Below are 72089 nucleotides of genomic sequence, written 5' to 3' on the forward strand. Positions count from 1 at the left end.
CCTCCTTCATGACTGGATTTAGCCGCCTCTGTGGTTGAACCACTGGCTTAGCATCATCCTCCAATAGGATCTTGTGCATGCATCTTGCTGGGCTAATGCCCTTAAGATCACTTATGGACCACCCAAGAGTTGTCTTGTGTGTCCTTAGCACTTGAATTAGTGCTTCCTCTTCCTGTGGATTTAAAGCAGAGCTTATGATCACTGGAAAAGTGTCACCTTCTCCCAGAAATGCATATTTCAGGGATGGTGGTAGTGGCTTGAGCTCGGGTTTAGGAGGCTTATCCTCTTCCTGAGGAATTTTCAGAATTTCTTTTATTTCCTCTAATTCCTCCAGGTCAGGCTAATCATCTTCAAAAATGTCCTCTAGCTCTGATTCGAGACTCTCAGTCATATTAACCTCTTCCACCAGAGAGTCTATAATATCAATGCTCATACAGTCATTTGGGGTGTCTGGATGCTGCATAGCTTTGACAACATTCAACTTAAACTCATCCTCATTGACTCTCAGGGTTAATTCCCCTTTTTGGACGTCAATGAGGGTTTGTCCAGTTGCTAGGAAAGGTCTTCCTAGAATGAGAGTTGCACTCTTGTGCTCCTCCATTTCCAGTACTACAAAGTCAGTGGGAAAGGCAAATGGCCCAACCTTGACAATCATGTCCTCAATTACGCCTGATGGATATTTAATGGAGCCATCAGCAAGTTGGAGGCATATTCGGGTTGGTTTGACTTCTTCAGCCAAGCCAAGCTTTCTGATAGTGGATGCAGGTATTAGGTTGATACTTGCCCCAAGATCACATAGAGCTTTCTTGGTACAAGTACCCTCTAATGTGCATGGTATCATAAAGCTTCCAGGATCTTTAAGCTTCTCTGGTAAGCTTTTCAGAATGACTGCATTACATTCTTCAGTGAGAAACACCTTTTCAATTTCTCTCCAATCCTTCTTATGACTTAAGATCTCTTTCATGAACTTAGCATAAGAGGGTATTTGCTCAAGTGCCTCTGCAAACGGAATATTTATTTCAAGAGTCCTGAGATAGTCTGCAAAGCGGGCAAATTGCTTATCTTGTTCCGCTTGGCAGAGTTTCTGAGGATAAGGCATCTTGGCTTTATATTCTTCAACCTTGGTTGCTGCAGGTTTATTCCCTACAGAGGTGGTTGGAGAAGCCTTCTTAGAGGGGTCACTATCAGCACTCTCAGGTGTCTGATTCCTCATTGGCATTTGAACGCCAGGACTGGGTGAAGGATGGGCGTTTAACGCCAGCTTTCCACCCTTTTCTGGCGTTTGAACGCCAGAACTGGGCAAAGAATGGGCATTTAACGCCAACTTTTCCTTTTTTTCTGGCGTTTGAACGCCAGAAGTATTCCTCTCTGGGCTCTTACTGTCCTCAGAGGGATTTTGGGCAGTGGTTTGGTTATCCTCTGTCAGTTGTTCCTTTCTTGGATTTTTGCCACTTTGAGCCGAATTATTCAATGTCTTTCCACTCCTTAGTTGAACTGCTTGGCATTCTTCTGTTATCTGTTTAGATAGCTGCTATTTTGTCTGGTTCAACTGTGATTCTATATTCTTGTTAGCAATTTTAGTTTCTTGGAGCATCTCTTTAAATTCTGCTAACTGTTTTGTCATCAGAAGTAATTGTTGATTAAGCTCAACCATCTGTTCTTAAGGGTTAGGTTCAGTAGTTACTGCCGTAGCTTCTTCTTTTATAGAGGACTCACTGCTTGAGTATAGATGTTGATTTCTAGCGATCGTATCTATGAGCTCTTGAGCTTCTTCAATCGTCTTCCTCATGTGTATAGATCCACCAGCTGAGTGGTCTAAAGACATCTAAGCTTTTTCTGTAAGCCCATAATAGAAGATGTCTAACTGTACCCACTCTGAAAATATTTCAGAGGGGCATTTCCTTAGCATACCTCTATACCTCTCCCAGGCATTATAAAGGGATTCATTATCCTCTTGTCTAAAGCCTTGGATGTCCAGCCTCAACTGTGTCATCCTTTTTGGAGGGTAAAATTGATTCAGGAATTTGTCTGATAACTGTCTCCATGTTTTTATGCTTGCTGTGGGTTGGTTATTCAACCACCTCTTAGCTTGATCTTTTACAGCAAATGAAAACAGTAATAATCTGTAGACATCCTGATCCACTTCTTTATCACGTACTGTGTCAGCAATCTGTAGGAACTGTGCCAGAAACTCAGTAGGTTCTTCCTGTGGAAGACCGGAATACTGGTAATTTTGCTGCACCATGATAATGAGTTGAGGATTTAGCTCAAAGCTGCTTGCTTTAATGGGAGGTATACATATGCTACTTCCATATGCAGCTGTAATGGGGTTAGCATATGACCCCAGAGTCCTTCTGGACTGCTCATTCTCACTTAGGTCCATGATGGAGAAAGGGAGATGATGTGGATTGCAGGTAAAATATATTATTATTATTATTATTATTTTTGTTTTTATTTTATTTTAAGTAAAATTAACCGAATAAAATAAAACGAAGTAAATGAGAAATAAAACAGAACTTTCGAAAATTAGAAAGAAGTAAAAGCAAATTGAAAACTAAATTAATTAATTGATTAAAAAGATTTTGGAATTAGCAATTAAGAAGATATGATTGAAAATTATTTTGAAAAAGATATGATTGAGAAGATATGATTGCAATAAAAAGATATGATTGAAGAAATTAAAAAGATTTGATTTTTGAAAAAGATTTGAAGAAAAATCAGTTTTTAAAATTAGAATTTTGACTTGACTAAAAAAAAAAGATATGATTTTGAAAATATTTGACTAATTTAAAGCAAAATTTCGAAATTTATGAGTAAAGTAAGGAAAGGATATTTTTTTTTTGAATTTTAGTGAGGAAAGAGAAAAACAACAAAATGACACTAAACTTAGAAATTTTAGATCAAAACAAAGAGAACAAATAAGAAAACTTTGAATGTCAAGATGAACACCAAGAACACTTTGAAGTTCAAGATGAACACCAAGAACAAAGTTTTTTAAAAAAAATTTTTAAGTAAATAAAAGCACAAGAGACACCAAACTTAAATTTTTAGAAAATCCAACACAAATTTTCGAAAAATTAAAGGAAAACACAAAGAAGACACTAAACTTAGAAATTTTAAAGATCAAGAAAGGACTAGGAACATGCAAATTCGAAAAATTAAAAGAAAATAAAAGCATGCAATTGACACCAAACTTAAAATATGAAACTAAACTCAAATAAAAGACTCTAAACCAACAAAAATAAAATATTCCTAATCTAAGCAACAAGATAAACTGTCAGTTGTCCAAACTTGAACAATCCCTGGCAACGGCGCCAAAAACTTGGTGCACGAAATCACAACCACACTTTTATAATTCCGCACAACTAACCAGCAAGTGCACTGGGTCGTCCAAGTAATACCTTACGTGAGTAAGGGTCGATCCCACGGAGATTGTCGGCTTGAAGCAAGCTATGGTTATCTTGTAACTCTTAGTCAGGATATCAATATTTCTTAGATTTAATTGTAAAAAGTAAAAGAACATGAAATAAATACTTGTTTTGCAGTAATGGAGAATAGGTTGAGGTTTTGGAGATGCTCTATCTTCTGAATCTCTGCTTTCCTACTGTCTTCTTCTTCAAGCACGCAAGGCTCCTTCTATGGCAAGCTGTATGTTGGGTTTCACCGTTGTCAATGGCTACCTCCCGTCCTCTCAGTGAAAATGTTCAATGCGCTCTGTCATAGTACGGCTAATCATCTGTTGGTTCTCGATCATGTCGGAATAGAATTCAGTGATTCTTTTGCGTCTGTCACTAACGCCCCACAATCGCGAGTTTGAAGCTCGTCACAGTCATTTAATCCCTGAATCCTACTCAGAATACCACATACAAGGTTTAGACCTTCCGGATTCTCAAGAATGGCTGCCAGTAGATTCTAGCTTATACCACGAAGATTCTGATTAGGGAATCTAAGAGATACACACTCAATCGGAGGTAGAACGGAGGTGGTTGTTAGGCACACGTTCATGGGTGAGAATGATGATGAGTGTCACGGATCATCACATTCATCAGGTTGAAGAACAAGTGGTATCTTAGAATAGAAGCAAGCGTGATTGAATGAAAAACAGTAGTAATTGTATTAATCCATCAAGACACAGCAGAGCTCCTCACCCCCAACCATGGGGTTTAGAGACTCATGCCGTAGAAGATACAATGTGAAACGTGTAATGTGTCATGAGGTCCAGATACAATAGCAAAAAGTCCTATTTATAGTGAACTAGTGACCTAGGGTTTACAAGAATGAGTAAATGACGTAAAAATCCACTTCTGGGGTCCACTTGGTGTGTGCTTGGGCTGAGCATTGAAGCTTTCATGTGTAGAGACTTTTCCTGGAGTTAAACGCCAGCTTTTGTGCCAGTTTGGGCGTTTAACTCCAACTTTTGTTCCAGTTCCGGCGTTAAACGCCGGGAATTTTGAAGCTGATTTGGAACGCCAGTTTGGGCCATCAAATCTTGGGCAAAGTATGGACTATTATATATTGCTAGAAATCCCAGGATGTCTACTTTCCAACGCAATTGAGAGCGCACCAATTGAGCTTCTGTAGCTCCAGAAAATCCACTTCGAGTGTAGGGAGGTTAGAATCCAACAGCATCTGCAGTCCTTTTTCAGCCTCTGAATCAGATTTTTGCTCAGGTCCCTCAATTTCAGCCAGAAAATACCTGAAATCACAGAAAAACACACAAACTCATAGTAAAGTCCAGAAAAGTGAATTTCAAATAAAAACTAATAAAAATATAATAAAAACTAACTAAAATATACTAAAAACATAATAAAAACACTGCCAAAAAGCGTATAAATTATCCGCTCATCACATACGCTATTTTAAATGAAGTTTTGAAAAGTTTCCTTATTTAATGGAAACTTGTTTGTTAGTAACGTACCACTTATTTCCTTACCAGATTGTAAGCAAATTTTTACCTCGGAATTTCTTTTCTAAAAAGAGTTTAACTTCCTCTTTCGTCCTTGCCATAAGTTTATACACACTCGTTTGAATATGGGCCTTGAGGATTTTCAAAGAAGCATTTGATTTTTCTTCCGAGTCTTCTAAACTACTTTTGGTTAAGATTGTGCACCTAACTATCTTTCTAAAATATTTGAGGAAATATTTTAGCTCTTAGCCAAACCTTTGTACAGTTTGTTTTTAAAACTCTACATGATCTACTTCAACATGAAAGCGTATTAAAAGCAAAGCCACGTTTATGCTTTTATTTTTCTCTTGAAGGAGGCTTGTTGCTTAACTTTTCTTTTAGACCGCGAAGTAATTTTTCGCAAGTTTTCGATTCTTTTATGAACAATGTATTCGGAAGTATTTTTAATCGTGCTCTTGAATTCTGTGAGCTTTGTCTAGGGTTTGAAGTATTCTCTTCTATAAACCTCATACTTCTTCGACCCATCTTGAGTTTGTTTCAAACTAATGCGCTGATTTTCTTCTCATTGGTCCTGTTGGATTCCTCTTATCCAAGGGTTATCTTTGAAGTTATCAATTGATTTATTTCTAGCAAACTTCATTGCTTGAGCATCCTTGTTTATCTGGAATTGGATACATTCTCTCAAATCTATGATTATTATCTTTGACATGTGTTTCTCCTTTCTAAAATATCGTATCCTCCTGAGTAGACTTGAGAATTATTTTAAGGTCAAGTGCGATCTGTAAACGTAGTAATGCGATGCGTTAGTCATTTAAGACGCGATATGTGTATATGGAAGGTGAAGCAGTAGGTGTACCATGTTATGAGTTGTGGATGTTTCGTTTCTTGCAAACGAGCTTGCCATTGTTAGGCTTATGATTGGCTATGAGGTTGTAAAATGATTGGTGGAGTTGAGAAATTGAAGTTCTGAAGTGGGAATGAGATTTGTCAGCGAATGTTATGCTGCTGTTTAAATACCAACATGCTTTGCAGCCTTTTACCACACTAATTACCACTTTGCCTTGTGTACGCCTATCTTGATGTGCACCCTATTTTGGCCCCTCAAGTTTTTGTAAAGCCTTGAGATCATATGACCTTGTGCATTGAGCCTATCTTGTAACGTTTGCTTTGCAATCACACTCCTACCTTTGTATCTTTATGCATACGACCATCCAAGTATTTGAAAAACCGTATATATGTTTATATGCTGAGATATTTTTGCTTCTTCCTTAAATGTGTTCAAGGGTGAACTGTTATGAGACTTTCGTTTTGTATCAATTTTCGAGGACAAAAATTTTTATAAGGTGGGTAAAATGTAAGACCCAGAACCTTTGAAAAGTCTTTTATGATAAAGTCTCAAATCATATAGTTATGCATAGCCTTAATTTCAGAAATTATTTTATTAAAGATTATTAAGGCAAGTTTTAATTTATTGAATTTGAGATAAGTTATGATTATTATCCAAGTTTATAATTATTAGATTATTTTCTATATTCAAATTATAAAGTTGGTAGTTGTGAAATAATAAGGATTTTATATGACTTGGATTAGATAAGTAATATTTTAAATATTAATATTGCTATTTTGGGAAAATAAACGATTTAATTATATTATTTCCAATTATTGGATTTGAATATTTTATTGAAAATAATTTGTAAAATTGATGAGCAAATGGTATTTTCCATATACAATTAGTGTTGGATTTAATTGAGTTTCAATTACTATATTTTTTCCAATTTTGTTTGAATTTTACTAAAATGCCCCTAACCCTAATTTTTGAAAATAAAACCCTAACCCTGAAACCCTGACCCATGACCCGGTTCCCTTCAGCCACACCCCAACCTTTCCTTGCTCTCAGCAGCGGCAACACACGCATTTTCCTTTGCTTTCCCTGAAGAAAAGGAAAGGCAGAATCGGGAAAGGGAAGAAGAGAGGGAGAAGGACTTGGTGCCACCGCTGTTTCTATGTTCCCCAACAACGCTGCTGCACACGAGACGGAGAAGCTCGTCCCTACTGAACTGCCGCCACCACCACAAGGGTTTTATCGCCACCACTTGTGCCACCGCCAGCGAGCAGGAAGAGAGAGAGAGAAAGAGATCGGGTAGGAACAGGGGACCAAGGGCGGAGGGAGTGCGACAGGGGAAGCCATTGCCGCCTGTCACCGTCGCGTGCCTCTGCTGCATCGCCACCACGCCGTTGCCGCGCCTGGTTGCTGGTGATGAAGCCACTCCTGTCTCCGTTGCTACTAGGGCGGTCGTCGTCCTTATCAGCTTCCGAGAGAAAGTCGCGATAGCGCTCCGCTTCTGTTTTTCTGGTCTGCCGAGAGAGGAGATCATGGTTGGAGGAAAGCCAAGTGAGGGGGAGAACACCGTTGAGTGGGGTAGACGCCTCTACTGTGTTTCTCGATCACTGATGGTGGAGCCGCGTCGCCGTCACCCCTGGGCTGTCGTTCTTACCGCCGCTGATGAAACTCGCCGTAGCTGTTCAGAGGTTACCGCCACTAGTTGATCCTACTGAAAGCTGTGCCGTCGCGGCTGTGGTTGTCAAAAATTTCTGCCGGAAACCCTGTCTTCTGGGGGTTGAGTCTCGGTGGTTGCACATCGAGATTTAGGGCTACTATTGAGCCACCGGAGCTTCTATGGCCGTCAGAAGCTGCCGTTGCCCAACCAGCTGCAACAGGGGTTGTCTCATGTCGTGTATGGCTGTTGGAGAAGCTATTGTGGCCGCCAAAACCATCACCGGAACTTCTGTAGTTTGATTCAGTCTTTAATCCTTTCTCACGGTAAGCATCTTCATTCCGGAGCTCTTGAAAATCAATATGCTGCTATATTTGGCCACAGATTCTGAGGTTTTGTAACATAGGGTCAAGCTACGGTTATTACGGGTCACGTTTAAAGCTGCCGCCGAATCGGTTCGGAGACCGCTGCTGTTCGGTTCATCTGTTCCTTCTTCGTTTCGGTAAGTAAGTATGTTTTGGAAAGCCTCACGTTAGTATTTCGTTGTGTTGGTTAATGAATATGAATTTTGGTAACGTGGGGTAAAGTCCTGATTGTTGTATGTTGCGATTAGAGTCGTTGAGATTGTTGCGAAAATCAAGTGGAGTCGGGATTTTGGTTGTTGATTTCGGATTGAGGCGAAAAGTACTCTGTGAGACGTTTGGGTTATGGAATTTGCGTTTTGAGGTAGGACACTTTCCAAAAACTATACTTTTATATATTGGAATTATTATATATGGATACTACTATGAGAGAATGTGTAATTGGTGATTGTATCGACCTTATGTTTGGTTGGATTTGTCTCGATTGATTATGAACGTTTGTTGGTTGGAATGTTGTGTGGTTTTGTGAAACGAAATGCTTTTGAAGTTGATTCTTTCAAAGCTTTGAGATCGAGTTTAATCCGTTGGGAATTGATTTGAGTTGAGTTGATTTTCTTAAGAATGTGAAAAATAGAATACCCTCTTGAACTCAGCCTGGCTTGCTTTAAATGATCTGGTTTTTGATAAATGATTGTTGCTGAACTGTTTCTTTGAAGCTTTAGAAATGAGTTTATTCGGCTGATAATGACTTGATTTTTGAAACGGTTTTCTTGAAATATGGTATTGGGATTGACTGTTGGATTTTGGCTTGCCTTTTAATTGATTTTTGGATTTTGGGCTGTTGAAAAGGATTGTGGAATGGTTTTGTTGGGACCCAGACCGGTTGGCAAAATCCAAGTTTTAGGGTAGGTGCTGCCAAAATTTCTATAAAATCAGAGTCTTTATTTGAATTATCAAGAAAAGGATGATTCATGCTTTTGAAATGAATTATTAAAGAGAAAATTGTGATTTAGTCTTGCTTCTTAAGAAAGGCATTGTATCTCTTTCAGGAGAAAGTTATTTAGATGAAACTTATGTTTTAAACCTGTTTTAAATGTGACAAGGGCAATGCCTTTGAATTTGACTTGATGGTTTCAATTAGAGGAGTTTCAATGGCTTTGAAAGAACCTGAATGTCTATTGATAAGTTTTATTTTGAAATGTTTTGAGAAAGGTTTTAAGTACTCTTTGAATTCTGAATTCTTGCAAGACTAAAATAGTTTTGAACGGTTGAAACGTTCTAGAATTTATCATGGGGGTTGAAGTTGGTTTTGCCTAAGTAAAGGAAACGGCTTTGAAAAAAGTAAATGATTACGTGACTCAGTTTGACTTAAACCCTATTTTATTACTCAAATCAAGAAGCCAAGGTTTTAATGATTTTAAGTGAATTTGGCAAAATAAGTTATGTTATTCTCCCCTAAAGACTTGAGACTCTGCCGAGAAACTTTTGTTATAAAATTCTATTGTTGGATGGATGATTTTGAATATTTCAAAATAAATCTTTAACTTGTCATGGTTATGGAAGTTTTGGAAAGAGGATGCCGAGAGTGGCATTGTTTTCAAAGGGGAATTTACCTTGAGTAAAAGTGGCTTGTGAGCCTGAGATGATTTGAGAAATGAGATCTTTAATGCCAAGGCTGAAAAGAGTTGAAACTTGATTTCAAAGTGAAATAATTTGAGAAAAAGTGATTTATGGCTTAAATGCGATTTTATGAATTGATGATGTTGAATGTGGAAGTGCTGTTTTGTTGTGAGCTGGAATGGCAGTGTATGATTATGAATATTGGCTGGTTCTGGATTGAACCGTGAGCCGGATGGCTGAGATGGATGTTGAGCCATGGCTGAGAATGAAAGCATATATGCTGAGATATTGATAATTTGTGATATTGCACTTCCACTATCGGAGATAAAGGTTTCCCTGGGAGAAAGCAGTGGCTAGCCACCACGTGCTCCAGGTTGAGACTTGAAGCTCTTTTAACCCTATATCGTCAGGGTGGCCGGGCACTGTGAAAGCCCCGGATAAGCTCACCCCCATAAATATTCACCAGTGAGGGTGATGGATATGGATCATGATTATGATCGAGTTTATATTGAGTATAACTCGAGTTGGGGAGACACGACAGAGGGACAGTCCAATGGTTAGCTACCAGGACTTGTCGGGTTGGCTCTATAACCGATAGATGATATCATCAGCCACTAGGAACAGGCATGCATCATATGCATCTATGTGACATTGTTTGAGTGTGCATATTGTACTTAGTTTACCTTTGTGACTATTTGAGATTAACTGCTACTTGTTCTACTTGCCGTAACTATTTATTTGTGCTTGAACTTCCTATCTATGTTTGCAACTGGGACTCGTTGGATTGTGGTGATTGGTTGTTGGTTGCATTGTTTGGGCCTAGGGCCATGGTTGAATTCTGATGGATCGATGGTTGGTTTCGGTTTTGTGGTTATGGTTTGAAAATGTATGAAATGTTAATTTGGTTCGGCATAGATAAACCTTTGAAAGGCTTTTGAATCTTGTTTTAAATAAACAGTTTTCTCTTTTAGAAAAGATTTCAGATTTCCCTTTTATTGTAAACCGTTTTTTTTTTTGAAAAGAGGCATAAGACAGTTATTAATCACTGGTACGGTTTATCTTCACGTATCCTATTATAGTAATTCCCAAAAACCCTCTACTGAGAACTCTTTCGAGGATGATGTTCTCACCCCCCTACATTTTCCCCTTTCAGGATTTTGGGACGCAGAAGTCACGAAGGGTTTATTTAGTTATTTTTGAGATGCTCTGTATTGCTTTAGATTATGCTTTATTGTACCCTCGCCTTTATCTTTACATATTCTGTAAGAGGGATAGGCTCTGTATTGGATAATGCTTGTAATATTATTTATGTTTATATATATGTATGTATATATATGGATGTACTCTTTATGAGTTTTTGTAAGTTGTATGGTATCTATGGATGTATGTTGTCGAACGAAAGTATTTTTGGGAGCGGTTTTGCGGTTTAAAGTTTTAAACAGGCTCATATTTTAGTATTAAATAAGATAAGTGTCGTCGTAATGTTCTATCTATCCGAGTAGCGCAGACGGAAGCGTGAGCTTTGGTAGTTAGGGTGTTACATTCCCAAATAACCCTAATCCTAATTTTAACACACACACACACAACACCATAATTTTTCTACCCTAACCCTCCTAACACTACCAGCATCCACCTCCTTCCCCCAAACACCCACTTTGCAGCTTCAGAAAACAAAAAGAAAGAAAAAGTGAAGGGAAATGGAATCAGGGGAAGGAGGGAAGAGAAACTAAGATCCGAGAAAGGAGAGATCAGAGGAAGAAGAAGAGGAGAGTGAGGGAGCTTCCGCTCAGCTGGTCGCCGCTATTCATGCTCACCGCTGCTAGCTGTGTTGTCCCCACTGAGCCACCAAACCTGCCACGCGTCGCCGCTGCCAAGCTCGTACTGCCGCCGTTCTGTCGAGCTGCTTTCGACACCACATGAAATAGAGGGAGAGACATATGGAGAAGAGTGTCACGGAGAGATGGGAAGAAGCTGTCGATCGCCGTCGTCGTTGGGTCCTTGTTCCTCGCCGCCGAAGGAGCTGCTCCCAGCCACGGTGGTCGCTGTCGTTCGAGTTGCTGTTGTTGGAGGAGCCCGATGAGAGAGAGAGAGAGAGAGAGAGAGAGAAGACACGACGAGAGAAAGGGGGAAAGCCACTCGCGACACTGCCAGAGCTTCTATCGCCGTCAGAAGCTATCGCTGCCCAACCGGCTGCTGCAGTGGTTATCGCCTGTCGTGTATGGCCGTCGGAACTACCGCTGAAGCTTCTGAGGTTTGGTTCACTCTTTAATCCTTTGTCACGGTAAGCATCTTCGTCCCGAAACTCTTGAAAATTAATATTCTATTATGTCTAGCTAGAGATTCTGAGGTTTTGGTAATGTAGGGTCAAGTTCTGGTTATTGGGGGTCGCGATTGAAGCTGCCATTACTTGGTTCAGTTTCTTCTTAATTACGGTAAGCCTTTTCGTTCCAAAAAGTTCTTTTGTCACTATTCTGTTATCTTAATTGAGTTTTTGTGGCGTTATTTATTATATGATTGAGTTTTGGTTATTATATGTTACGATTAGAGTTGTTGTAGTTGATGCAAAAGTGGTTTGGAGCTGAGATTGCGGCTGTTGCATTACAGGCAAAGAGGAAAATGGAGTTTTGTCACGTAATTGAGTCGCAATTGAGGTAGGGACTTTTCAGAAAACCATACTTTATAAATTGAAATTATTATATATGAATATTTATGCGAGAAATATATTTTTAGTGATTGTATAAGTCTTATGTGTTGTTTGGCTGTCTTGGATGGATATGAATGCTTGTTTGATTGGATTATTGTTTGGTTTTGTGAAACGAACGGTTCTTGAAGTGTTTCTTTAAAGTTGTTTCTTTAAAGCTTTGAAATTGAGTTAAATCCGTTGGAAATTGGTTTTAGTTTGAATTGGTTTTCTTAAAATATGAAAATAGTATACACTTTTGATTTCATCTTGATTTTGAATTGATTTGGTTTTGAACCTATTAAAGAGGGTTGTGGAATGGTTTGGTTGGGACCGAAAAGGGTGGCAAAGTCCAAGTTTTAAGGGAGATGCTACCGAAATTTTTATGAAATTAAGATTCTATTTTAAAATGTGATTTAGAAAAGGATTTGGAATTGAGAGGTTCTATTAATTGGTTCTTGATTTATTAAGAAATTCGTGTTTCGAGTTTAAGCTGTTTAAGAAAAGTTTATGTTTCCCGATTGATTTAAATATGAAAGGGCATATGTTTTGAAGTTTGGTTAAAGAAGTACCTCTGGGTGAGTTTAGCGGATTTTGAAAGAAATTGAACTTTGATTAATTAATTTCGTATTGCTCTTAAAGTATTCTTTAAATTTCGACTAAACAATTCTGAGCCTTTGGGAGAGTTTCCGATTTAAGAATGAAAAGAAATTGGTTTTTGGACTTAAATAATTTTGGTTCTGAAACTGGTTTGGAACTCTTGGCTTACATGCTTTGGTTTTGATTTTAAATCTTTATTTTCTTTGATTTCAACTTAAGTAACTATGATTCCGAGAATTTCTGAAGAGTTTAAGAAATAAGACAGGTTATTCTTCCCTAGAGTCTTGAGTCTTTGCCAAGGTTGTTAATTAATAACTCTTGATTTCAAAGTGATGAAGCGAATGATTTGAAAATGAGTGATTTTGAGTCTTTTAGAAGAGATTTTGAATTTGGCATGGTTATAAAGTTGTTTGGAAGTTTTTTTAAAGAAAATTTACTTAAGAAAAGTGGTTCTTGGCAAGATGTAAACTGAATACGTTTGTGATTTGAAAGTGAGCCAAGAATAATTATTGAAATAAATTTTTGAGTCTGATTGACTGTGGGTGTTACTGAGAATATGACGAGGGTTTTTTGGCCTGGCAAGGATGGTGGTGTAATCCCGCTTGCTCAGTGCGTAAACTGTTGTGCAGGGAAGGTGGTTTTATCCCACCTACAGTGAGGATAGTGGTTTTATCCTGCTCACATATTGATAAATTATTTGGCAAGGATGGTGGTTTAATCCCATTTGCGTGTTCTGGGTAAGGATGGTGGTTTAGTCCCGCTTGTTTGTGGAACCTACGGATAAGGATGGTGGTTTAATCCCGCTTATCCGAGTCGGGTCTGGCAACATAACCGACACGTGAGCTCATGGCCAGTAGAACAGGCATGCATCATATGCATTTATATGACATTGTTTGGGTGTGCATATTGTAATTGGTTTGCCTATGTGAATAGTTATGTTTAATTGCTAATTGCTAATTGCTCTACTTGATATAACCGCTTGATTGTGTTTGAACCTTCTTACTTGTGTTTGTGACTGAAAATTGGTTGGATTATAATGAACTGGTTATTGATTGAGTTGCTTGGGTCTAAGGCCGTGGTTGATTATGAGATGGGCTGAAGACTGTGTCTGGTTTGTGTTTCTGATTTAGTAAAGTATGCAAAACTAAACTGGTTCAGCATAGACTTAATGAACCTATGCTTGAAACAGGTTGGTCATTCATGCTGTTTAGGAAAAACCTTTTGAAAGTCTTTTGAATTTTTGAAGGAATAACAGTTTTCTCTTTTAGAAAGGATTTCAGGTTTTTAATGGTAAATCTTTGGGTTTTAAAAGGATATATACATAAGACGGTTATTAATCACTATGCTTTAAAAAGAGTTTTATCTTCACATATCCTATTATAGTAATTCTCGAAACCCTCTACTGAGAATCCTTTCGAGGATGATGTTCTCACCCCCTACAGATTTTCTTTTCAGGATATGGACGCAGAAGTCATGAAGAGTTTACCTAGTCGTTATTGTCGCGATGTTTTGTATTGCTTTAGTTATTATTCATTATTTCCCTCGCCTTTATCTTTCACAATTTGTAAGAGGGATAGGATTTGTTTTATGTAAAGCTTATAAGTTAATACTGTGTATATGTATGTGTATGGTTGAAACTATGGAGTTATGTAACCTTTTAAACGGTCTTCTGAAAAATACGGTTTAAGTTTTAAACAGGCTCATATTTTAGAATTAAATATTTTAAGAGTCGTCGTAATACCCGAACTATCAGAGGGGCGTAGCCGGAAGTGTGACATTTTGATAGTTAGGGTATTACAGTATGTTTCCGTATCCTGCACTGAATAATACATAAAATTATATAATTTTTTATTAAAAATTTAAACAAAAAATATATATAGTAATTACTATTATTATAAATATTTGATAACTTAAAATATTAAAAATAATTAGTATTTGTCTTAATCAATTTGGATTGGTTGAATGGTCATCTCATTTGTCTGTTTAAGTAAGTATTTGGAATTCAAATTTTGTCTTGTGTGTGTAATATAACACCCTACCACATAGAGCTTTACACCTAGGATGTAAAACAGAGATGGCGAGGCGCTACGACCTCTAAAATAAAAAAATAGTACGTATAGTATTGCAAAAAATGTTTATAACTAGGAGTCTTTGAAGAAAAGGGTAATTTAAAATCGATAAGCCAAAAGCGCAACAATCCGACCAATAACGTAAACGAACATATAAGGAGTAAGCTAACACGATGAGATATACAGAAGAGTGCCAAAATACATATATCAAGACTCAAGACTCGGTTTGCGAAGTCCAAGCATATAAGTATACATACATATATAAAGGAATTTCCCAAAAGACAACCCCAAAAGATAATGTACAAATCCTGTTTCTCCAAAATAACCTCTAAGAGGAGAAAATACAGCATATATATATATAATAGGTGGAGATAATAAGTATCTGACAAATACAAATAACCAAAATAAAATCCCAAGAGCTAAGGATCTTCGCCAAAATAGAAGCCTCCAGCATGCCTCAGCGAGGAGCCTCACGTCCTGCATCTGAAAATCACAAAATCTGCATGGGTGAGAACCGGAGGTTCTCAGCATGGTAACAGTGCCCAAATATCTAATTGATAAAGCCGAAGGCAATCCTAGAACTTCCATATTATAATCAAAGCGCATAAACATGCTAAACCATAAGAAATTTAAATAGGAAAGTAACTTAAAGATCTTCAGACTAACTAAACATCCCCTTTCCAAATCCTGTAAACCTCCCAACCACCAACCGTAACAGAGATGCAAGCACAAGTAAATCAAGCAAGGAATGCACAAGTACGAAGCAGATAATACAATTAAGAAAATTAGCAAGTAATGATGCAATCAATTAGGCAATCCAGACAATTCACATATAATGCATATTATGCATGCCTGTCCTAGTGGCTGATGAGTCTCATCTGTCGGTTGTAAAGCCAACCCGACATATCTTGGTAGCTAATCATTGGACAGAACACCAAACATTGAGCAAGTGGGACAACGCCGCAACCCTTGCATCTTACCCGCGTACTCGGAGCAGGAGACAACTTCACCCTGCCTCTTACCTAGGCAGTGTTATATTTTCGGCCCGGAGCAAGCGGCAACAAAACACAGCCCTTGCGTCTTACCTGCAGCCTCATCCGGAGCAAGTGGATAACACCACTGCATCTTACCTGGAGTCACATACAGAAACACTTTCATTATCATTACCATTCATTCATTCATTCATTCGTTCTCAAATCATACCTGGAGCAAGTGGATAACACCACTGCCTCTTACCCGGCGTTCTCACCTTTTATCCGGGGGCACATCACAATCAATCTAAGTTCATTTTCCTTATTATCCCAATTGCTTCATAATTGCTAATTTATTAATTCTTTTTCCATACATTCTCAACATCTCTACACTTCTAAATCACAAACCTGGCACCTTTATCTCATTCAATCATACGCATATACATATACCATTCTAACAGATAATTCTCCTCATTCCTTCACCAATAACATTCTCATTAACAATTATTAATCATCAACAATACTGACCATTCTCAACAACTATAATAATTCTCAACATTAGTCATAACTCATCATAATACCCCCTTTCTTCGTCCACAAGTTACCCTTTCCCCTAGCTTACTCTCATTCACTAGGCATCCTATATCAATTTTAGATTTAAAGGATGAAATTGGGGGTTTATAAGCATGAAATAACATTTTGGAAGGTTACAAGCTTGTTGGGAACGTGAAGAGCTTGAAAACAAAAGCTTTAAAAGAGGACTGGGTAGCGTGCGTACGCACAGGGGTGTGCGTGCGCACGCCCAGAAGTGTTTTCAGAAAGTGTGCATGCGCACAAGTTGTGCGTACGCACAGAAAGTAAAATCCTCAACGTGTGTGTACGCACAACTTGCAAGGCTTCCTTGGCCATGTGCGCGCACAGAGCGTGCTAGCGCTCCCAGCAGCAGCCCCATTTCCGCATGTGCGTACGCACAAGGCTGTGCATGCGCACAGGCTCCATAATTCCACGGGTTGTGCGTGCGCACACAACCTAGAAATTACCAACTTTGCAGAATTTGCAGAATTCAGATTTTTTACCCAAACTTCAAATGATCATATCTCCTTCCACAAAATTCAGATTTCAACTAATATTAAACCATTTTAAATCTTATGAAATCCTTTTTCTTTTGATATAAAAATCATCAAAGTCCAAAAACAATAGCTCAAGATATGATCCATTGAAGCTCATCAAAATTTCTTTTTTACCAAAACTCATAAACTCCCACATTTCAAAACATACACTTCCAATTCTCATATAAAACCATTCAAAACTCAACCGCTCCAACATCAACCATTTCCAATTCTCATTTAATCAACAACCCACAAATTCTTCCACATTTAACCAATCAAACATTCAAAATTTATCAATCACCATATATGTACTTACATATATCAACCTCACCCATTCAACTCATGTTCATCAACAAGAGTCTCACCATTATCATTCATCAAGCATATTAACCCATATCACATACAACTTTCACATATTGTACCAATAATTATCATAATTCACAATCATCCAACCACTACTCAAATACTCATCTCAATCTGGTTTATTCAACAACTACATTAACATTCCACAATACACTAAATTCATACACAACAACACAATTTATTTCAATCCATCAACAATATTAATAATTTAACTCCTATCCTAGGATCTCTAGCCTAAGTTTTCACAACACATTATATTTTAAATACAGAAAATCGAAACCATACCTTGGCCAATTCCCTTTCCACCTGGAACACTCTCAAATTCAACTTCCAAGGTTTCCAAACTCCACCAATAGATTTCCAAGGTTGGGGTTCCACACTAAAGCTTTCCAAAACCACTAATTAAGCTCCAATATACATATATTTAATGCCTAAGCCACAATATCACACCAAAACACCATAACTCAATACCCAAAACCTTAAATTCAATATTTTTACTAGGGTTTGAGTTTTCTTACCTTACCCAAGGATTAAGGGAACAAGAACAAGCCTTTCCTTCAAGTTAATTTGACCCTATAACACAAGGAGCCCACAAATTTTAACATATTTGCCCAAAAAACTCGAAAATCAAGGGCTAGAATTCGAAGATAAAACTGTGATTTAACTCAAGATTGCTTGTGTGGATTTTGTAGAGCTTGACGTCGCAGTCGCGTGACCGCAAACGGTGCGTCAATCGGAGCTCCGGATCAAAAGATATCAACAATGGAAGATTGAGTTAATTGAGAGCAAGGGTTTCATGTTTTCCCTTCTCTTCTCAGCGCGTGTGTGTTGTTTAAGGGAAAGAGAGTGCTGAAATCTCATCATTAATGAGGGTTGGCTGGGCCTTGGACCCAACTTGGATTTGGTTGGTCCGGTTTGTCTCGTTCGGCCCAATCTTGGACCGATTTCTTTAAAATTGGTGTCGAAATTCTTGTTTTCAATTTCTCTACCACATTAAACCATAAAAACCTTATTTTCTCATTTTTAGAATATATTTTAATTTATGAGTTAATTAGTCATTAATTAACTGGATTTTACATGTAACAATTCATTGGTTGACAGTAAACCCTTAATAAATAGAGCATAAATATGTGGTGGATTAGTCTTTGGCCTGCCGAATTAAGAAATCTGTAGAAAAAAATGTATTTGTCTTTAAAATAGATTAATTTTTCATTGTTAATAGCAATACTTATGAACTTTTGTCTTTGTTGAAATTTACTTGAGACAATTTTATTTATTAGTATCATATTTATTCTTGAAGTCAAAACAATATAATCAACATTGTTCCTTGTTAAAACTTAAAACTTCATATTTTACGACATAATTTTTAAATTTTTAAACTTATAGACTTATGTCATTATAAAATTTATTAGATTGATTAATATTTTTTGATAACATGGTGTACCGAAACACCATCGTAGAGTATTAATTAGTGTAAAGTGAAATCAATAACAACTTTTGTTATTTAATATATAATTTATTCTATTGTAAAATAAATTAGTATTTTTTGAACTGATAAATACATTTTTTTCTAATTTTTTATTCTATTTTATTTGACAATATTTGTCATTGAAGAATAACAAATGACCACACTATCCTACAATATGATATACAAAGTAATTTCTTATCTTAAAATTAATTCTGCTTAGTGAGATAAAATTCAAAATATTTTTTATTTTCTTACTCAAATTTAAATTTAAATTTAAATTTAGAATTGATTAATAACTTATCCTTTTTTTTTAATTTCAATAACATAAAATAAAATTGATTCGGTGTAAAATATTCAGCATTTAATAATTTTAATCATTTAAATTTTAGTTACCAAAAATTAAGATAAAAAATAATTATAATCTTTATAATCGATAATAGATATTATATTAGTACGTAAATACTAATATTTGATGTAATATCTATTAGCCCTGTCAAAAATGTAAATAATTAATATATCAGATTAGTAAGTTAGATGTTGTGAAGTTAGAAGAAAAGTATAGATGTCCATATGTTAAGTGTAGATGCACAAACTATAAAGAGCTGAACATTATTAAGATGCATTTATGGGAAAAGAGATTTATGCCAAATTATTAGATTTGGACAGAACATGGAGAGATTGACGACATAGGGATTAATCAGACGGGATTAATTAGAGAGGATGGTAACATAATTTAATTGGCTTTAGATTTTATTTAATAGACATCTATTTATGTAATTTTTTTTTATTTTGTGTTTTATGTAAAATAGAAGATGCAGTTGGGCCGTACACCAACTCACGAAAAAATCTTTAAGAAAACTCACATACTTAAAAGTAATAAGTCTAAATGGATAGACAAACGTTCTCAAGACACTCATGTGAAATATAGCATAAATATTAAATCATTAATTAATTAAAATGTTATATAATGTATATATGTTACCCTGGATTCTGAAGAGATTTTTAGACATCTATCACCCTACTACATCCCTGCTGATCTCAATATTCCCATCTTTATCAACTGATTATTAATAATATCTATCTATCAAATCAAGTCAAGTAGGAACAACCTATTATAAACTTATTATAAACTAATGATTATGGATCCTCATAGAAGAATCTGTTGCCACTTGAATATTTATGTGCATGTATGTATACATGAGTTGTTAAATTAATAATGCTTAATTAATTTAGGGTGTATTAAGTGAAAGATGAGTAACATGAGTTGTTAAATTAATAGTTTAATTTGTGGATTAATTTGAGAGTAGGGAGCAAGAAGAGGAAAAGGAAGTGGTAAAAAAATATTAATTAAATGAGTGGAGAGATTGGCATCAAAGAGAGAGAAAGTAATTGATTTCGTATCCCATAATAAAACCTATCTTCTTCTGAATTTGATGCAATTTTTTTTCAATAAGTTGTATTTGATATATGCATAGAAATATATATGTTTATAGTTTATCTCATGCTGTATTGTACTAAATCTAAAATGATAATAGGAATATTTGAATAATTTTTTGGTAGACATAATAGTTTATTTAGTTTAATCACTTTACCTCTCATTCATAAATATTTTTAGATTGAAATCATCAAGTCATAAGTACCATATTATTGTGAAATAGTGTACTATATTGTTTGAAACTTGATTTATATAATTGATATAATTATTGTGCAACAGGAGAAATTTATAAAAATATTGGCAGAAGTTCAGGCCCAACATGCCAAAACTCAAGCACAGAGAATAGAGTTACCACCAATTGATGAAGACTTGATTTGGGAGAAAGTGTGTGGTGGATAAAAGAAGAATCAAGTTTACGAAAAGGGGCATTTTTTTCTAGTTCTATCAATTTAGGAATCACGTTTGCCAATTCTGTATCTCAAAGAGCATCTAAAAATTAAAATTCTACTCCTGATTTGCGAGAGCAGATTCATAATCTCAATGAAGAACTTTTTCAGCATGTTACTCAACAAACAGATGAGCGTATTATTAAGTTGTTAGATACATGGTTGACTCTTTTGGATAAGATTCAAAAAAAGTTAGAAAAGTTAGAACGAGCAGTTGGAAAGGCCAAGAAAGAAAAGTTGAAACAGAAGAGATGAAATGAGGCTTATGTTAGCTATTACGAGAAGGTTAGAGCGTCAAGTAGTTCCAGTTCTGTTCCACTACCACCGCCACCGTCGCCACCCTCAATCTCTTAGGATAAGGGCTATGATGATGATGAGGATGAAGATGACACTGAAGACTATAGCTGATAGTTTTAGTGTGGTTGAACAATATACTGAGAATTATAGTTGATGTATCAATACACTTTGTTTATGTTTTGAATTATATTGGCTTGCTTGTTTATAATACTTTTCTTTTAGTTTGATAATACGATGAGTTTATTTATTTTTTGAAATATTATAAATATTCAAATACAAATTAGATAAAAATTTGTATTTATTAAATTTATATTTATTTTATATAAAAACAGGTTTATTTTGCAATAGAAAAATCTAAAAAAAATTATTTTACCTTATTGATGGAATTGTAGATGGATTTTCTGTCTGTATTCAGAGTTTGGAATGGTTTTCCAAGGTTTCAATTACCGACAAAAAATTTGTCGAAAAATCTGTCTCTAATTATCGACGAAAAATCTATCAAAAAATCTGTCTCTAATTACCGACGAAAAATCTGTCGGAAAGTTTGATGTTCCAGGGAAATGGAAAGGAGAATTTACCAAAAAAAATCTATTGATAACTGGTAAAAATCTGTCAGTAAATTACTGACGAGACTTTTACAGAAGGACAAAATCTTCCGATAACCAAAAATTCGATGGTAATAAAGACCAAATCTGTCTGTAAATCTATCTGTATTAAGCAATTTTCTAGTTGTTGATGGGTGAGCATCTTTCCTATCTTTTCCTAGTGAATTTGCATCTAATTTGTTGAGTTTAATAAAGAATTAATTATCTTTTAGCCAATATGGATGCTACTTTGAGTCTTTTGCAATTTTGTTTATTTTAGGTAACATTCGGCTGGATTTGATGGAGTTTCTGCAGCACAAGAATCAAAGGAGATGGCAGCGAGGAGTGACGTGTACGCTTACGCGTGATTTAGAGCTTTCCATGGCGACGCGTGCGTGTGACTGACGTGTACGCGTGATTTGAAGATTTGCTCAGCGACGCGTGCGCGTGACCGACGCGTCCGCGTGACTTGCGAAAAAGACCATCGACGCGTACGCGTTACATGCGCCACGTGTAGAAAACGCAGAAAAAAACGATGGGGCAATTTTTGGGCTATTTTGACCCAGTTTTCAGCCCAGAAAACACATATTAGAAGCTGCAGAATGGACAAAATATGTGGTCCCCACCCATCAACTGAAGACCTGCTGATTATTCAGATTTAAATTCAGATCTTATTTTTAGGAAAAGATATTATTTTTAATTTTGAATAATTAGATTTTAAATTTATTAGGATTAGTTATAAAAAGGGATTCCATTAGTTAACTTATCATGCCATCAGATTGGAACTCTGTACATTTTAGGAGAATCCTATTTTTCTCTGAACCATGAGCAACTAATCCTCCATTGTTAAGGTTAGGAGCTCTTTCTATTTGTATGGATTGATTTTATTGCTTTTTTTATTTTAATTCATGTGTGGATTTATAATTTAAGAATTGTTTTTGCTCTCTATCTTATGAACTCGGGTGAAACAGAAGTATGACCCTCTTTCTATTTGAGTTCTTGTAAAACTTGGAAAAGCTCTTTACTTGAACAGCAGCTTGAAAACATATTCTCCTAAATTTTAATTATCTGGATTTAACGGGATACGTGACATATAATCCTTTTATTTTTGGATAATTAGAGTTTTTGTGGCATATAAACTGAAATTTGATCATGCAGCTTCTAATTGGAATTAATTGACCAAGGAATTGACAGTTAATAAATTTTAGAGGAGACTAGAAAGGTCTAAGGAATTAGGGTCTAATCACATATAGTTTGCCATAAATTAAATCCTACATGATTAAAATAGTTAGTAAGAAAAGTTAATCCAGAAAATAGATAACTCTGAAGCCTTAACGGTTTCTCCAGTATTTTATTTTCAACTTATTTACTTGCGTGCCTGCCTTCTGATATTTTCAATTTAAACCTTTTGAATATCTCAAAACCCTTTTCTGCTTGCCTAACTAAGCCAATCAATCAATCATTGTTGCTTGATCCATCAATCCTCGTGGGATCGACTCTTACTCACGTAAGGTATTACTTGGTACGACTCGGTGCACTTGCCAGATAGTTTGTGGGTTGTAAATCCCGCACCAAGTTTTTGGCGCCGTTGTCGGAGATTGATAGTGATTAACAACTATTAGTTGTTTGATTGCTTAGATTAGGCATTTTAGTTTTATCTTAGAATTGTTAACTTTTGTTTTTTCTATTTTTATTTTTTCTTTTATTTTTATTTATTTTATTTAGTATTTTTACTTCTTTACATAGGTTACCTCACTGGAAATTCTCTGCACCCTGACGTAGAGATTCCCATCTTTTCTTATTTTTTGTTTGTTTATGCGCAGGAACAGAGACAAAGAACATCTCTTAGACTTTGATCCTGAACCTGAAAGAACTTTTAAGCGACGTTTGCAACAAGCAAGACTTTACAAGTCAGTAAAATCCACTATGGATCCTAACAATGCTGATAATGGCAATGTGGCAAACCCGAATGAGAATGAACAACAAAGGAGAGTACTTGTCTCTTTCTCCGCTCCTACAGCAGATCTGTATGGAAAAAGCATTGTGGTGCCTCCTATAGCTGCGAACAACTTTGAGTTGAAGCCACAATTAGTCACCCTGGTACAACAAAACTGCCAGTATTACGGTCTTCCCCCATGAAGACCCAAATCAATTTATTTCTAATTTTCTGCAAATATGTGATACTGTGAAGACAAATGGAGTGAACCCAGAGGTGTACAAACTCATGCTCTTCCCCTTTATTCTGAGGGATGGAGCAAAGCTATGGCTAGATTCTCAACCCAAGGAGAGTTTGGATACTTGGAACAAGGTGGTTACTGAGTTTCTCACTAATTTTTTCCCACCAAAGAAGCTGACTAAGCTTAGGGTGGAGGTTCAGACCTTCAAGCAGAAGGATGGTGAAACTCTTTATGAAGCTTGGGAGAGATACAAGCTACTAACTAGGCAATGCCCTCTGGACATGTTCTCCAATTCTGCAGGAGGTTCTTTGCACAAGAAGAAGACACCAAAGGAGACTATTGAGCTTATTGAATTGGTTGCTAGCAATCAATACTTATACTCATCTAACAGGAATCCTGTGAACTCTGAGACCTCTCAAAAGAGAGGTGTGTTAGAAGTAGAAGCTGTTAATACTCTTCTTGCTCAGAACAAGCTTATGTCTCAGTAGATAAATCTACTTACTCAACAGATGGGTGACATACAAGTCTCAGCTATCAACACTCAAAATCCACCCCAAGAGACCTCCTATGACATGGCAGGTAATTTTGTGCAAAATGATAATTATGATTATGCTCAACCCTCTTCTAAACAGGTCAATTACATGGGGAGTGGTCCTAGGAATCCCAATAATGATCCATATTCTAAGACATACAACCAGGGATAGAGAAATCACCCAGATTTTGGATGGAGGGACCAACCTCAGAGACCTCAGAACTTCAACAATAGTTCTCAGGGCGGTGTTCAGTAGAACAATGATTTAGAAGCAATATTGACAGGTTTTAGACAGGAAACCAGAGCGTCCATCAAGAACCTGGAGATTCAAATGGGTCAATTAGCCACAAAAGTCACTGAAATTGATTAGAGGACCACTAATAGCCTTTCTGGTAACACAATTCCAAATCCAAGAGAGGAATGCAAGGCTATCACCTTGATAAGTGGACAAGTGGCAAGTACGGAAGAACAAGTTATGCAGGAAACCAGAGCCTCCATTGGAAATTTAGAGGTGCTAGTGGGCCAATTGAGCAAGCAAATACTTGAGAGGTCTGCAAGTACATTTCAAGGTGATACAGTGGTGAACCCAAGAGAAGATTGCAAGGTTATTCAATTAAGAAGTGGTAAAGTAGCTGGCTCTGAGACCAAGGCCAATGAAGAGCTAGTTGAAAAGGAAGCTCTAGAGGAGAAGAAGGGAGAATTGGAGCACGCCTCTCCAAAGCGTGCGGACAACCCATTTCCAAACTCTCTTGACACTTATCCTACTTTGCTAAAGGCTCCTGAGTACAAGCCTAAAATGCCATATCCTCAGAGACTTAAAAAGGAGACCAAGGACAAATAGTTTTCAAAGTTCTTAGAAGTCTTCAAAAAGTTGCAAATAAATATTCCTTTTGCTGAGGTTTTGGAACAAATACCTCTCTATGCCAAGTTCATGAAGGAGCTGTTGTCAAAGAAGAAGCCTTTAAAGGGAGATGAGACAGTGGTCCTGACTAAAGAATGCAGTGCCATCATTCAGAATAACTTACCAAAGAAGATGCCAGATCCAGGGAGCTTTCAAATTCCATGCACCATTGGGAGCACAACCTTTGAGAAAGCGTTATGTGATCTGGGAGCAAGCATCAATTTAATGCCCATGTCTGTGATGAAGAAGCTGCAGATCCAAGAGGCACAACCCACAAAGATAGCATTACAGATGGCAGACAAATCTATGAAGCCTGCATACGAATTAGTGGAAAATATTTTGGTCAAAGTGGGTAAGTTCTTCCTCCCAGTAGATTTTGTAATTCTTGATACAGGGGAGGATGAGAATGCCTCTATAATTCTAGGAAGACCATTCCTAACCACTGGAAGAGCTCTGATTGATGTAGAAGTGGGTGAATTAGTGCTTAGAGTGCATAATGAGCAACTGGTCTTTCATGTCTTCAAAGATATACATTCAACAGGTGAAGAAGAGAGGTGCATGCAGGCTGAGCTTATTGATCCAAATCTTCAAGAACCCCCTTATGATGCATAGCAGAGTCTGCAACTCAAACATCCTTTGGTGACAATCAGTAAAATTCCTCCTGACATCAAACCTAAGTTTGGTATTGGAAATGCATCATCCACCAAGGAGGAGGTTCCCAAAAAGAAGAAAATATCCAAGAGATGAAGAAATAAAAAGATCCCCACTGAAGGTTTCTCCCCAAGAATGAAGGTGGTGTTGACTAAGAATCCAGTATGGATTTATACAGTAAATAGAATTCTCTCTCTGGGGCATATTAAGCTAATTTATAGAGACACAAGAAAGAAGTTCAAAGTAAGGGGTGAAGAGCTGAGCCCCTATGATCCTCCTCCTTAGAGGAGTTGACCGTCAAGCTAGTGACGTTAAAGAAGCGCTTGTCGGGAGGCAACCCGATAAATTCGTATCGTTAGTTATTTTTCGTAGTAGTAGTTTTCTTACTTATTTAAGTTTTATTAAATTTTTACTGTTTTACTGATCATGCAACTATTTTATCACATGAACCGAACACCTCAGGCGAAAAAAAAGGCACACGACGCGCAAGCGTCGCTGACGCGTACATGTCAGATGAGTGTGCGTGAAAAAAAATAAAAAAGAACAGAGAGTGGCGCAGGAGTGGCACTAGAATAATGCATTTCACACAAAGAAGCCCACGCAAACGCGTACCCCACGCATGCGCGTCATTCGTGATTTTGGCACTCCACGCGTACGCGTCACTGACGCGTACGCGTGACCTTGAATTTTGACGTAAATATGTGTTGGGCAGAGAGTTGTGCTGGCTTGGGGCTGGAAGTGTGCTAGAAGCACAAAATCTGTTCACGCGTACGCGTACCCCACGCGTGCGTGTCATTCGTGATAATGGCAATCCATGCGTGCGCGTGAATGACGCGCACGCGTCGTAAGAAAATCTGGATCCCAATGCCACGCGAACAAAGAGTTGCACTGTGCGCGGCTGGCTTTGCGCGAATCGCACAAAACTCAGGGCACGCGGACGCGTGCCTGACGCTTACGTGTCATTATGAAAAATTCGCGACCCACGCGTACGCGTGCTGTACACATACGCGTCGCCCGCGCAGCACAACTACACTAGTTCGCCGCCCAGTTTTAGTTTTCTTTCTCTCTCCCAATCCTAATTCTCTCTTGTTCTTTTATCCTTTTATATTTCTTTCCTCATACTACTTGTCTCTTTTTATTTTCAGTTCTTCTTTGCTTGAGGACAAGCAAACCTTTAAGTTTGGTGTTGACGCTTCGCTTAAGGGTTTTCTGTTTATTCCTATGGCACCAAAAGGGAGGCAAATCATCTTCACTGAGGAGCACAACCTGAAGAATAAAACGACCGCTAGGATAACTAAGGTGGTTGAGTTCCTTTCATTTTTATTCCTCCCCTATTTTTCTATATTATGTTCCGGTTTTCTGCTATTTTTGCTTTATTTGTTGCATGATCCTTTATTAGTTAGAATCCTAGGACTAGTTTAGTTTTCTCTTAATTGCTTTAATTCTGAAAAGATGTCTCATGTATTGCTCACTGAGCTTGAATTCAAATAAAAAATACAGAAGTGATGTATTGCATGAGAAATTGAGTTAATTTTAAGAGTAGTCTTATTTACTTAAATGTGGTGGTATTAATTGTAATTCTGAATGCATGACATGAATAGTGCATATTTAAATTTGAATCAAAGAATGTTGATGTACAAGGAACAGGAATTTAGAGAATTATTATGATTTCTCTGAAATTAATGAAAGTTTAATCCTTGAAGCAAAAGAAAAATAAAAGTAAGGTCCAAGGCTCTTGTGGTGTTCTTGTGTCAAGTAATCCTTGAGACAAAATATATAGAGTCGAGATCAATTGCAGGGTACGCCAAAGGCTTTGAGCACCACTGTCTGGGGATAAAAAAAACTTAAAAAAAATTATTTAGAACTTAAGGAGAGTTCCCCAGTTAAGTGCTTGTGGTGTTTCTGTGTCAAGTAAAACTTGAGACAAAATATTTAAAGTCACGGCTAGGCTCAAGGTGCAAAGCACCAGAAAAAAATTGCTGTGTTCAAGGATTAATTTAAGTTACAAAAGATCAGAGAATTCATAATATTATCCGGATTCTAATTCTGAATGACAGTAGCATTCTTCTGATTCAAAGGAGAGTGAGATGCCAAAACTATTCAGGATTGCAGTTGTAAACCCCACTATAAGAAGAGACATGGGCTTAATCGAACTCTCATTCTCATGCAAATTCACAACCTAAGCTTATATTAATTTTGGTTGCTTGAGGACAAGCAACAATTCAAGTTTGGTGTTGTGATGCGTGAGCATCTTTTCTATCTTTTTCTAGTGAATTTGCATCTAATTTGTTGAGTTTAATAAAGAATTAATTATCTTTTAGCCAATATGGATGCTACTTTGAGTTTTTTGCAATTTTGTTTATTTTACGTAACATTAAGCTGGATTTGATGGAGTTTCTGTAGCACAAGAATCAAAGGATATGGCAGCGAGGAGCGACGCGTACGCGTGACTGACGCGTACACGTGATTTAGAGCTTTCCATGGCGACGCATGCGCGTGACTGACACGTACGCGTGATTTGAAGATTTGCTCAGCGACGTGTGCGTGTGACCGACGCGTTCGCGTGACTTGCGAAAAAGACCATCGACGCGTACGCGTGATTGATGCGTACGCGTGACATGCGCACGTGCAGAAAACGCAGAAAAAATGCTGGAGGCGATTTCTGGGCTATTTTGACCCAGTTTTCAGCCCAGAAAACACAGATTAGAAGCTGCAGAATGGACAAAACATGTGGTCTCCATCCATCAACTGAAGACCTGCTGATTATTCTGATTTAAATTCAAATCTTATTTTTAGATAAAGATATTATTTTTAATTTTGAATAATTAGATTTTAAATTTATTAGGATTAGTTATAAAAAGGGATTCCATTAGTTAACTTATCATGCCATCAGATTAGAACTCTGTACATTTTAGGAGAATCCTATTTTTCTCTGAACCATGAGTAACTAATCCTCCATTGTTAAGGTTAGGAGCTCTTTCTATTTGTATGGATTGATTTTATTGCTTTTTCTATTTTAATTCATGTGTGGATTTATAATTTAAGAATTGTTTTCGCTCTCTATCTTAGGAATTCGGGTGAAACGGAAGTATGACCCTCTTTCTATTTGAGTTCTTGTAAAACTTGAAAAAGCTCTTTACTTGAACAACAACTTGAAAACATATTCTTCTAAATTTTAATTATCTGGATTTAACGGGATACGTGACATATAATCCTTTTATTTTTGGGTAATTAGAGTTTTTGTGGCATATAAACTGAAATTTAATCATGCAGCTTCTAATTGGAATTAATTGACCAAGGAATTGGCAGTTAATGAATTTTAGAGAAGACTAGAAAGATCTAAGGAATTAGGGTCTAATCACATATAGTTTGGTATAAATTAAATTCAACATGATTAAAATAGTTAGTAAGAAAAGTTAATCCAAAAAAATAGATAACTCTGAAGCCTTAACAGTTTCTCCAGTATTTTATTTTCAACTTATTTACTTGCGTGCCTGCCTTCTGATATTTTCAATTTAAACATTTTGAATATCTCAAAACCCTTTTGTGCTTGCCTAACTAAGCCAATCAATCAATCATTGTTGCTTGATCCATCAATCCTCGTAAAATCGACCCTTATTCACGTAAGGTATTACTTGGTATGACCCGGTGCACTTGTCGGATAGTTTGTGGGTTGTAAATCCCGCACCAGTTGTGTAAGTGTAAAAACCTGATTTTTATATTATAGAAGAGATAATAAATATAATATATGAGAATATGATGCGTGACATATTTTAATCATAAAATTAATCATATATAATAGATTTTTTATGAATTTTTATTGCTTATTCGCTGTTAATTTTTACGCTATTACTTAATAATTTTCACTTATGAAACTATTAACAACTTAATATTATGATTTAGTTAATAAGAGTGATAACGTTAATATTTCTCTCTAAGTCTTGTTATTATTTATAATTAAAAAAGAATCATAAATAAATTTATTTTCTTAATGAATGTTAATTTTGTTGTGAAATTTTATATTACCTTTAAAATTTTAGCGTAATTTAGTCTAATTCTTATATTTTAAAATGAATTTATTCGAAAAAATTAAAATGTAAATCACATTATTAATTACAAAATTATTTTATTAACATAATTAGTGGTTCTTACTTGAACAATTAAATTTAGCTTCAATGATATTAAAATCAACGTATTTTATTATTTTGTGCCTTTAAAGAATTCACGAGACTGATATAAAAATCTAACAACTGAGAAATAAAATTCATTAGAATCAGTATATTCATTTTAATAAATATTCTTCTATCCAATATTATAAAAAATACACGTGCTACCTTGGATTATTACATGTTTAACTTCCATCGACAGTGGTAGAATGCCTAAATTGAGATATTTTTAGGCTATAGTATTCGTCAAAACAAATAATCAATGACACACTCATTCATGCCTTTTCATTTTGAGTATATTTATATATAAAAGAAATTCTACATAAAAAAAAAAAGAAGAAAAGAATAGTTGAAATAGCGAGAACGATAAAAATGATAATTCTTATAATTTTGTGTGGCCATCTATATATAGTAGACCAAAGACCATGTTATCTAACAAAATTAATTTGTAAATAAGTAATTTGTATTTATTGAACTCAATTTGAATAAGTAAAAAATTATTTTATTTTAGTTTAGTCTTTAATTCACATTATTTGAATTTAGTTTAATATATATAATTTGCTTTGATTTGATTTAATTATTAGTTGAAAATATTCCGATTGCCTATGTTATTCATATATTATTTTAATGACTAATAAATTAATCAAATTAATTAATACACATAATAAATTTGATTTAATAAATTAAAAAAAATAAATTAAAAAATACTACTAAATCAAATTGATATAAATTATAATAATGATGTAGAATAAAGCGTGGAATATTTTTATTAATTATGATTCTTTTTTGAATGAAAAATAAAACGTGGAATATTTTTATTAATTATGATTCCTTTTATAAAAATATTAATTGTGTATAATTTTTTTAATTATCTTATAGTTTTTGTAATTATGTGAAATCTAATTCTTTTGATTTATTTATTAGATATATTTTAATAAAAATTAAAGACTATAACTGTAAATATAATTAATGGTTATTAAATGCGATTCGAACCTAACACTTGCTTAAACAGACTAATAAGCTAACCACTAGACTAACTCATCTTGATTTTGCTTAGTAGTTAATACTTCAATTATATATATACATATATACACAACGATTTCAGAGAGAGTGATATAATTATCCAAACATCAATGGATCTTTGTGCTAGAAGCATTTTCTTGCCATGGCTTCTTCTTCATATGGTTCAACTATTATTATTTTGCAGCGGCGCAATAACACCAAAAATACATGTGGGCATAACACCAAAAATACATGTGACCATCCAAAATTATTTGGGAGGGCATGAAGACTTAATAGTTCATTGCAAATTCAAAAATGATGATCTTGGAGCGAGGCTTGTAAAGTATATGGATACATATGAGTTTGATTTCAGGCTTAATTTATTTGGTGGCACACTTTTCTTTTGTAGCTTCCGATGGTCAGGTATGTGTCATTGGTTTGATATATATGATTAAAATAGAGATTGGAAAAGTTACAAACAATGTATTTATAAAATACATAAAAATGGACCTTTTAGATATGTACCAAATAATTAAGATATATGGTTTCCATGGAAACTAGATCGATGTTGATTTTTTGTTGTAAATATTTTGAATGATGGATTACAAGAACATCATTACTTTTGATAAATAATTTCTATTGAAATAAAATTGATGTTGAAATAAGTGGTATTATTTTATTTACTTTTTATTTTGTCTTTTTTTTAGTTTTGGTTTAGATTTAGTGATGATTTTTCTTTTCTTCTTAAGGATAACTTTTAGTTTTATTTGGATAAAAAATTGCTTTTTTAATTACATTTATTTAACAAGAATAATGTAAGATTAAATGATTAATGTTAAATACAAATTGAAAATTATCACGAGAGTATTATTTTTTATTTTTCAAATAAATATGGGTGACAACAAGATGTATAAGGATAGAATTTTGTGTTTTCGCCACTTCTTATAATAATTCGTATAGAATTCGTTCCATTCTTATCAGTGTAAGACCCAGAACTTTTGAAAAGTCTTATTATGATCAAGTCTCAAATCATATAGTTATTTATAGCCTTAATTCCAGAGATTATTTTATTAAAGATAATTAAGGCAAGTTGTGATTTATTTAATTTGAGACAAGTTATGATTTATTATCTAATTTTATAATTATTGGATTATTTCCTATATTCAAATTATAAAGTCAATAGTTGTGAAATAATAAGGATTTTATATGATTTGGACTAGATAATTAATATTTTAAATATTAATACTGCTACTTTGGAAAAATAAAGGGGTTTAATTATATTATTTCTAATTATTTTGATTTGGGCATTTTATGAAAAATAATTTGTGAAATTGATGAGCAAATAGTATTTTCTATATACATCTAGTGTTGGATTTAATTTGGGTTTCAATTACTATATTATTCTCAATTTTATGTGAACTTACTATATTGCCCCTAACCCTAATTTACACACACACCCTCCAACCTATTAACCTAGCCGCCGAAAAATCCCCTTCCCCCAAACCCAGCAGCCACACCCCTACATGTTTCCCTCTCACCCTCTCAGCGATGCCACACACACAGAAGCATGAAAGAAAGAAACGGGAAATCAGGAATGGAGACTGATCCAGAAGGAGAGAAGGAGAGGGGTAAGGGCTTAGCGCCGCCGGCTGGGTACTGCCGCCGTGACCGCCGGACTGCCGCACGCGAGGACGCTGCCATCGAAGCTGCCCCGTTCATCCCTGCCCGGTCGCGGTTCTGCCACCCATCACCCCATTCTGTCGCTGGAGATCTCGGAGCCGCTGCTCGTTGCGCCATCCTAGTCGCCGCCACTGCTTCCATGTCTTCCAACGGCGCTGCTATCGCCACCATGAGTCGCGGCCAAAGAGGAAGCGTTGCAGCAACTGAATCCCGAGAGGGACACGTTCACGAGACGGGAGAGAGAGCTGCGGGGAGAGGGAGGCCGTGCCTCCCGTCGCGCGTGTCACTGCACAAGGACCGCTGCTGATCCGTGCTGTGCGAAGCCAACGGCGCTGTTCCTGCCGCCGTTAGCGCCGTCGGAATTTCGGCCATCACCGTCGTTGAGGGAACTCACCGGAGTCGTTGGAGGTTGTCACCGCTCTTTGTGGTTCTGTGTTGAGTTGCGCCGGTAAGCCTTTGCGGCCGGAAAATGCCCTTGCTGCCGTCGCCGGAAAATTCTGCCGGTAAGGGTCTTGTCATTAGCCTCCATCCTTTTGAATTCCGAGAATATTATGGTCACTGCATGTTGGTTTCAGTTATCGTGATCGGAATTCGTCGCCGCTGCCGCTTGAGGTGGCTGCCGGGCTGCCGCCAAACCGGTTCGGAGACCGCCACTGCTTCGGTTCTGCCGTTCCTTTTTCGGTTCGGTAAGCGTTTAGATTTGAAAGCCTTTTAGTTACCGTTCTGTTATCATACGCTGAGGTTTGTGGCGTTAATTGCTATAGGATTGAGTTTCGGTTGTTGTATGTTGCGATTCGAGTTGTTGAGACTGTTGCGAAAGTGGCTTGGAGCTGAGGTTTTGGTTGCCGTCAGTTCGGGTTGAGGCGGAAAGGACTTGATGAGGCGTTTGGGTTATGGAATTGCGTTTTGAGGTAGGGGCGCTTTCCAAAAACTATGTTTTAAGTATTGGAATTATTACATATGGATACTGTCGTGAGATATTGTGTATTTAGTGATTGTATCTGCTTTATGTGTTATTTGATTGACTCGAGTGATTATGGATGTTGGTTTGGTTGAATTGTTGTGCGGCTTTGTGAAATGTAATGTTTTGAAGTGATTCTTTAAAGATTTGAAATCTGAGTTTAATCCGTTGAGGATTGATTTGATTTGAGTCAATCATTTGATGATGTGAAAAGTCGAATGCACTTTTGAATTCAGCCTGGTTTACTTTAATTGACTTGATCTTGGACAAATGATTTGTTACTGAACCGTTTCTTTAAAGCTTTGGAAACGAATTAAATCAATTGATATTGAGTTGATTTTGAAATGGTTTTCTTGAGATAAGCCACTGAGGCGATTGTTGGATTTTGCTTGCTTTGAATTGATTTCTGGTTTTGAGCTGTTGAAAAGGATTGAGAAACGGTTTAGTTGGGACCCGAACCGGGTGGCAAAAGTCCAAGTTTTAGGGGAGATGCTGCCGAAAATTCTTTAAAATCCGAGGCTTTATTTGAAATGTTACTTGGGAAATTTTGAGTTTAATGCCTTTCCTACTTACTTGGAGGATTGTGAACTTAGGGCTTCTTTTATTATCTTTACTTAGAACAATTATGAAAGCGATGAAGCTACGCTTTGAAAGAATTATTGAAAAGAGAATCATGATTTCTCCTTATTTTTCCAAGAAGAATAGTATGTCTTTGGGTATAAGTTATTCGAAAGAGAATTTCGCCTTGAGGCTGTTTTAAAAGGTAAAACGGGTTTATGTTTTTCTCTATTAAACATAAAGAGTGTCCATTGGAAGAGTTTTCGTGATTTTAAATGGAATTGGGTTTCGATTGATGAACCTCATTATTTTGACGTTTTAAATAAGATTCAGAGTACCCTTTGAACTCTAGTTTAACACAATAAAAATGATTCTCTTAGCAGTTTGAAACGCTTCAGATTTAATTATGGAGTTGAAGCCGGTTTTGTTGAAGTAAAGGAAATGGTTTTGAAAAGAGTAATTGATTACATGACTCGGATTGGTTTAGATCCTATTTTACTACTCAAATTAGGAAGCCAAGATTTTTAATGATTTTAAATGAATTTGGTGAAATGAGTTGTGCTATTCTCCCCTAAAGACTTGAGACTCTGCCAAGGAACTTTTATTATAAAATCCCATTGTTGGATGGGTGATTTTGAATGTTTCAAAAGGAATCTTTAACTTTCCATGGTTTTGGGATTTTTGGAAAGAGGAAGTCGAGAGTGGCTTGTTTTAAAAAGGGAATTTTCCTTGAGTAAAAGTGGCTTATGAACCTGAGATAATTTGAGAAATGAGATCTTTAAAGCCAAGACTGAAAGGAGTTAAAACTTGATTTCAAAGTGAAATGAATTGAGAAAATAATTTATGGCTTAAATGCCGATTTCATGAATTTAATGATTTTGAATGTGGAAGTGCTGTTTTGTTGTGAGCCGGAATGGCTGTGTATGATTATGAATATTGGCTGGTTCTGAATTGAACCGTGAGCCGGAATGATTTTGAATGATATGAATATTGGCTGGTTCTGGATTGAATCGAGAGCCGGATGGCTGAGATGGATGTTGATCCATGGCTGAGAATGAAAGCATATATGCTGAGATATTGATAATTGTGATTTGCACTCTCACAATCTTAGATTTGAGTTTCCCTATGTCGTCAGGGTGGCCGGGCACTGTGAAATTCCCGGACGAGCTCACCCCTATAAATATTCACCAATGAGGGTGATGGATATGGATCATGATTATGATCAAGTTTATATTAAGTATAACTCGAGTTGGGGAGATACGACAGAGAGACAGTCCAATGGTTAGCTACCAGGACTTGTCGGGTTGGCTCTATAACCGACAGATGATATCATCAGCCACTAGGGACAGGCATGCATCATATGCATTTATGTGACATTGTTTGGGTGTGCATATTATACTTGGTTTGCCTATGTGATTAATTGCTAACTATTCTACTTGCAATAACTGTTTGTTTGTGCTTGCCTCTTCCTATCTGTGTTTGCATCTGGGACTCTGTTGGATTGTGGTGATTGGTTGTTAGTTGGATTGTTTGGGCCTAGGGCCGTGGTTGAATTAAAATGGACTGATGGTTGGTTTTGGTTTTTGTGTTTCTGGTTTGGAAAAAGATACAAAAGGCTATTTTGGTTCAACATAAATAAACCGTTTTGAAAGGCTTTTGAGTTTTGAGAATTGAACGGTTCCTCTTTTAGAAAATATTTCCGACTTTATTTTTATTGTAAACTGTTGTTTTTGAAAGGAGGCATAAGACGGTTATTAATCACTGGTACGGTTTATCTTCATGTATCCTATTATAGTAATTCCCAAAAACCCTCTACTGAGAACCCTTTCGAGGATGATGTTCTCACCCCCCTACATTTTTCCCCTTTCAGGATATGGGCGCAGAAGTTACGAAGAGTTTATTTAGTTGTTGTTGAGATGCTTTGTATTGCTTTAGTATATTTTTGTACCCTCGCCTTTATCTTGATATATTCTGCAAGAGGGATAGGAATTGTATTGGTTAATACTTGTAATATTATATATGTATATGTATATATATATGGATGTACTCTGTATGAGTTGTTGTAAGTTGTATGGTATTTATGGATGTACGTTATCGAACGAAAGTATTTTTGGGAGCGGTACTGCGGTTTAAAATTTCAAACAGGCTCATATTTTAGTATTAAATATTATAAGTGTCGTTGTAATGTCCGAGCTATCAGAGTCGCGCAGCCGGAAGTGTGAGCTTTGGTAGTTAGGATGTTACATTATGGTATCAGAGCAGTTCCTCTTGTAGAGCCTGAGGAATGGACTAACTATGTTTCAGTTGCATACTCTGAGCATTTGTCATGTATTAGGTCTTGTCGAATGACGAGAATTAGAGCTTTATGCACATGACGATCTATTGATTAACGCTGTTAGTTTTGCATTGCATAATTCTTGGTATTAAGTTTGGCCGGCTTAATACTAGTGAATTATGTATATGAGAGCACTAGTGGGTTATCATAGATGGTACACGAGTTTTGAGTAAATCGAATCGCGGGTTTTGGGAACGCTAGAAACTATTTCTCGAGGCTATTCAGTTGTGTGTCTTGAATTCTGTTCGAGTCGACCTGTTCTTTCGTATCCTAACTTGAAGTTCTTGGTTGTTAATCCTTTTGAAAAGTAGTTTGATTTTTTAACTTTATTCCTCTATTCATATGAATTCTTGTTTGATCTTAATTGCATTTGCTTGTTTGGAATCCTTGTTGCATCTATCTTCCTCTGTTTGAGTTCTTCTTGATTCACGTGTTCCTTGATGTAGCCTTGAACTTGTCTTAATGTGCCGTGACTTTTAACTCCGGGTTCCGAGTTCATTCTTAGAGAACTTGTTGATTCAGTTTTCCTCTTATTTGACAATGATTACAGCTAATTTTGAGATTTTTATAAAAATTGCTGTTGACTAGATATACACTTATCTATACGTGGAACTTTGAAGATTTCTTATACAGTTTAACAACTCTTTGTTTCTAATACCTCGCCTGTACTTTTACTGGTTTACAGAACTGCACTTACCTTAAAAGTAAATTGACTTTCTAGTAATTCTACTATAGCTCCAGTGCACATCTTCATTGATTATGTATTTGGGTATTTTTCAAAATTCTGGAAAGAAAGGATTTTTCGCTTTTATCCCGGTTGAGTTCGTTTGATAAATTTTACCTAATTTTTTTTTTACTGGAATTTGGTTTAGCATACTACATGGTTTATGCCATTATTGTTCTTTTGAAAATGTTGGACTACATTGACTTTCTTCTTATGAGTGGACTAATTCTCCCTTAAGCTTTTCATCTATATGAATGTCATACGTGATTCTGTTTTTAACTAATCTTTTACATCTTGTGATTATTACCATTGATCTTGGTTTGTCCTCTCTTGTGAATCTCATCCTTATGTGGGTCAGTTTAATTCGTTTCAAAATAGTGCATCGTTTATCCTCTCATTATCTCTACCAGAGTTTTTAGTCAAAGATTTATTCTTGAGAAACTACTAATGATTAAGTTGCCTTTTTCTATAACTTTTGTATTCTTTTGGATCAATTGAAAGCTTGTTTGATGTCTCATACCTATTGGATCTTGTTTGAACTACTTTGATTTAAGATTCCTTCTTGTGTGGCTTGACTCCTTTTAAGTACAATGCTAATTTTCTTGAATATTCTTCTGAGATGGTGATTTCAAGAACCCTTTTGGAGTCTTGTTTTGAACTTTTTAAAGAAGTTTTGAATTCTCTTTGGAAGATTACTAAACGGAATTTATTTTCTGTTGTTTGATTGAGATTGAAACCATTCTTCAATTTTGACGAAGATAATTTGAAGTTGGCATGTGCTATTTTAAATGAGGTTTTGGAAAGCTTCCTTGTTTAGTGGAAATCGGTTCGTTTGTAACGCACCGCTTAATTCCTTTACTAAATTGTAAGCAAATTTTTACTTCGGAGTTTCTTTTCTGAAAAGAGTTTAACTTCCTCCTTCGTCCTTGCTATAAATGTTATACACGCTTTTTTGAATATGAAATTTTGAGAATTTTGAACAAGCATTTGATTACTTCCGAGTTTTTATGAACTGCTTTTGGTTAGGTCTTACACCTAACTATCCTTCTGAAATATTTGAGGAAATATTTTAGCTCTTAGCCAAACTTGTGTGCATTTTGTTTTTAAAACTCTACATGATCTACTTCAACATGAAATTGTATTGAAGTAAAGTCACATTTATGCTTTTGCTACTCTCTTGAAGAATGTTTGTTGCTCAACTTTTTTTTTAGACTGCGAGGTGATTTTCCTGCAAGTTTTCGATTCTTTTATGAACAATGTATTTGGAAGTATTTTTAATCATGCTCTTGAGATCTGTGAGCTTTGCCTTGGGTTTGAAATATCCTCTTCTGTAAACCTCATGCTTCCTCGACTCAGCTTGAGTTTGCTTCAAAACAATGCGCTGAATTTTCTTCTTATTGGTCCTGTTGGATTTCTTTGATACAAGGGTTATCTTCGAAGTTGTCAATCGATTTATTTCTAGCAAACTTCATTGGTTGAGTGTCTTTGTTTACCTGGATTGGATACATTTTCCCAAATCTATGAGTATTACTCTTGGCATATGTCTTTCCTTTCTGAATCTGGTATCCTTCTGAGTAGACTCGAGAATTGTTTTGATATCACGTGCGACTTGTAGACATAGTAACGCGATGCGTTAGTTCTTTAAGACGTGATATGGGTATACGGAAGTTGAAGCGGTAGGTGTGTAACGTTATGATGAATTGTGGGTGTTTTGTCCCTTGCAAACGAGCTTGCGGGTGTTAGGCTTATGATTGGCTATGAGGTTGTAAAGTGCTTGATGGAGTTGGAAAGTTGAAACTTTGAGGTTGATATGAGATTAGTGTGCAGATGCTAAGCACGTCGTTTTAACCCCATCATGTTTTATAGCCTTTGATGCTTTGCCCTTCTATCACATGATTGACCCATGTTATCTTTTGCATTGAGCCTACCTTGTAACGTTTGTTTTGCAATCACACTCCTACCTTTACATCCGTATGCTTATGACAATCAAAGTATTTGAAAATCGTATATATGATTATATTTTGAGATATTTTTGCTTCTTCCTTAAATGTGTTCAAGGGTGAACTGTTATGGAATTTCTTTCATTTTGCATCAATTTTCGAGGGCGAAAATTTTTATAAGGTGGGTAGGATGTAAGACCCAGAACTTTTGAAAAGTCTTATTATGATCAAGTCTCAAATCATATAGTTATTTATAGCCTTAATTCCAGAGATTATTTTATTAAAGATAATTAAGGCAAGTTGTGATTTATTTAATTTGAGACAAGTTATGATTTATTATCCAATTTTATAATTATTGGATTATTTCCTATATTCAAATTATAAAGTCAATAGTTGTGAAATAATAAGGATTTTATATGATTTGGACTAGATAATTAATATTTTAAATATTAATACTGCTACTTTGGAAAAATAAAGGGGTTTAATTATATTATTTCTAATTATTTTGATTTGGGCATTTTATGGAAAATAATTTGTGAAATTGATGAGCAAATAGTATTTTCTATATACATCTAGTGTTGGATTTAATTTGGGTTTCAATTACTATATTATTCTCAATTTTATGTGAACTTACTATATTGCCCCTAACCCTAATTTACACACACACCCTCCAACCTATTAACCTAGCCGCCGAAAAATCCCCTTCCCCCAAACCCAGCAGCCACACCTCTACATGTTTCCCTCTCACCCTCTCAGCGATGCCACACACACAGAAGCATGAAAGAAAGAAACGGGAAATCAGGAATGGAGACTGATCCAGAAGGAGAGAAGGAGAGGGGTAAGGGCTTAGCGCCGCCGGCTGGGTACTGCCGCCGTGACCGCCAGACTGCCGCACGCAAGGAGCGCTGCCATCGAAGCTGCCCCGTTCATCCCTGCCCGGTCGCGGTTCTGCCACCCATCACCCCATTCTGTCGCTGGAGATCTCGGAGCCGCTGCTCGTTGCGCCGTCCTAGTCGCCGCCACTGCTTCCATGTCTTCCAACGGCGCTGCTATCGCCACCATGAGTCGCGGCCAAAGAGGAAGCGTTGCAGCAACTGAATCCCAAGAGGGACACGTTCACGAGACGGGAGAGAGAGCTGCGGGGAGAGGGAGGCCGTGCCTCCCGTCGCGCGTGTCACTGCACAAGGACCGCTGCTGATCCGTGCTGTGCGAAGCCAACGGCGCTGTTCCTGCCGCCGTTAGCGCCGTCGGGGTTTCGGCCATCACCGTCGTTGAGGGAACTCACCGGAGTCGTTGGAGGTTGTCACCGCTCTTTGTGGTTCTGTGTTGAGTTGTGCCGGTAAGCCTTTGCGGCCGGAAAATGCCCTTGCTGCCGTCGCCGAAAAACTCTGCCGGTAAGGGTCTTGTCATTAGCCTCCGTCCTTTTGAATTCCGAGAATATTATGGTCACTGCATGTTGGTTTCAGTTATCGTGATCAGAATTCGTCGCCGCTGCCGCTTGAGGTGGCTGCCGGGCTGCCGCCAAACCGGTTCGGAGACTGCCGCTGCTTCGGTTCAGCCGTTCCTTTTTCGGTTCGGTAAGCGTTTAGATTTGAAAGCCTTTTAGTTACCGTTCTGTTATCATACGCTGAGGTTTGTGGCGTTAATTGCTATAGGATTGAGTTTCGGTTGTTGTATGTTGCGATTCGAGTTGTTGAGACTGTTGCGAAAGTGGCTTGGAGCTGAGGTTTTGGTTGCCGTCAGTTCGGGTTGAGGCGGAAAGGACTTGATGAGGCATTTGGGTTATGGAATTGCGTTTTGAGGTAGGGGCGCTTTCCAAAAACTATGTTTTAAGTATTGGAATTATTACATATGGATACTGTCGTGAGATATTGTGTATTTAGTGATTGTATCTGCTTTATGTGTTATTTGATTGACTCGAGTGATTATGGATGTTGGTTTGGTTGAATTGTTGTGCGGCTTTGTGAAATGTAATGTTTTGAAGTGATTCTTTAGAGATTTGAAATCTGAGTTTAATTCGTTGAGGATTGATTTGATTTGAGTCAATCATTTGATGATGTGAAAAGTCGAATGCACTTTTGAATTCAGCCTGGTTTACTTTAATTGACTTGATCTTGGACAAATGATTTGTTACTGAACCGTTTCTTTAAAGCTTTGGAAACGAATTAAATCAATTGATATTGAGTTGATTTTGAAATGGTTTTCTTGAGATAAGCCACTGAGGCGATTGTTGGATTTTGCTTGCTTTGAATTGATTTCTGGTTTTGAGCTGTTGAAAAGGATTGAGAAACGGTTTAGTTGGGACCCGAACCGGGTGGCAAAAGTCCAAGTTTTAGGGGAGATGCTGCCGAAATTTCTATAAAATCCGAGGCTTTATTTGAAATGTTACTTGGGAAATTTTGAGTTTAATGCCTTTCCTACTTACTTGGAGGATTGTGAACTTAGGGCTTCTTTTATTATCTTTACTTAGAACAATTATGAAAGCGATGAAGCTACGCTTTGAAAGAATTATTGAAAAGAGAATCATGATTTCTCCTTATTTTTCCAAGAAGAATAGTATGTCTTTGGGTATAAGTTATTCGAAAGAGAATTTTGCCTTGAGGCTGTTTTAAAAGGTAAAACGGGTTTATGTTTTTCTCTATTAAACATAAAGAGTGTCCATTGGAAGAGTTTTCGTGATTTTAAATGGAATTGGGTTTCGATTGATGAACCTCATTATTTTGACGTTTTAAATAAGATTCAGAGTACCCTTTGAACTCTAGTTTAACACAATAAAAATGATTCTCTTAGCAGTTTGAAACGCTTCAGATTTAATTATGGGGTTGAAGCCGGTTTTGTTGAAGTAAAGGAAATGGTTTTGAAAAGAGTAATTGATTACATGACTCGGATTGGTTTAGATCCTATTTTACTACTCAAATTAGGAAGCCAAGATTTTTAATGATTTTAAATGAATTTGGTGAAATGAGTTGTGCTATTCTCCCCTAAAGACTTGAGACTCTGCCAAGGAACTTTTATTATGAAATCCCATTGTTGGATGGGTGATTTCGAATGTTTCAAAAGGAATCTTTAACTTTCCATGGTTTTGGGATTTTTGGAAAGAGGAAGCCGAGAGTGGCTTGTTTTAAAAAGGGAATTTTCCTTGAGTAAAAGTGGCTTATGAACCTGAGATAATTTGAGAAATGAGATCTTTAAAGCCAAGACTGAAAGGAGTTAAAACTTGATTTCAAAGTGAAATGAATTGAGAAAATAATTTATGGCTTAAATGCCGATTTCATGAATTTAATGATTTTGAATGTGGAAGTGCTGTTTTGTTGTGAGCCGAAATGGCTGTGTATGATTATGAATATTGGCTGGTTCTGGATTGAACCGTGAGCCGGAATGATTTTGAATGATATGAATATTGGCTGGTTCTGGATTGAACCGAGAGCCGGATGGCTGAGATGGATGTTGATCCATGGCTGAGAATGAAAGCATATATGCTGAGATATTGATAATTGTGATTTGCACTCTCACAATCGGAGATTTGAGTTTCCCTATGTCGTCAGGGTGGCCGGGCACTGTGAAATTCCCGGACGAGCTCACCCCTATAAATATTCACTAGTGAGGGTGATGGATATGGATCATGATTATGATCAAGTTTATATTAAGTATAACTCGAGTTGGGGAGACACGACAGAGGGACAGTCCAATGGTTAGCTACCAGGACTTGTCGGGTTGGCTCTATAACCGACAGATGATATCATCAGCCACTAGGGACAGGCATGCATCATATGCATTTATGTGACATTGTTTGGGTGTGCATATTATACTTGGTTTGCCTATGTGATTAATTGCTAACTATTCTACTTGCAATAACTGTTTGTTTGTGCTTGCCTCTTCCTATCTGTGTTTGCATCTGGGACTCTGTTGGATTGTGGTGATTGGTTGTTAGTTGGATTGTTTGGGCTTAGGGCCGTGGTTGAATTAAAATGGACTGATGGTTGGTTTTGGTTTGTGTTTCTGGTTTGGAAAAAGATACAAAAGGCTATTTTGGTTCAACATAAATAAACCGTTTTGAAAGGCTTTTGAGTTTTGAGAATTGAACGGTTCCTCTTTTAGAAAATATTTCCGACTTTATTTTTTATTGTAAACTGTTGTTTTTGAAAGGAGGCATAAGACGATTATTAATCACTGGTACGGTTTATCTTCATGTATCCTATTATAGTAATTCCCAAAAACCCTCTACTGAGAACCCTTTCGAGGATGATGTTCTCACCCCCTACATTTTTCCCCTTTCAGGATATGGGCGCAGAAGTTACGAAGAGTTTATTTAGTTGTTGTTGAGATGCTTTGTATTGCTTTAGTATATTTTTGTACCCTCGCCTTTATCTTGATATATTCTGCAAGAGGGATAGGAATTGTATTGGTTAATACTTGTAATATTATATATGTATATGTATATATATATGGATGTACTCTGTATGAGTTGTTGTAAGTTGTATGGTATTTATGGATGTACGTTATCGAACGAAAGTATTTTTGGGAGCGGTACTGCGGTTTAAAATTTCAAACAGGCTCATATTTTAGTATTAAATATTATAAGTGTCGTCGTAATGTCCGAGCTATCAGAGTCGCGCAGCCGGAAGTGTGAGCTTTGGTAGTTAGGATGTTACAATCAGCGGATAATAAAAAAAATGAATCATAACCCGTTCTCTTGAATACCCTATTCGGCATCCATCCCTGAAACAAGCTGTCACTGAAAATGATAAATCAATAAAAATTACAACATTCAAAAAAAATATATAAATTAAAACAAAATTATTTAAAACTAAAATAAGATTTGGCCCTAATTAAGATACGTGTAATCTCTTAAAGGATGAGTTTGGATTTATTCTAACTTTTTTAATTATTTTTATTTGAAAAGAAAATTTTGAATTTAAAAAATACAAAAATTAAAAATAAACAATTAATTTTTGCTAAACAATTAATTTGAAAATAAACAATTAAAAACAAATAATTAATTTGAAAAATAAACAATTAATTTAATTTTCTTTTTTAAAAAGTAATGTATTATATTGCTTACTTAAAAATATTTTTTTTAATAAAATTCAAATGGGCACTGAATATCCATGTTTCCTTTTGAAACACAAAACCATGTTTTCTACTTAAGTGTAATGTCCCTCTTGCTATAAAAACAATAAAATCTAGTTTGTGTGACTCATGTTGCAAAGCTAAAATGCATGATCTTCCTTTTTCTTTAGATTCTTTTAATTTTATAGCACCTTTGAAAATGATTTATTCTGATTTGTGGGGTCTTGCACCAATTTGTTCTTATCATGGCTTTATCTATTTGTTGATGCTTTCATCAGATTCACTTCAGTTTTGTTATTACATTCAAAAAGTCAAGCTTTTCTTCAATTTCAAACAAACATTGAGACACATACAGGTTTAAAGATCAAATCACTTCAAAGTGCTTATGGCAGAGAGTACCTCTCATTCTTTTACTCAATACCTTGCTGGTCACAACATTACATAAAGATAGTGTCCCTATATCAGGATTGAAATTCAATTTTGGACTAATCCCTACAATCAGGGGCCTATCATCTATCTCAAACCAAATATATTAGACACTTATTGCACAAAGCTGGCATGGCAGATGTCAAGAAAGTACCAACACCAATGATTACAACTATCAAACTCTCCAAAGAGGGGACAAATGTCTTTGACACTCCAACTCTACATAGATCTATAGTTGGCTTTCTCCAATATACAATATTAACAGACTTGAGATTGTGTACTCAGTCAATATTTAGAATTCATTAACTACTCATTGGCAGTGTGTTAAAGGAACTCTGAGGTATTTGTCTGGTATAGCAACTCAGGGGCCAATTTTTCATTCAAGCACTAATCTGAGTGACGAGTATATATTATGTTTTTAACATTCACAATTTACATCATTGCACGTACTCATCATAGCATGCAGTCAAATAATTACATGAATTGGTGTTATATTATGAATAATACAGATATCAGGGTATGATAGTTATATAAAATTGAACAAATATAATGATAGTATATACCAATTCTGAAATGGTAATTTTTTAATATAAAAATCTTATAAAACCATTTTTAATAAGGTTTTGGATGCGATTCTTCTAAAATTTTATATAAACAGACTAATTATTTATATATAATTTACTTTCTTGAAAATAGATTCTAAGATCAAATTACATTATACAACATTATCATCATTGTTATCGTTATCATCGCTAATCGAATATTTATTGTTTTAATTTTATTATTTTATTTATTTTGATTATGTAATTACTTTATTTATTTTGATTTTGTATCTAATATTTTAAATATATTTTCATTATACTATTATTTGGGACTAATGTAGAGCATACAATTCGTTAATGGAAATAATTAACGCATCAATTTAAAGTTGGCATGTCATCGACACATGGTAATATATACTAGCAATGCTACGTCCAACAATGTTAGCAACTAAAGAAAAATAATTTAAAATGCGATTATAAAATTAAAAACAATAAAATACTAAAATTAAAAGTGAAATAAAATATAAACAATGACCAAAAAATACTTTTTCCATTTATTGATATTCTCTCCTTTCATGAATATAGTGTAATTTATTAAAAAAAATTTAAGTTAGAATCATGTGAGGGAGAACTAATAGTCAAAATTAATCACTTTCTCATTTTAATTGTCTATTTTTACACTTTGTGTAGTTACAATAAATTTGGGTAAGAGTAATGCTAGGGACCAGCAATTTTTGTGATTGGTAGCCATCAAATAGCCATCAATGATGATTTAATAGTGTGAGATTGGTATGAAATTTCATCCAATGACTCACCTTTCTCTGCTGGTTACATGCTGGCCAAAATTCAATAAAATTGCTGGCTCCCTAGACTTTTCCTTTAGGTAATATGAATAGTTTTGTGCAATTATATATTTCATGTATATGGGAATGAATTTTTTCAATTGTTAAAAAAAATTGAAGGAGTAAAGTGTGATCTTTAACTTTTCATTATGTTATTCTCTTTTCTCAAATTTTTTTTGTTCCACTTATAAAATTAATGATGAGAAATCATATTTTACTCTTTCAATTGTTAAAAAAATTAAGAGGATTCATTCCACATGTATATCTACTATTAACAACAAAAAATTATACTATGTATCTAAAATGCATTAAAAAATTGATCATATATTTTTTAGGGTAATTTACATAACGGTTTATGAACAGATGGGTCCAAAGTGTATTCCACGAGTAGGGTCGAGCAGATTACGTGTAATCGAAAATCGCATTAGGGTGTTGCGAATTACATATAATTAGGTTAGTTGTATTTGCGTTTGATTTATCGAAATGTTGTATTTACGATAACACTTTCTTCTCTTTATTTTATTTATGTAAATTACCCTATTTTCGAAATACAAAATCAATAATTCAAAAGTTAATGCAATACCCAAAAAAATAGCAAACTAAAAGGAAAGGCTAATTCTTTTAGAGAAATCACTACTATCAATATACAATTTTTTTAAATTTATTGTAATAGAGTCAAATAATTTTTTAAAATTCAGATATAAGATTAACCTCATAAAATATTTTGAAATAATGCATTCAAAATATATAGTAACTCTCATCAAGTGTAATTTAATTTTCTCCACATTTATCAACGAATAATTAATATATTATTCAAACAAGTAGTCAATTAATTATTGACTCTTCATCTTTTATTTTCTTAGAGTCAAATAATTCTATTTTAAATTAATACTTAATGAATTTATCTATTTTATGTTTTAAGAACATATAATAAAATTATAAATTAAAAACTTTTATTAAAAATATAAAAATTTAAATTTTTAATATATTTATTTTATATCTATTAAATAAAAAAATTAAGATTTTTTTATTAATAGTAAATTTATTATGTGTCCTAATTAATCCTAAAACTTAAAAATAAAAGTAGTCAAAATTACTCATCATTATAGTTTTCAAACTATAAACACAAATTAATTTCACAATTTACGATGTTTTAAATTACATTATTAAACATAAATTATCCGTCTCTTTAAGCTTCTGTGATTTAAACTTTCGATAAAAATGGTGTATATTGTAACACCCTCACTATCAGAAGTCACGCTTCCGGCTGCGCTACTCTGATAGCAAGAAGTATTACGACAAATTTACATACTAAATATTAAAATAGAAGCCTGTGACTCAACACCGTATCGCTAATCACTTTATAAACCGGAAATACATACTTCATCTAAGATAAACAAGCAGGCATAGATTCATATACAAGACTTCTTACATAATATCTTATAATGTAAAATATATATATATATAAAACATACAACTCCTATCCCTCTTACAAAATTGTAATAACAAAGATGAGGGAAGAAAATAATCTAATTAATACAAGATATAAACCAAACGCAGTATAACTCTTCTTAGCGCTGCTTCATTCGGTTCCTGAAAAGTATAGCTGTAGGGGGGTGAGAACCTAACCACACGGTCTCACCATGGAGTTTCAAAGTTGTCATAAGAAGATATTTAATAGGAAAACTGTTTTCAAGCTTAGTGATTATCATTGCCTTATGAATCGTTTAAAAAAACAATAGGTAATCGTTTAAAACCTTTTCAAAGAAATAATATTTAATCTTTCAGAAATCCGAAACCTTCTCAATCAGAAACCAACCACGCAATCAAACAACACAATCATTAATTCAGCACCAAAGTTCAATCTCAAATGTAGCACGCCAGGACAAACACAGACAAGGCAGACAAGGAAAGCACAAGTAGGCAGCAGTTATAGCAAATAGTTCAAGTAGCAGTTACGAACAGTTTAGCAATTAGGCAAACCAAAACAAGTTCAAACTCAAGCAAAGCATACAAATGCATATGATGCATGCCTGTCCTATGGCTGATGAGGCTCATCTGTCGGTTATCCAGCCAACCCGACAAGTCTGAATTATAATTAGACTGTCCCCCGACGTGCATCCCCAAGAGTCTATGCATAGCTTTTTCTCAAATAATCAATATTACTCAATGGGGGTAACATTTCCGGAAATTTATATAGTGCCCGGTCACACACTTACGTCGTAGGGTCAACAGAGTATCGAGTTTTCAACCTGGTACACATGGTGGCAAGCCACGGCACTTAATCCAGGGAACCTCGTATCTCAGATATTTCAAATTCATAAGCCATGTGAATAATTCGAAGTTCACATCTCAACATTCTCAACATCATAATCATTCATCAATCCAAATCTCATTTCCAAGTTCATTTCAAAGCCATATTTCAAATAAAATCCCCTTCATCCTCTTTTTCATTCTGTTCGTTAACAATCTCAATTCCAAAACAAAATTCTTTCTTTGATAGACAAATCAATCTTAAAACATATAATGCTTAAGAACAAATCTTTTTAATTAATTAATTTAAATAAAACTTTCAATTTTATAAAATTTCGGCAGCATCTCCTCTAAAACTCGGACACTACCACCCTTTTCGGGTCCCATCCAAACATTTCTCAAACCTTTTCTCAACCATTTCTAAATCTCAAACATTTTCCAGAATTGAACCAGTTCCAATGTCAAATTATTTTCAAATCAACCAATTCTAACAATAAAACTCTTTTTAAAATCGAATCAGCTCAAATATTAAATCATTCATAAAATCAAACCAACTCACAATCAAACCGCTCCCAGAATCAATTTATTTTTATATCTCAAATTATTTCCAAAAATTGTTTCATTTATATTACTAAGTAACTCTAAACCAAGAAAATTCACCTTTCTTAATAATCAAGTAAATGACATTCCAAACCGGTTTTTATCCACAACCACACACCACTCACGCAATCAAGCACCCAATAATTCAGTCCAACAAACCATCACATCCATAAGACAAATATAATCACAGAAGTAAATCTCTTTGCATCAATATCTATTTATCACAACTCTGTAATATAAAATAGATTTTAAGAAAACCCCTACCTCGATGTTTCAATCGCAGAATTTAACTCAATAATCCCCTTTATCCCCAATTCATGGCGGCAGCAGCGATCTTAGCAGCTCCATTATCAATTATGACTTTGCAATAGATAAATCAACAGTGGCTAGAATGGAAACATATTTCTGTGATTAGAGTAAGGGTGGCGCAAGGAAACCAAATAGCAGTAGGATAAAGGCAGAAACATTATAAATTTCATAATTAAAGGAGTTGAAATCAAAATAGGAAGAATAGTGCTACCGGAGACAACAACATTCAGTAGTTCCAAACAAGGGCGGAAACGCCGAGATATGATAATAGTGACTCTGGTAAATTACACGGATCAGAACTAGCTGCGTAAATAAAACGGCACAAAGAATCAAAGCGATCTTACCCATGAACTTACCAAGATGAAAAGTAGTGGCTACAACGTCTCTCATTACAATCAATCAGCAGCAAGGACACAACCAGGTTCATCATCCAAAAACGGCAGTAACTGCAAGCTCCAGAACACCGATAGTAACAGCAGCAGCGGAGGTATCCATCGCCACCTTCTTCCTTTTCTTGCTCGGACTCCTCCCTGCGACGAACCCAACAATAACAACAACAATTCTCACAATAAAGGTAAACTTAACGGATGAAGAAGCTGAAGCAGGGGTAGGGCTTACCAACAGATACAGGCTTAAAAGGTGGTTTCCAGCGCCAGCAGCAGCGATGAGGAGCTCCGGCAACGCAACAGCCGCGCGAGCAGAACGACGGTGAGCCCATCAACACGGCGGCGACGGCAGCTCTGCGATAGTTCCCTTCGCGCGCGTTCCCCTATTCGCAACTCAAACGGCGGCGGGATCTGATGATAACACGCGGTGGTTGCAGCGGTGTTCAGGCTTCAGCGACGGCGTGAATGGACCCTCGACGGCGACGGCGGTGACATTGAACAGCACGGCGGCGTGGCGGTGGTGCGACGTCAACAACAGAACACAACTCCTCTCCCTTCTCGCGTTCTATTCGACGGCGCTCTCTCTCCCTCTTCCCTTCGGCGGCAACGACGAGAAGCACGGCAGCTGGGCGAGGTGGCGGCAGCGCCAGTCATGGTCTCCCTCTCCCTTCAGATCTCTCTCTTCCCTGTTCCTCCTCCTCTACGGATCTGTTTCCTTCTTCCTCTTTTCTCACCCTCTCCGTTCTTCCCTTTCTTTCTTTCCTTTCTTTGCTTTATTTCTTTCTTTGATTTTTCTGAAGCTGCTGAGTAGTGGGTTTTGGGGAAGGAAGTTACTGGCAGCGGGTAGTATTAGGAAAGTTAGGGTTTTGTTTTTAATTTAATTAGATTAAGATATAGAATATTAATTTGAAATTTAATTTGATCTTTAAAATTATTTTAAAAATATTATTTATGGTATAAAATTATTAATTGATTTTCAATAAATTACCCTAATTGAAAATTCATGGTAATATAATTATTTTTCTTTATTTTTTTAACTTAAAGTATTAAATGATATAATTAAATTATCTAAAATCAAATCATATAAAATTCTTATTATTTTATAACTACCAATTTTATAATTTAAATATAGATAATAATTCAATAATTATAAAATTAGGTAAAATTCTAATTAATTATCAAAATCTGATTTAATTAGCTTTAATAAAAATAATTTCTGAAAATAAAATTTCTAATGAATAAATAAATTAAAATTAACCCATAATAAAATTTATTTAAAATTTCTGGATCTTACATCCTACCCACCTTATAAAAATTTTCGTCCTCGAAAATTGATGCAAAATAAATAAAATTTCATATTACTTCACTCTTGAACTTATTTAAGGAAAAGGCAAAAAGTTCTCAGTATATATATATATATATATATATATATATATATATATATAGTTTCAAATACCAGAATTTTTATATGGTATAAAAATATAAAGGGTATAAGTGTGATGTGAAACAAGGTTACAAGATAGGCTTGATGCACAAAATAATATGTTTCAAACGTATGATGGTAAAGCAAGGCAGCAAAAGATTATAAATCAAGCTGGGGTTAAAACGATGTGCTTAACGTTCGCCTACTAATCTCATGCCAACTTTAGAGATTCAATTATTTAAACTTCAACATAACTTATTTCCACCATTCTCAACCGTACTTCATTAAATAATTCATCTGAAGGTTCTCAATTTTGTCAAATACTTTGCAAACCTTACTACTGGTCATAAGTTTCCACATCAACAGAACTCTTTCACGTAAAACAAAGTTTCACAACTCTCTGTGACGTCCTATGCTTACAAATTTCACCTTTTGTGTTCATCAGACGTGTCCTAAAGGACTAATGTGTCGTTTACTAAGTTTAACGGTCGCAGAAGACACTAAAACTAATCTTGAGTATATTCAGAAGGATAATAGACCATAGAAAAGAAAGAACCGCGACAAGGACCGTGTTTGCGAGAATTTGAAAGAATTGCTGAAATTCCAAGTAATCAAGGATGAAGAAGCAGAAAAGAGTGCTGGAAAGAGAGTCAACTAATAACTTTAAGGGTAACTCTTGAATCGAAGGAATTTGATAAGACCAATAAGATGAAAAACAATGCAGTATTTGAAACGAATTCAAGCTGAGTCAAGTAAATATGAGGTTTACAGAAGAAGAATATCCAAACCAAAGACAAAGTTTATAGAACTCAAGAGTATGGTTTAAAAATATTTTTGAATGCATTGTTCATAAAGAATGGAAAACTTAAGGAAAAATCATTTCATGTTCTGGAAGAGAAAATGGGTAACAAACATCCTTCAAAAGATTAATAAAAGCATAAATGTGGCATTATTTCAATATAATATCAAGTGAAAATAGATTACACAAACTTTGTAAATGGAAAGATTAATTTGGCTAAGAGCAAAATTGTATTTTCTCTTCTTTTTCAAGCATGTATGAAAACTACAATCTTGTTGGAAGAAAACCTGAAGTAAAGTTTTACTCATAAAAGAAAAGATGATACACTATAATCGAACGGGTTTAAATCACATACAGAAATTTTTAGGGTATAAGATAAAGGAGTGTAGGCTGAATTGAAAGTGATTTTATTAAAACTTCAATAGACGGTTATATCGTTCCAAAATAAGTTCAAATCACATCAAAGAGAGGCACTGCTCAAGTAAAGCAATTCAAAGTCAGGGACAACTTTGCATAAGAATAAATCAAAACTTGTTTAAAAAGGTTTAAAACAAAACCCCAATAATATACTTGAAGTCACAACTTTATAAAGATGTTCCATAATATTAAGATACGAAAAAAAAGAAACTAACTCATTTTAAGAAAGGAACTTAAATCAAAGGATTTCGATTAGGATTCATAAAGCATGCCACTCATAGAAACGAAACGCTTAAGAAGGAACTCAGCAACTTAAAAAGTTGATTCAAAACTTAAATTTCTTTAAAAGAACTCAAAACTTCGTCAAAATGGTCCAAAACAAAATTTTGAAAGTATACTTGGAATAACCACCTCGCAAAATCATTTAAGGAAATTACGATGCACTTAAAAGGAAATCAGCCCATGGAAGAAAGAATCTTTAAATCAAGGGAATTCGAACAAAAACTCTCTAGGCATGGATTATTAAATGAGTTTTCAATTGGTCCAAAGGAATACAAAACGCCTCAGAAAAGACAACTTAATCAATAGAAAATTCTCAAGAAAGAATCTTTGACTAAAGAAAGACAAATAAAAGGACAAATGGTGCATTAGATGGAAACAAATTCAAGTTGACTCGAATGAGCATGAGATTCACAAAAAAATGGAAAACTAAGACTAATGATGATGTTCAAAAAAAAGGTAAGAGAGTAATTAAAAACAGAATCAAATATGACATTCTCAGAAATGAAAAGCTTAAGAAAGAAATTGGTCTATTTACAAGAAGAAAGACATGAGTCCAACATTTTTTTTTTCTAAAAGAACAACAATTGTATAAATGATGTAGTATGCTAAATCAAATTCAAATTAAAAATAAAATAGGTGAAGTTTACCAAACAAAAACCAACTGGTAAGAGATAAAAACCTTTCTTTGAAAAATAGCTAAATATATAATCAAATAAGGATATTTGTAAAAACTGTGGCAAAATTGTTAGAAAATCAAATTGTATTTAAAGTATATATACATTTCCATAAATCAATGAAGAAACAGGCGAGGTATTGGAAACAATTAACTTTAAACTGAATAAGAAACTTTCAATGTTTATATAAAGAAGTATATATCAAATTAAAAGAGGTTGTATATTTCAAATCAAAAGTGGTTTTGTTAAGATTTAAAGAATGGCTGTAATTATCGTCAAATAGAAGGAAAACTAAATTACAATTTGTTTACAAAGGACTTGAAATATGAACTTAAAAAGGTACACTACATCAAAACAAATTCAAATGTATATCAAAGAGTACATGATTCAAGAAGAAATGCCTAAATAAAGAAGGTAAATACACCAAGGGTTTTAAATAGGCATATACAGTTAGGATCAAACAAGAGCGTATGTGAACAAGAGAGTAGGATTGGAAGATAATTTGATCACTTTTCAAGAAAAGTATCGCAGACAGGAACTTTAGAGCATTCCAAGCAGGAATAAGATACGTGATATTCGCAGAGTTCAAGACACTTAACTGCGTAACTTCGAGAAATAATTTCTAACGTTCCCAAAACCCGCGACTCACGTTATCTATGACTCGCATATCGTCTATGATAACCCATTGGTGCTTCCATATACATAATCCACTAATGTTAAGCCGGCCAAACTTAATACCAGGAATTATGCAATGCAAGACTAATGGCATTAATCAATAGACCGTCATGTGTATTAAACACTAATTCTCGTTATTTAAACAAGTCCTACTACATGACAGATGCTCAGAGTATGCAATTGAAGCATAATCGGTCAATTCCTCAGGCTCTACAGGAAAGACCGCTCTGATACCATAATGTAACACCCTCACTATCAGAAGTCACGCTTCCGGCTGCGCTACTCTGATAGCAAGAAGTATTACGACAAATTTACATACTAAATATTAAAATAGAAGCCTGTGACTCAACACCGTATCGCTAATCACTTTATAAACCGGAAATACATACTTCATCTAAGATAAACAAGCAGGCATAGATTCATATACAAGACTTCTTACATAATATCTTATAATGTAAAATATATATATATATATATATATATATATATATATATATATATATATATATATATAATACAACTCCTATCCCTCTTACGAAATTGTATTAACAAAGACGAGGGAAGAAAATAATCTAATTAATACAACATATAAACCAAACACAGTATAACTCTTCTTAGCGCTGCTTCATTCGATTCCTGAAAAGTAAAGCTGTAGGGGGGTGAGAACCTAACCACACGGTCTCACCATGGAGTTTCAAAGTTGTCATAAGAAGATATTTAATAGGAAAACTGTTTTCAAGCTTAGTGATTATCATTGCCTTATGAATCGTTTAAAAAAACAATAGGTAATCGTTTAAAACCTTTTCAAAGAAACAATATTTAATCTTTCAGAAATCCGAAACCTTTCCCTTCTTATAAGAAAATCTCAATCAGAAACCAACCACGCAATCAAACAACACAATCTTTAATTCAGCACCAAAGTTCAATCTCAAATGTAGCATGCCAGGACAAACACAGACAAGGCAGACAAGGAAAGCACAAGTAGGCAGCAGTTACAACAAATAGTTCAAGGAGCAGTTACGAACAGTTTAGCAATTAGGCAAACCAAAACAAGTTCAAACTCAAGCAAAGCATACAAATGCATATGATGCATGCCTGTCCTATGGCTGATGAGGCTCATCTGTCGGTTATCCAGCCAACCCGACAAGTCTGAATTGTACTTAGACTGTCCCCCGACGTGCATCCCCAAGAGTCTATGCATAGCTTTTTCTCAAATAATCAATATTACTCAATGGGGGTAACATTTCCGGGAATTTATATAGTGCCCGGTCACACACTTACGTCGTAGGGTCAACAGAGTATCGAGTTTTCAACCTGGTACACGTGGTGGCAAGCCACGGAACTTAATCCAGGGAACCTCGTATCTCAGATATTTCTAATTCATAAGCCATGTGAATAATTCGAAGTTCACATCTCAACATTCTCAATATCATAATCATTCATCAAGCCAAATCTCATTTCCAAGTTCATTTCAAAGCCATATTTCAAATAAAATCCCCTTCATCCTCTTTTTCATTCTGTTCGTTAACAATCTCAATTCCAAAACAAAATTCTTTCTTTGATAGACAAATCAATCTTAAAACGTATAATGCTTAAGAACAAATCTTTTTAATTAATTAATTTAAATAAAACTTTCAATTTTATAAAATTTCGGCAGCATCTCCTCTAAAACTCGGACACTGCCACCCTTTTCGGGTCCCATCCAAACATTTCTCAAACCTTTTCTCAACCATTTCCAAATCTCAAACATTTTCCAGAATTGAACCAGTTCCAATGTCAAATTATTTTCAAATCAACCAATTCTAACAATAAAACTCTTTTTAAAATCGAATCAGCTCAAATATTAAATCATTCATAAAATCAAACCAACTCACAATCAAACCGCTCCCAGAATCAATTTATTTTTATATCTCAAATTATTTCCAAAAATTGTTTCATTTATATTACTAAGTAACTCTAAACCAAGAAAATTCACCTTTCTTAATAATCAAGTAAATGACATTCCAAACCGGTTTTTATCCACAACCACACACCACTCACGCAATCAAGCACCCAATAATTCAGTCCAACAAACCATCACATCCATAAGACAAATATAATCACAGAAGTAAATCTCTTTGCATCAATATCTATTTATCACAACTCTGTAATATAAAATAGAATTTAAGAAAACCCCTACCTCGATGTTTCAATCGCAGAATTTAACTCAATAATCCCCTTTATCCCCAATTCATGGCGGCAGCAGCGATCTTAGCAGCTCCATTATCAATTATGACTTTGCAATAGATAAATCGACAGTGGCTAGAATGGAAACATATTTCTGTGATTAGAGTAAGGGTGGTGCAAGGAAACCAAATAGCAGTAGGATAAAGGCAGAAACATTATAAATTTCATAATTAAAGGAGTTGAAATCAAAATAGGAAGAATAGTGCTACCGGAGACAACAACATTCAGTAGTTCCAAACAAGGGCGGAAACGCCGAGATATGATAATAGTGACTTTGGTAAATTACACGGATCAGAACTAGCTGCGTAAATAAAACGGCACAAAGAATCAAAGCGATCTTACCCATGAACTTACCAAGATGAAAAGTAGTGGCTACAACGTCTCTCATTACAATCAATCAGCAGCAAGGACACAACCAGGTTCATCACCCAAAAACGGCAGTAATTGCAAGCTCCAGAACACCGATAGTAACAGCAGCAGCGGAGGTATCCATCGCACCTTCTTCCTTTTCTTGCTCGGACTCCTCCCTGCGGCGAACCCAACAGCAACAACAACAACTCTCACAATAAAGGTAAACTTAACGGATGAAGAAGCTGAAGCAGGGGTAGGGCTTACCAACAGATACAGGCTGAAAAGGCAGTTTCCAGCGCCAGCAGCAGCGACGAGGAGCTCCGGCAACGCAACAGCCGCGCGAGCAGAACGACGGTGAGCCCATCAACACGGCGGCGACAGCAGCTCCGCGATAGTTCCCTTCGCGCGCGTTCCCCTATTCGCAACTCAAACGGCGGCGGGATCTGATGATAACACGCGGTGGTTGCAGCGGCGTTCAGGCTCCAGCGACGGCGTGAATGGACCCTCGACGGCGACGGCGGTGACATTGCACAGCACGGCGGCGTGGCGGTGGTGCGACGTCAACAACAGAACACAGCTCCTCTCCCTTCTCGCGTTCTGTTCGACGGCGCTCTCTCTCCCTCTTCCCTTCGGCGGCAACGACGAGAAGCACGGCAGCTGGGCGAGGTGGCGGCAGCGCCAGTCATGGTCTCCCTCTCCCTTCAGATCTCTCTCTTCCCTGTTCCTCCTCCTCTGCGGATCTGTTTCCTTCTTCCTCTTTTCTCACCCTCTCCGTTCTTCCCTTTCTTTCTTTCCTTTCTTTGCTTTATTTCTTTCTTTGATTTTTCTGAAGCTGTTGAGTAATGGGTTTTGGGGAAGGAAGTTACTGGCAGCGGGTAGTATTAGGAAAGTTAGGGTTTTGTTTTTAATTTAATTAGATTAAGATATAGAATATTAATTTGAAATTTAATTTGATCTTTAAAATTATTTTAAAAATATTATTTATGGTATAAAATTATTAATTGATTTTCAATAAATTACCCTAATTGAAAATTCATGGTAATATAATTATTTTTCTTTATTTTTTTAACTTAAAGTATTAAATGATATAATTAAATTATCTAAAATCAAATCATATAAAATTCTTATTATTTTATAACTACCAATTTTATAATTTAAATATAGATAATAATTTAATAATTATAAAATTAGGTAAAATTCTAATTAATTATCAAAATCTGATTTAATTAGCTTTAATAAAAATAATTTCTGAAAATAAAATTTCTAATGAATAAATAAATTAAAATTAACTCATAATAAAATTTATTTAAAATTTCTGGATCTTACATATATATATAGTATACCTATACACAACAATCATAATTCGTTAGGAGAGAAACAAAAAGGGAGAGAGTAAGAGAGAGATAATTATTCAAACATCAATGACTCTTTGGGTTGAGTTTGAGACCTACCAGTTGCATGGTGAAGCTCAGGAGGTTCCTGATGAACAGTGGGTTGAGTTTGGGACTTACCAGTTGCATGGTGATGATCAGCACTAGTGGCAGGGCATGAGGCGCATTCTACAGCCTGACGGAATTGTGATATCTTGGGAGTTATTCCGAGAGGAATTCTACAAGAAATATTTCCCCACCTGAGTTAGAAATGCTAGAGAACTCGAACTGCTTCAACTTAAACAGGGCTAGATGACTATTACTGAGTACTGATGTGTGGAAAATGATCCAACACAAAACTCACCGGCAAGTGTACCAGGTTGCATCAAGTAATAATAACTCACGTGAGTGAGGTTGATCCCACAGGGATTGAAGGATTGAGCAACTTTAGTTTAGTGGTTGATTTAGTCAAGCGAACAAGAGTTGATTTGAGTGATTTGTATCCAACAGAAGCTAAATTACATGAAATTTAAAGGGGAAGGGGTAATTGACAAGAATTTAAAGTGCAGTAAAATTTAAAGAGCTGAATCTTAAAGTGCAAGTAATATAAATTGCAGAAACTTAAATTGCAAGAAATGTAAATAATTGAAACTTAAAATGCAAGAAATGTAAATTTGCTAGAATCTTAAAGGATTCAAGGAGCTGAGATTGCAGAATTTAAATAGGGAAAAGTAAATTGCAACAAGCAGGAAAGTAAAAGATGAATTGAATTGAAGTAGATCTCAAACAGAAAAGTAGATTAGCTTGAAGAAGCCTCAGCAGATAAACAGAAAGAAAAATGAAGGATCTCAGGGGTCAAGAGACTAGAAAACCAAATCTAGATCTCACTGCCTTCCTTGATCCAACTCAAAGAACAATTGCAAACAAATTAAAGATCAAACAGTAAAGAAACTTGAATTCAAATCACCAAATCTTGAATTATGCAGAGAAAGGAACAAAGAGATCTCAAGGTGAGATTGAGACAGAATTTTCTCAATTATCAACACCCAAGACTCAAGTAAAGCTTTGCAGAAAAGAAAACAAGAAAACCCAGAGGAAGAGAACTCAATTCTCCTCCCAATTCTCTCAGATCCAAAATCAAAGTAAAAACTCTCAAAATTACAAGTGAAATTTCTAAAAGAAGAAAAGGTGAAAGTAAAAGTAAAAGTCCTCTCTAAATCAAACTAACTTCTATTTATACACTTCCTTCTAATGATCTTTAAGCCTTGAATTTGGGCCCTTGGCCTTGATGGAATTGGATTGAAGATAGCCTCTGTTGATTGCTCTTGGTCTTGAGAAGAAACCCATTTGCATAATGGACTTTGGGATCATCCACGTTTGAGTCAACGTTTGAGGCAAACGTTGACTCAAACGTCTTGTATTAGCTTTATGCAGAATGGAGTTTTGCTGTCACTCACGTTTGAGTTTACGTTTGAGGTCAAACGTGAGCTCAAATGTGCTCCCTCCAAGGTAATTTTGCGGCCAACGTTTGACTTCACGTTTGAGGCAAACGTTGAGTCCTCCTGGGTGTGTTATTGAGCCAACGTTTGACCTCAAGTTTGAGGCAAACGATGGCTTCTCCTGGGTGTATTTTTGAGCCAATGTTTGACCTCAAGTTTGAGGCAAATGTTGGCGCAAACGTTGGCTTCTCCTGGGTTCTTCTTAAGCCAACGTTTGACCTCACGTTTGAGGCAAACGTTGGCACAAACGTGAGCTCTTCCCAGGGTGGCTTTGCTTATGCATTGGCCAATTGGCTTTTGCATGCTTTTTTTTTACTTTAATTCATAATGCCTATGCATTAGCCGTAAGCTTTATTTATTCATTGCATTAGTAATTAAAGTTTGCATGCTTTCATTGGCCATGGCATTCATTGGCTTAATTAATTAATGCCAATGCATTCAGGTTAAAGCCATTTGTTTTAATAATGCATTCTTTCATTGGCTTTAACAATGCATGCATTTCATTCATTCTTTAATGCCAATGATGATATCAATTAATCAAATGCATGGCATGCTTTCATTAATTCCGTAAAGCTTGAATTTCCCATGCATGTCATGGCTTCATGGTCATGGGCCACGCTTTCAAAAGCGTGGCCTAAAGTTCTGAAGCGTGCCCAAAATTCCCTTTTCCACCATTTCTTCACCTACAAATAATCAAAATAACCAATCAAAGTATCACCAAATTCACAAGGTTTAAAATTCATTCAAAAATCAATTAATTTAGGCTTAAGCCCCATAATTTTGTGCCAATTAAAGGGTGATTGATTGATTCAAAGAAACCATGCAATTTCACTCCAAATTACTAACTTATAATGCAAGAAAGTGCATAAAAACTAATGAAACAAGTGAAATTTGCTTGAAAAGCTAGCATATGATGACTTGTCATCAAGTACCCTAGTAAATTTGAGGAATTGTGCCGCTTCTCACGCATCTGTCAGGGAGCTCCTGAGGACTTTGCTGAGTGGAAGTGTATAAAGTATGAAGGAGTCCTTAGGAGTGACATTCAGAGCTTTGTGGCACCTATGCAGATTCAGGTGTTTTCTAAGCTGGTGAATAGGAGCAGGGTGGTGGAAGATTGTGTCAGAAGGGCTGCAGCAGAAAAAGGGAGTCTGAGGATGCCATTCCAGAAGACCACAGGGAGAAACTTTGCACCCAGAGGTAAACAGTTCAAGTGTGGTGGCTATGTCCCTCAGAACAATCAGGGGCAAGGCAACTCTAGGAGACCTAATACCAGTGCTAATTAGAGAAGGAGACAAGGGAAGCAGCCACAGCAGGATATGAGTTGCCATAGATGTGGAAAGTATCATTCTGGGCCATGCAGGTTTGGGACTGGAGTCTGTTACTCCTGTGGGTAGCCAGGACACTTGGCTAGTAGTTTCCCAGAGAAGAAGAGGTATGAGACAGGCAGAGTGCAACAATCAGGAAGAGTATACACTACTTATTCAATAGGCACTGAGGGGTCAGAGGCATTGATCAGAGGTAACTGTGAAATGGCGGGTAAAACTTTGAATGCTTTGTTTGATTCTGGAGCTTCACATACTTTTATTGCATTTAAGAAGGCTCATGAGTTAGGATTGAAAATAGTAGTACTGGGGTATGATTTAAAGGTATATAATGCCACCCACGAGGCTTTGGTGACTAGGTTAGGGTGCCCCCAAGTTCCTTTTCGAATACAAGGGCATAATTTTGTGCATAACTTAATTTGTTTGCCAATGACTGGTCTCGATCTCATTTTGGGATTGGACTAGTTATCCAAGAACTGCGTTTTCCTGGATTGCTCTGCGAAAGCAATGTATTTCATGCCTGAAGGCACTGAAGGGCTGGTTGTGGTAAATAACTATTACTTGAACTCCATGACGGTGAACTGTTCTGGGGCCGAATGTAAGGGGATATTGTTGTTAGCTGCGGGTGTCTCGGGTGATGATCAGAACTTAGGACAAATTCCGGTTGTGTGTGAGTTTCCGGAGGTGTTCCCTGATGATATTGATGAATTTCCACCAAAACAGGAAGTTGAGTTTGCCATTGATTTAGTACCTGGGGCTGGACCAATCTCGAGTATTCCTTACAGGATATCGCCTCTAGAAATGGTCGAATTGAAGTCTCAACTGGAGGATCTGTTGGGTAAGAATTTTATCCGACCAAGTGTATTACCGTGGGGTGCGCCGATATTACTGGTGAAGAAGAAAGATGGAAGTATGCACTTATGTGTTGACTATAGGCAGCTGAATAAGGTTATAGTAAAGAATAAATACCCGTTGCCAAGGACTGATGACCTGATGGACCAATTACAGGGAGCCGGTGTGTTCTCTAAGATTGATCTACGATCCAGATACCACCAGATAAGGGTCAAAGATGAGGATATTCCTAAAATTGCCTTCAGAATGCGCTATGGCCATTATGAATACACCGTGATGTTCTTCGAACTAACTAATACTCCGGCGATATTCATGGATTACATGAACAGAATTTTCTATCCATATCTGGATAAGTTTGTTGTTGTGTTTATTGACGACATTCTTATCTATTCTAAGACTGAGGATGAGCATGCAGAACACTTGCGAACAGTGCTACAAATTTTGAAGGATAGGAAGTTGTATGCCAAGCTATCCAAGTGTGAGTTTTGGATGTCTGAGGTGAAATTTCTTGGTCATGTGGTGAGTAAGCAAGGAATAGCAGTGGATCCTGCTAAGATTGAGGCGGTGATGAATTGGGAGCGGCCAACTTCAGTGACGGAAATCAGGAGTTTCTTAGGCTTGGCGGGTTATTATCGAAGGTTCATCAAAGGATTTTCACAGCTCGCTTTGCCTTTACCGAAGCTGACCAGGAAGGATGTTCCTTTTGTATGGACTCCCGAGTGCGAGGAGAGTTTCCTTGCCTTAAAATAGATATTGACTACCGCCCCTGTATTAGTGTTGCCTGAGCCGAGAGAACCATTCGAGGTGTACTGTACTGTGATGTGTCCTTGAAAGGTTTGGGATGCGTGTTGATGCAGCATCATAAGGTTGTAGCTTATGCCTCACGTCAGCTAAGGCCACATGAAAGAAACTATCCAACTCATGATTTGGAACTTGCAGCCATTGTCTTCGCCCTGAAGCTTTGGAGGCATTATCTCTATGGAGTGAAATTTCAAGTCTTATCGGACCATAAGAGTCTGAAGTACCTGTTTGAACAAAAAGAATTGAATATGCGTCGGAGGAGGTGGATGAAACTCCTGAAGGATTATGACTTCGAGCTAAACTACCATCCAAGAAAGGCGAATGTGGTGACAGATGCTTTGAGTAGGAAATCCTTATGTGCCACTGATGAGCGGATAATTTATACGCTTTTTGGCATTGTTTTTAGTATATTTTCAGTATGATTTAGTTAGTTTTTAGTATATTTTTATTAGTTTTTAATTAAAAATCACATTTCTGGACTTTACTATGAGTTTGTATGTTTTTCTGTGATTTCAGATATTTTCTGACTGAAATTGAGGGACTTGAGCAAAAATCAGATTCAGAGGTTGAAGAAGGACTACAGATGTTGTCGGATTCTGACCTCCCTGAACTCAAAGTGGATTTTCTAGAGCTACAGAACTCCAAATTGCACGCTTCCAATTGCGTTGGAAAGTAGACATCCAGGGCTTTCCAGAAATATATAATAGTCCATACTTTGAATAAGTATTGACGATGTAAACTAGCGTTCAACGCCAGTTCCATGCTGCATTCTGGAGTCAAACGCCAGAAACAAGTTGCAAAGTGGAGTTCAATGCGAGAAACACGTTACAAACTGGCGTTCAACTCCAAGAATGACCTCTCCACATGTAAACTTCAAGTTCAGCCCAAGCACACACCAAGTGGGCCCCGGAAGTGGATTTCTACATCATTTACTCAATTATGTAAACCCTAGTAACTAGTTTAGTATAAATAGGACTTTTTACTATTGTATTAGACATCTTGGGACGTTTAGTTCTTAGATCATGGGGGCTGGCCATTCGGCCATGCCTGAACCTTTCACTTATGTATTTTTCAACGGTAGAGTTTCTACACACCATAGATTAAGGTGTGGAGCTCTACTGTTCCTCAAAGATTAATGCAAAGTACTACTATTTTTCTATTCAATTCAACTTATTCCGCTTCTAAGATATTCATTCGCACTTCAATATGATGGATGTGATGATCGTGACAGTCATCATCATTCTCAACTTATGAACGCGTGCCTGACAACCACTTCCGTTCTACCTTAGATTGAATGGATATCTCTTGGATATCTAATACAGGGGACCGAGTCCGAGATATTAGTGTCTTTGTGGTATAAGCTAGAACCCATGGATGGCCATTTCTGAGACCCGAAAAGTCTAAACCTTGTCTATGGTATTCCGAGTAGGGTCTGAGAAGGGATGGCTGTGACGAGCTTCAAACTCGCGAGTGCTGGGCGTAGTGACAGACGCAAAAAGATAGTAAATCCTATTCCAGTATGATCGAGAACCGACAGATGATTAGCCATGCAGTGACAGCGCATTGGACCATTTTCACAGGAGGATGGGATGTAGCCATTGACAACGGTGATGCCCTACATAAAGCTTGCCATGGAAAGGAGTAGGATTGATTGGATGAAGACAGCAGGAAAGCAGAGATCAGAGGAACGAAAGCATCTCTATATGCTTATCTGAAATTCTCACCAATGAATTACATAAGTACAACTATCCTATTTTATATTTTATTTATTTTCATCCACTATAATTTCTTAATACAATTTAATCCGCCTGACTGAGATTTACAAGGTGACCATAGCTTGCTTCAAGCCGACAATCTCCGTGGGATCGACCCTTACTCACGTAAGGTTTATTACTTGGACGACCCAGTGCACTTGCTGGTTAGTTGTACGAAGTTGTGAAACAGATATAAGATCATGAACGTGCGTTATTGAGTTTTTAGCGCCGTTACCAAGAATGAAATGATCACGATTTCGCACACCAGCCGCTTGGATGATGCTAAGGGAGGAAGAGTTGTTGAGAGCCTTTCAAGGATTGAAACTGGGAATTAGAGAAGATTTTGGGACTTTATGCCTAAGCCAGTTACAGATCTCAAGCAACTTCAAGGCTGAACTACTAAAGGCTCATCAGAATGACCAAGAATTGTATAAGATTTTGCCGGCGATTGAGAAAGGCAAGTAATGGAGAGTGTCAAAAGATAAAGACGGGTTGTGGAGGTTCAAGGGCCGGATAATTGTGCCAGATATCGGGGATTTGCGACAGAGCATATTGAAGGAAGCTCACAAGAGCGGGTTCTCTATTCATCCTGGAAGCACCAAGATGTACCAAGACTTAAAGGCGATGTTCTGGTGGCAAGGAATGAAAAAGGATGTGGCGTTACATGTTTCTAAATGCCTAACTTGTTAGAAAGTCAAGATTGAACACCAAAGGCCAGCAGGAACCCTTCAACCTTTGGAAATCCCATAGTAGAAATGGGAGAGCATTGCTATGGATTTTGTATTGGGCTTACCAAGGACTCGGACAGGTTGTGATGCTATTTGGGTGGTTATAGACCGACTGACCAAGTCAGCTCATTTTCTGCCTATTCGGATAAGTTGTACTATGGAGGAGTTGGCGCGCTTATACATAAAGGAGATTGTGAGATTACATGGCGTACCTTCCACAATTGTATCGGATAGAGATCCTCGCTTTACATCACGGTTCTGGGGTGCTTTTCAATGAGCTTTTGGCACCCAATTAAGCCTAAGCACTGCCTATCATCCTCAGACGGATGGCCAATCAGAAGGAACAATCCAAACCTTGAAAGACATGTTAAAAGCTTGTGTTTTGGATCAACCGACGAGTTGGGATCAATATATGCCTTTGGTAGAATTTGCTTACAACAATAGCTATCATGCGAGTATTGGAATGGCTCTATATGAGGCTTTGTATAGAAGAAAATTCCAGTCTCCATTATGTTGGTATGAGGCAGGAGAAAAGAGTTTGATAGAACCTGAAATGGTATATGAAACCACTGAGCAAATAAAGAGAATCCGGAGGCGAATGCTTGAAGCTCAAAGCTGTCAGAAGAGCTATGCTGACCGAAGATGGAAGCCTTTAGAATTTGAGGAAGGAGAACACGTCTTCCTGAAGGTTACTCCGACCACTAGAATAGGGAGGTCCATCAAAACCAAGAAGTTAAATCCTCGTTACATTGGGACGTTTGAAATCCTGAAGAGGATTGGACCAGTGGCGTATAGGATCACGTTACCACCACATCTTTCGAACCTGCATGACGTGTTCCACGTATCACAGCTTCACAAATACACTATTGATCCTAGTCATGTCCTAGAACCGGAATCAATCCAAGTGAGAGAAGATCTGACGCTTCCAGTAACTCCGGTTAGGATTGATGATACCAGCATCAAGCATCTACGCGGAAAGGAAGTTTCTTTGGTGAAAGTAGCTTGGAGTCGGACTGGTATTAAAGAACATACCTGGGAGCTTGAATCAGAGATGCGGAAGGACTACCCACACCTCTTTTCAGGTAACTCACTCTGAATTTTGCGCCTAATTAGGTGGGTAGGATGTAAACCCCGCTAAAATCGGTAAATAATTAGTTAATAAATTGAATTTTCATTAGGAAAGCTAAAAATACAAAACTAATATCAAAATAGGATAGAGCTCGTCGAAACGATAATTTTGATACCAATTTCAAAAAATTGGCCCCAAATCGGACTGAAAGGACCAAACCGGTTAAATCGGGGCCCAAACCGGGCCCGTGGATCCAACTGGACCCATAGTTAAAAAGAAGCTGCAGCTTCTTCTTCTTCATTCTTCACCATCATTGCAAACAGATTAGGAAGAGAAGGAGCTTCCCTAACCCTCACTTTTCCTTCTCACTACCATAACTCCTCCGTCCGGGCTCCGATCGCCGCACCGTTCACGGCCACGCGTTCAGCGCGTCGAGCTCTATCTTTCTATTTGAATAATTTCACTGGTAAGCCTCATATTTGGTTCAGAATCTCTATCCCTCTTTCTTTGGTTAAATTGAAAACCTATAGTGAATCTTGTCTAATTTTTGTGTTCTAGGTTGAAGTTAGCTTCCGAAACTTGTGGGCTCAAGCTATTGAGCATATGGGTATGGTAAGAACACCCTAACCCTAGCTCAATCTTATATTTATAATGGGAAAATTGAAATTGGAACATGTATATGTATTAGGTGTAGATTAAGTGGGTATATATGCACTGGAATTGAATTGGGAATACTTGGAGGCTTTTTGGTGGTCAAGGCTTATTTTGGGGCTGTTTTGATTGAGTTTGGAGGGGCTGTAATTTTTGTTGTGAGGCTGTCTTGGGTGATACAAAGTGATCGGCCAAGGTATGGTTTAAGTTTCGCACGTTTAATATTTACGGTGTTGTGAAAACTTAGGTTAGAGGAACCATAGGATAAATTGAATTGTTTGTTGTATTTAATGATTAGCCTTATAATGTTGTTGGAATAGATTTATTGGTGGATATATATTGAAATTATGAGGTGTGGAAGTTATTAATGGTATGCTCTTGTATTTATTTATGATGGATTATGGTTGGTGTTTGTTAATAAGGATGTAGAGTTGTGTTGTGGTGGTATTGCATATGCTGTAACTAATTCTGTGATGATCGGAATTGTGTGGAACTAAGTCCTGGTTAAACCTTGTTATATTTGGAACTGAACTGGAGAATTTGGGTTCTTTTCGTTAAATATATGATTTATGGTGAATTTTCAAATTTTAATCGTCGAATCTGATTTTTACTGCATAATTTTTAGAACAGCAGTAATTTGTTGGCTCTGCTGCGAATGTTTCAAAATGAATTTTGAAATAAAACTAATTTTAAATAAAGATTTAGTCCTATTATTTTAATGTCCTAAAATTTCAGAATGTTTGTACTTGTGGTTTTAAAGATATGAATTTTTAAAATATGATGCATTATATAATAAAAGCCAGATTCTGTTTTCTTAGATTAGCAACTTTGAGAGTTTATAACTTCTGATTATGGATGTATATTCAGGTGCAACCAATTGGAGGTAAAAATTAATTATGCTTAACAGTTGTGATTTAAATTTCAGGGCTGTCTATGTTTTAATGAGTGAGTTATGGGACTTAGAAAAGGACATGTTCATTGGCTTTTAGAACAGAATTCTGCAGAAAGTTACTCAACTTCCAAGTTACATAACTCCTTTATTAAAAATGGTTTTGACCTGAAACTAATTTAAAAAAAAAAAAACCTGGATATATTAAGTTGAACCATATTAATTTTTAAGGCTATTGGATTTAATTTGAATTTTATATAGAATTTTAGATATTGTATGCTGCTGCTGTTTTTTGGTTTCTAAGCACTACAGAGTAGCAAGCGTTTCTCCTCTGTTTCTGAGACTAGTTAAATTATAAAATTGTGATTTTTAGTTTGTTAGAAAGCTTATTCCGAGATAAACGTTTGGACATAAAGTTTGCCAAATTCTGAGTTTATTTGTTATATTAAAAATAGAAAATAAAATAGAGTGTCGAGGATGTCTTAGTGATAGTCATGGGTCCGAGAAGACGAAGTTTAACGCTAAGGCTTGATATTTGATGATGTATTGATAATAATTGCTATGGCTTATGAATAATGATATCTGAGATACGAGTTTCCCTAGGTAAAAACCGTGGCTCACCACCACGTGTTTCAGGTTGAATCTCGATACTCTGTTGACCCTACGTTGTAAGGGTGACCGGGCACGTATAAATTCCCGGGTATGGATAGCCCATTGAGTGATTATATGATGATTGAATGTGAACTCTATACATAGACTCTTGGGGATGCGCGACGGGGGACAGTCTAAGGTTTTCGGACTTGTCGGGTTAGCTGGATAACCGACAGATGGACCCCATCAGCCATAGGACAGACATGCATCATATGCATTTGTTTGTTTTGATTGCTATGCATTTCCTGGGTTTGCCTAATTGATATATATATATATATATATATATATATATATATATATATATATATATATATATATATATATATATCACCTGCTATCTGTTCTACTTGCTATTTGTACTATCTGCTCACTACTTGTGCGTGAACTTGTTTAGTTGCTTGTTTATGTTGCATTTTGGATGATGTAGAGGGATGGAGGAGATGGAGAAATGGTTGGATGTTAGATTAGGATTGAACTTGAGTAAGTTAGGTAGATTTAGAATACCTACCCCTGTTTATGGCTTCTATTTAGTACTTGAGTTGGATAACTGAATAATGGAGTTCTAGGATTGCCTATGGCATTCTCAGTACCTTATTTATTATACGCGTGGCACTTTTACCATGCTGAGAACCTCCGGTTCTCATTCCATATTGTATTGTTATTTTTCAGATGCAGGTCAAGAGGCTTCTCGCTAGGCGTCTGGATCTTGGGAAGCGAAGTAGTCCTTTGGTGTATTTTGGTTTCCTGTTGTATATATGTATATATGTATTTAGCTTACTCTCCAAGTAACTTATGTATGCTGCTCCTCTTAGAGGTTGAGGGAGAGATAGGAGTTTACTTTGGCACTTTGGTGTATTTTGAGAATACTTATGTATGTTCATATATATATATATATCTCCTCCGGCCAGCTTTAGCTTTGCAGGCTGAGTCAGGGGCTAGTTATACTGTTTCCTTGGCTTTCCTTTACTCTTTTGTTTACTTTAATCTTTTTCCTATTAGGTTTCTTAGCATCCAAGTAATCCTATTCCTTGAGCGTTGCGCTTTTCATTTTGCGATTTTTGTTTACCCGTTTGTTTCAAGGCTCCTAGTGTATTATTTTTTTCATTATTATATGTATATTTTTACTGTTTAAAGGTCCGTAATACCACACTACCTCTATTCTACGACTTAAGTGTAAAACACCGTGTAGTAGGGTGTTACACAAAGCCTATCTTTGCCCCCTTGGATCCATCTCTGAGTATTAATAAATCATTAAAAAAATATAATTTAAATTTTTTGAATATATAAATTATAACTTTTAAAAAGATTTTTTTAATGTTTTTATTTTTACAAAAATAAGAACTCTCGAATACTTTTAGTGAGTAAAAATTTATTAGAGATAAAAGTATTCTTCAAATTTTTGAAAATTTTTTTTTGGATATTTACTATAGTTGAATTTAAATTTGATAGTTTATCATATAAAAAATTAAGTAGGCTAATTTAGATTGACTTTTGAAAAAAGTTTTTTTTATTGTTTAATACAAAGATTTTTAATAAAAAAAATTATTTTATACTTGGATAAAAATTAAAAAAAATTTAAATATTAAAAATATTTTTAATTTTATTTGGATAAAAAACATTTTTAACTAAATTTCTTAAAAAGACATAATGGAAAAGATTTTCATAATCAGTATTTTGTCTTTGTTTTTTTTTTTTCCTTTCAATACTACTCACATTTTTTGTGACAAGAAACATAAAATTTATAATTATAAAATAAGACAATAAAAAATTTTGTGTAATTATTAATCACTAATAAACTTAAAAAGGATATATTAAGTCTACTAGACTACTACTCATAATTTTTTAAAAAGAGAAATTGCATCATTTCAATTCTTGGAAAGCTCTTTCTAAGTTATATTCATAATTTTACAAAGACATGATATTCGTATTACAGTTGTGAACAAAATAGAGAAAAAAAAATCTCTAGAATTAAAGTAAAATTCATAATTAACTTTAAATAATAAGAAAACAAAGTTCTATAATTAAATCTTAAAAAAATTATACTTGGAAGGTGTGCTACTAGTAGAGTGCAGCATTCGGAAGTATTTTTTTGTCCTAGAAATGATGATAACGGTAGAAGATAGTGTAATACTCTAACTTTTAGCACCTCATGATCGTACTAAAAGTTCGAGCATTACTAACCTCTAAACCTTCAATTTCATACTATATTTATTTAATATTGAGCCTTTATGAATACGAACCGAAACTTTCACCAAGAAAACGAAGAGTCGGTACTTTAAATTATTTAATCACAAAATTATATATATCCACGTAGTATTATATATATAGACTTGCTAAGAGATCCTCAAATACAATTCCTACCGCTTTAAAAACCAAAACAGTAAATGATGAGGGAAAAATAAAATCTAACAACTCAACTTGTAAACAGAATCTTCTATGCTCCTGTAGCTCCACACTAAACCTTCGCACCTGTAGCTAAAATGGGTGGAGATAGGGGGTAAGAATTGAGAAGTTCTTAGTATGGTCAGGGTGTATAGTTATATCCATTTTATATATACTTCGCCAGCAATAACAGTCAACAAAGTACGAGCTAATTCAACAATTATAGAACACAAAACCCAATCACAAGAACACACAATCTTAGAAAATATACTCACAACCAAATATGATGCATGTCTATCCCTAGTGCAGGTAATGAGCTCATCAGTCGGTTTCGACCTGCTCCTGACGCAACTCAGCAACCTTTGTCTGAGTTTGGTTTCCGGTGTCATAATTCTGTAAGCAACATCTGTCTTACAGGTGCGACTCTCTTGAGCCGATGTATGCAAACATATCCTCTGTAAGCAATCTCTGTCTTACAGATGATGCTCTCTAGCCAATGTATGTAGCGATAACTTCTGTAAGCAACCTCTGTCTTACAGGTGCGACCATCCTCTGGATTGGTCGATGTATCTCTGGAAAGCAAATCTTGGTGGATTCACCACCATATCTCTACTCGTTTTCAGCAGGTAAACAATCATCTCAGCTTCTCTTTTTTCCTTTTCGTTCTTTCTTTCTTTTCTTTTCTATTCTCTGCTCTCCTGTAACAGAGGTTCTTTAGATTCTTTTAATCTTTTAATTCTCTGCTCTCCTGTGGCAGATGTTCTTTAAATTCTTTTCTATTTTTTTTCTTTTCTCATCATTCTTTTAATTCCTTACTTTTAACATAAAAAAACTATCTTCACACTTTTTCCTTAACTTTTTCCTAAATGTTTTATGAAGAGGGGATCATGAGATCCTTAACTTAGTAGATTTATCTTTCTAAAGCTTTTAGAAAAATTTGTCTGTTTACCACTCTCTGATTTATTTTTCATAATACATACAATAATATTCTTATAAAATAATATCTTGATAAATAATAATTTATAATAATAATTTTCTATAATGTTTTTAAAAATTATTTAAAATAATATTTATAATCTCCTTTTAAAACTTAGTTTATAAAACTTTATTTTCAAACTTTTATTAATTACTTTCTAAACCACGAATTTTTTAATATTTTACTTTTGACTTCAATATTTTATAAAATTATATTTAAACCTTTACTTTGTTTCATATTTAATAAATAACCCTAAACTTTTATAAAAATATTCGTTTATCCCTAAACTTTATTTATTACCCAAAATGCCCGAAAAACTTATATAATTATAATATTAAACTCAATCTTTTCATAAAAATACAAGTATATTTCTTCAAAAATAATTTTTCTTGGCTGATTCTTCTATTTACCAAGAACCGAAATCCTCCTTATTTTCTTTTTAAAATATACAGTTAAATCTTAAGTCGTTTTTGAGTTTTACGGTTACCGATTTTTCAAAGTTTTTAATTTAATTCCTCGGTTATTAAACCTCACCTATTTTATTCAAAAACTAACACAATGATAGCTCTAAATCAGCCTGATTATTACCGTTTGGGCAGCACAAACATAACCAAATCACTAGTTTAATCACATATAACAATATATCAATAAAATTCAATATAAAGTCAATCAAACTCTATCAATAATCAATCACAATAATCATTCACTTATCCAACACAAATTTAATTGGTGAGAATTTACCGAAACTCTACCTCTGTATGAAATCAAAATACTCGAAGTTTCGGAGATGTTTTTTGACCGAAATGTTAAAGAAGAGAACATCGGAAACCATCTGTGT

The 72089-nt window shown here is 35.7% G+C and overlaps 2 long non-coding RNA genes and 1 other non-coding gene across 3 annotated transcripts; 2 read left to right on the forward strand and 1 right to left on the reverse strand.

Annotated features, from left to right (window-relative positions):
* Positions 1-23761: 23761 nt before the first annotated feature.
* On the reverse strand, positions 23762-23868 carry LOC112745932 (small nucleolar RNA R71). Its single transcript, XR_003173837.1, has one exon. It is a non-coding gene; the product is annotated as a small nucleolar RNA R71 (small nucleolar RNA).
* Positions 23869-33283: 9415 nt separating this feature from the next.
* LOC140178893 (uncharacterized) lies at positions 33284-36175 on the forward strand. The gene is made up of 2 exons (XR_011871878.1): positions 33284-33425; positions 35904-36175. It is a non-coding gene; the product is annotated as an uncharacterized lncRNA (long non-coding RNA).
* A 3556-nt stretch (positions 36176-39731) lies between these two features.
* Positions 39732-43582, forward strand: LOC112740628 (uncharacterized). The gene is made up of 4 exons (XR_003171261.3): positions 39732-40426; positions 40499-40609; positions 40688-40834; positions 43311-43582. It is a non-coding gene; the product is annotated as an uncharacterized lncRNA (long non-coding RNA).
* Positions 43583-72089: the final 28507 nt, after the last annotated feature.

The sequence above is a fragment of the Arachis hypogaea genome, chromosome 14, assembly GCF_003086295.3.
Source record: "Arachis hypogaea cultivar Tifrunner chromosome 14, arahy.Tifrunner.gnm2.J5K5, whole genome shotgun sequence".
Classification (NCBI taxonomy): domain Eukaryota; kingdom Viridiplantae; phylum Streptophyta; class Magnoliopsida; order Fabales; family Fabaceae; genus Arachis; species Arachis hypogaea.